The sequence below is a fragment of the Ochotona curzoniae genome, unplaced genomic scaffold (genome assembly GCF_017591425.1).
Source record: "Ochotona curzoniae isolate NIBS_2020 unplaced genomic scaffold, NIBS_Ocur_1.0 contig_1302, whole genome shotgun sequence".
NCBI classification, from domain to species: domain Eukaryota; kingdom Metazoa; phylum Chordata; class Mammalia; order Lagomorpha; family Ochotonidae; genus Ochotona; species Ochotona curzoniae.
The window spans coordinates 6,841,481-6,913,569 of NW_024465035.1; the positions used below are offsets into that span (position 1 = coordinate 6,841,481).

The window sequence follows — 72,089 nt, forward strand, 5'->3', positions numbered from 1 at the left end:
TTCTTCACTTTTTTCTGTTTTTTTTCTTTAAAGATTTACTTTATTTTTATTAGAAAGACTTACACAGAGAGAAGAGACAGAGAGAGAGAAGGAGGGATCTTGCAGCCACTGGTTCATTCCTCAAATGGTTGCAACTACTGGAGCTGTGCACAGGCACACACAAAAGCTGGAGTTGGGGAGATGCCTGGCAGGAGAGCTGTGGCTGCTCCCCAGCTAAGTTGTACTTCCTACCATGAATAACAGAACAAGACAGGGAGTCAGCAAGGCTGAGCTAAGCTGCAGCATCCATGGGTATGCAAGAGAGCTGGAAGGGATCTGGGCTGGGCCAGCATACACAACAGCAGATGCTAGCACGTGCAAAAACTAGGACTGGGTCAGGCCTGGAGGATTATTGAGGGCATCCGGATTGGGCCGTGGCACTTACTGGTATGCATGAGGGCCAGGTCTGTGGCAGGCTATCTGGGTTGGGCTACAGCACTCATCGGTTCACATGAGGTGTGGGGTTGGGAACAGAACTGAGCAGGCAGCTACATCCCCACCAGTATGTGAGCTGATGGGTACAGCTGATGGACCAAATCTTACCCTGTACTGGCTGGTGCATACAAGAGTCAAGTCAGAGGTCATTACAGGTGAGGTTTCTCTGGGGACTCCCTGGCTTAACAGTGGACTCAGACCCTTGCCACAGGGAAAAATCAAAGCATATGTGGTCTGACATTGGAATGCATGTATCGGGACTGCTCCTCAGTTACTGATGCCTGTGCATTGGACAGCGTGCCTACATTCACACAGGGCCATGACAACCAGCTCATTTAGACCAGCAAGGTGGGTTGACTGCCTTATCAGTATGGAAAGATGAACAGGTTGGATAATTCTCCTGGTCCAGCTAGCAACATGCATGTTCCCTGGATCTGCAAGGCGGACTTTGTTAACCAACAGATTTTGGAAAGATTTTCTCAACCCTGGAGCAACAAAACCATCATTTCTCAGAATTTCTGTTTGATTCTTGTCCATGGTTTCTTGCTTTGTTGCACTGCTAATTTTGTGTATGCACTGTTTCTAATTTTGTTTAGTTGCCTGTGTCCACTTACTGCTCACTTGACTTTTTGGAGGTGATTATTTGAGTCCCCATCAGATAGTTTATAGGTCTCCATTTCTTTGTTCATTGATGGTGCAGTGTTTCCCTGATCATTAACAATCGTGGTGCCTTGATTTTGTGTCTGCGCATTTGAAGAAGTAGAAATGCTCCTAGTCTTTCCAGACTGGCTTTATTAGGGAAAGTGCTTCATTGGTCAGCCCCACATGGAGATGCTTCTTTGGTGAAGGTCACAGGTGAGCTTGCTGTCAGAATCCTTGAGTGTGCTGGCCTGGTGCCATACAGGCCAGCCTGGCATCATGTCATGGATGGGACCTGGATCCAGGTTGGATGAAGCTGGTCTGGCACTAGGTCCCACCAGGATGGACCTGGGGGCTAGATCTTAAGGACTGCATCTAGAATCTGTGTCCACAGGGGGATAGCCTGAAAGCTGGCCATATACAAGCTGTCTTAGAACCAGGGCTGATCTTGATTCTGAATCTGAGGATGGGTCAGACCCTGTATCTACCAGGTCTAGCCTGGTTATAGTTCAGCAAGAGAAGACTGGAGCTTAGATCTCCTGGAACCTTCAGCATTAAGGAAAAGACTATGTTGGGGTGGGTCTGTAGGCACCAGCCTACAGCTGGGGTCTGTGAACCCCTCTAGAATCTGGGCGTTTACAGCTGACCTGGTTCTGGGGCAGGCTGGGTATCAGTGTCCACAAAAGTGGGCCTGGGCCTGGGACCATGGATGCTGAATTGGTGTCAAAGAGTCCTGAAACCTGAGTGTACAGGGGATGCCTGGTGCTATGGGGCTTGCCAGGGAGTAACTGGTGGTGTGGTTTGTGGTGAAATCTACACACAGAAGGTGTATATGTCCATACTGTGCCTTAACGGTGAGGTGGCACGTGCAATGTGAAATTCTCCTTCTTACCGCTTCAATGCGTTCTTTCTTATTTCTGTGCTCTGGCTGCATGCTATACTCTTTTACTCAGATTCCTTGGTTTGGGGGAAGGTATTTTCATGCATGAGTAGTTGTTCACATGAATGTTTCCATTCTGGAAACTCCAATTCTACTACTTGGCTGTCATCAATCTCCTTTCAATTTTAAAGGCATTTTCTTACACAAGAAGAAGAAATTTAAGATTTTGGTTTCTCTCCTGCAAACTTGGTAAATCTAACCATATTTACCACGTTTCTAGATTTACATCCTCATGTAGCATGTCTTAAAGACATTTCTTATCTCTTCATGATCCAACCTTGTTTTGGATAAACTGCTGTTTCTTTGAGCTTTCTCTTTTATTAGGGCACTTATCCACTTACTAGTTTTATCTGAATGCTCATAGGAAAATTTATTTTCTCTATAAAAATAATTGGCTCTCTTAACTGCAATTTTATTCAATAGTGCCTAAATTTGTAACATTTTTCCATAAGGTTTTTTACTGGATGAAATTTAACTTCTCATTTAAGCTCTTTTTAGGGCAGCACAAATTTCTTTACCTTTGGCATTTGTAAGTTGTTAGTCAATGACCAGCGATCCATCTGTTAGGCTGCGTTGGAAGCATCTCCTAAGCTATAATGTGATGCAATGCTATGCTAAATTAAAATTTATGTATTCTTTGATTTTCCTTTTAATGGCTATTAGAAGACTTTTATCCTTGAGTAATGGATTATTGAATATCCAACATGATGTCCTTTTTATCTTCCTCTGTTCATATTATCTGTATTAATCCACTTCTACATGACCAGATGAAAGGAATTTCTCCATCTGAATTTCTAATGGGTTCCTAAATACATTTTTTTTGCATGCTAAGATATATATTCAGCATAAAGAAAGGTCAATGAGTAAAAAAAAAAAATGTTACCTGTATTCCCATGTTTTACAATTTTACTGGAATCTACTGGCAGTATCTAAATCATCTGTATCATACTAACTTGGTTCATCATATAGAAACAGGAGTCAGGACTTCTTTAAAACATCAATTAAGAATAATGACAAATTAAATTGATACTTTTTAAGCTCACATTCTGTGTTTCTTTAAAAAATAACACACACACACACAACAAATCTCAACTCTGATAAGACTGGGGTGTTAAAAAGAAAACCGTAGGACTGACGTTGGAGTATAATGCCATTGCCTGAGATGCTAGCATCCTGTATGAGCCCTAGTTCATGTCCGAGCTATTCCACTTCTGATCTAGCTCCCTGTCAGTGCTTCTGTGAAAATTAGCAGAAATGGCCCAAGTCTTCCCCCCCACCCCCAAAGGCATTTGGGAAATCTAAATGAAAGTTCTGGCTCCTGGCTTCAGCCTAGCCCAGCATTGGCCACTGCAGCCATTTGGGGAGTGAATCAACAGAAGGAAGATCTCTTTCTCTTGCTGTTTCTTTGTTTCCCTCTGTAATTCTTCCTTCCAAATGAGTGAAAATAAATCTTAAAAAAATCCAAACCTTTCTCTGTGATAAACATGAAAGTTGCTATTTTAATGGATCTTACATTAATTATGTTGCAGTAATTAAATTCGTAATGTTGTACAACTCTTGCCGCTATCTATTTCCAATGTTTTTCTATTTCCTTATCCATTCTTTGTGTCTGGAGCCTGCCAATTCCTGTCTTGTAGTTCTCTAAACCATACCTAATGTATTGCTGTAGAGTTGCCCTACTGAGCTGTGAAACACTAGGACTTATCATTCCTGACTCTGTTTTATTACCCATCATCCAACCTTCTTCTATCCCCACCCATGTTTCACAGCTTCTGATAATCACTGATCTCCCTTCAGATCGAATTTCTAAAACTTCCTCATGAAAGGGGGAATAGCATTTGTCATTCTGTGTGGTTGATTTCACTTGCCATCATCACCCCCAGTTTGATCCATTTTGCTCTAGATATCAGGATTTCATTCCTTTGTATGACTGTGAGATACTCCATGATGTATGTACTTGGCATTTTCTTCATTCATTCGTTAGTGGATGCTTATGTTCATTTCATGTCTTGGCTGTTGTGAATGGTGCTGCAATAAGTATGGGAGGGTAGGTATTGTTTTAATATGCTAATTTCATTTCTTTTGGATCTATATCCAGAAGCGGGATAGTTGGGTCATTTAGTAGATGTATTTTTAGGTTCCCTGTAATGACTCTGGTCATTTACATTCCCACGAATAGTGTCTAAATATTCCCTTTTCCTCTGTATCCTTACTAGCATTTATTATTTTTTGTCTTTTTAATAGTGATCATTCTGACTGGAGTGAGAAGATGTTTCATTGTGGTTTCTATTTGCTTTTCCTAATGGCCAATGGTGATAGGGAGCATTCTATGTTTATTTTTATGAGAAACAGTTAAATTGTTTTCCATAGGGGTTATAACATTTTACATTCCCATCAGCAATGAACTGGAGTCCAGTTTCTCTGCATCTTTGCCCACATAGTATTTTCTGTTGTTTGTTATTTAATTATTGCTATTCCAATAATGCGGAGTGGCATCTCATTGTCATTCTGATTTGCATTTCCCTGATGACTAATGATGTTGAGCATATTTTCATGTGCTTATGATTTACATGTACAAATGTAAATCTTCTTTGCAGAAATGTTTATTTATGTTGTTTGCCAATTTTCTAATTAGGTTGTTTGTCTTTGTTATTGAATTATAGGAATTCCATATATATTCTGGATAGTAAACTCTTATCAGGTATATGGTTTGCAAGTATTTTCTCCCATTCTGTAGCTCTCTTTTGACCTCTTGATAGTGTCCTTGATACACTGAGGTGTCCATTTTAATCAAGCCCAATTTATCTAATTTTTTTCTTTTGCTACATGCGCTGTTAGCATCATATTAAAGAAATCATTGCCAAAAATAAAGTTATGAAGATTTACCCATGTGCTTTCTGTATAGAGTTAAGATTTATTTATTTATTTTTCAGAAACTTCCTCTGGCTCTTCCACATGGATGCAGGATCCAAGCATTTGGGCCATCTTCTGATGCTTTCCCAGGCTCATTAATAAGGAGCTAAGGAATTAAGGAAGTGGAGCAGCCAGCACTCAGACAGAACATCGGCAGCAGTTTAACCTGCAGTTTAACAGCACCACCCCATCTTTTAAGATTTTAATGTGGGCCCGGCTCGATCTCGTAGTGGTTAAAGTCCTCGCCTTGCACACACTGGGATCCTATATGGGCGCTGGTTCTAATCCCTGTGGCTTGGGAAAGCAGTCAAGGACGGCCCAAAGCCTTGGGACCCTGCATCCTTGTGGGAGACTCAGAGAAAGTTCTTGGCTCCTGGCTTCGGATTGGCTCAGCTCCAGCCCTTGCGGCCACTTGGGGAGTGAACCATCAGACAGAAGATCTTCCTTTCTGTCTCTCCTACTCTCTGTATATCCAGCTTTCCAATAAAAATAAATATAAATCTTTTTTAAAAGATTTGTTTATTTATACTTAAGAGTATTTTTGCTATGTCTCCCAAATATGGGAAACTTAGTGCCCAAAGTAACAGTGTTAATAGTATCTGAGAGATGGAACATTGGAGGATTGAGTCGTGAGACAGTTATATCATGAATGGATTCATCCATCATGGATTAGTAGATTCATGGGTTATGGAGAGAGTGGCTTTGTTATAAGCATGGGCTCTCTCTGGCATATTTGATATTTCTTGTTGTATGATGCTCTATGCAACTTGGGGCCTTCACAGAGTTCCTATCAGCAAGAAGGTCCTCTATAAATATGGCATCGCCTCCTTGGACTTCTCTAGCTTCCAGAACTGTAAGGAACACAACATATCTTTTCTTCATAGATTTCCCAGTCTGTGATGTCCAGTTATGGCAACAGCAAACAGACTAGGATAACTGTGAAGGTAGACATTGGATCTTTGAAAACATGACCTGGCCTGTTCCCAACCCCCATTGAGATCGACTTCATCTTCTCTTTCTCCAGGCCACAGTAATCACTGCAGCATAAATCCTTCAGAAGCCCATTCTTGGGTTCCCCCTGTTGAAGGGTCTGGTAGCAGGAGAACTTGGTGTAGCTCACATTGCTATTTTCTTGACTGAAAACCTGCAGTTCCCCTCTACCGGACATTGAATGTTTACCCACTTCAGAGGAGAATGAATCAAACCCTTCATCCATCATAGAAAAATCTTTCTGCGTAGATTTTCTCTTGCCCTTCCTATGCCAGCTTAGCAGCAAGTACTAAAGGCCCTCCACCTACAGGCTCAAGCCAATTCTTAATCAAGGCTTATCAAACCTGGTGGGTTTTTGGAAGTACCCATACTCACCATCAGATAGAGGTTTGGCGGAATCTCCCTGACACAGGTCTGTTCTATGCTCATAGGACTGCACACCTGTCTTTTACTTACCAACGTGGAGCTGGCTTTCTGTGTAGTGGGATTCATCCTCTTTGAAGGGCTCATTCTGGAGTCTGGGGCCCATGAGTCCAAACAGTCCTGCTTGATATTTTAGTGCCCTCACTGTTTACCTGAGGTCGAGGCTTCAAGTGCCACCTCACTGAACCTCCCTGGACTATTTCTGTTTTCCACACCTTGTCTAAATAATTTCATTAGACATTTTCTTAAGATGTTTCAGTTTCAGCCCCTTTATTTGGCAATAAAAACACCCTAGGACTGTATTCAGAATATGAATGAAATCCTAGCCCTGCACCAAGCCTTCCACTTTCAAGGAGAAACAGAAGATGGTTAAGTTAGGCTGCATTGCACTTTTCCTTCAGGAAAAGAATTACAACCTTCACTCTCCGTGGACATCCAGGGTCCCCTGGTAGCTCTAGGTCTCTACAAGCAGTTTCAGTATTCCACATATTTTATGCTTCTCCCAAGCTGTTAAAGATGTGACAGGTACAGTTAATAAGTCTAGCATTCACCAACTGGGTGTACAGGGCCATCTTTATTATTGATTGCTTTAAGTCTCCATTCACTAAGTCAGAAGAATCTGTTTATTTCCTGAAACTATTTTTTGCCTGTGTGACTCACAGGAGAAAAGTTAAGCAAATAGTTTAAGTAATGCTATTACTTAAGGACTACATTAATAGATAAACTGTAAATGGACATGTATTTCCCAGCCATGCCCATGACTTTTCAAAGATCAGTTCACTTAGACACACCTTTTTGTTTTATAAAGAGGAAAAGTCTTAAAAAGAATAACAGAAATCCTCTACACTACAACTCTCAGAGCAGACAAGGCTTTGTGACAGGAGAAACAGACCCACTTTAGTTACCCTGTCCCGTTCAGGGAAGCTGGTGCTCTGACTCTGGAGGTAGGCCAGCAGTTGTTGTAAGTCAACTTCTGGTTAGGAAGGATGGATATGGCCAAGAGAATAGGTGACCCAGAACTTGCATCTGTCTCTTACCGATTCCAAGTTTGGGGCTGTTGTGGGTGACCTCTTGTAGACACAGGTGGGCAGGATTCAGAGCAGCTGGGATGAATCACAGATAGAAGTTGGATTAGCTGAGATTCAGGGGTCCCTTGCAGACCAGCAACACTGTACCTGAGCTGGCAGTGCCCTGCACCCTGTAGTCAGCAACCATGTGTGGGAGCTGCCACTGACTTCAGACCTGCAGGCATGTGCTTTTGCTCCACTTTTGTGTCCTCATGCAAAATGTCTTTTGTGGCCAGTGCTGCTGTAGTTCCAACAGAGAGACACGAAGACACTTCCCTCCATGGTCTAAATGGTCTATGTAAAGACATGCTTGTTCAATTCCTGTATTTTCTCCATGAGAGTTATGAGCCGTGATTTCAGAGTCTGGTAGAGTGTGTCATTCAGCTGCTTAAAAGATCAGTGGATTCCATTCTTTCTGAATGAGAGCCTCTCCACCTGGCCTGTAAAAATTCCCTGTGGTCCAGCCTTTGCCTTCCTCTCAGTCTCATCTTGTGCTATGTTACCCTGGTCCTTTGAATGACAGCAAGCATGACGTTACTCTCTTTCTTCAAAATTTGCCATCTTCTAAGACCTCTGCATGTGATATTCTCTGAACTGTTCTCTTTCTGCTTCATCTGGTCAGGTGCCACTCATTCCTTAGCTTTGACCTAAAATTTAGTTTCTTTAAGCTATCATCTCTTACTGATTTGATTAAGTCACTCATGGTACCATCTATCACATATTCACAGCTTTATCAGGCCTATATTCAAAAAACTCATTTGAGTGGGAAGAGACAGAGATAGATATAGAGACAGAGAATGTAGACAGAGATCCTATCCATTGATCCAATCCTCAAACCTCTGCAATGGCTCGACATGTGCCAGGATGAAGCCGAGAGCCAGAAACTCACTCCAGTCTCCCCTGTGGGGAACAGAAGGCCAAGCACTGTTCCAATAGTGGAGCCAATTCTGGTTCTGAATTGGCAGGAAGCTGGGACTGGGAGCCAGAGCCAGTGGTCCAATCCATGTCCTTCAAGGATACTGTAACTATTGTGTTAACAGGCAAGGTCAAATGCCTGCCCTTGAAGTTTTAATGTGAATGTATTTACTCAGCTAATTTCTGCATGCCTACAATGCTTTATTTGTAGGACAAAATTCAGTAGTTTTTTTTAAGAACCTAATAATGAATACTTCAGAATCTTTGTTAGCTGTTCAACTCCACCATTGTAGCACCAAAATAGCCATAGGCGAAATATAAAAGAATGACTTCAGCTGTGTTTTAATAAACCTTTGTTCACAAAAATAGTTGGTGGACTCTATTTGCTCACATCATTGAGGCTTACCGGAGTCTAATCTAGAACATCAGAAGTGTTTGCTTTGATTACTACTCTATGCTCTGTGTCTATTACATTGCCTTATTCACAGTGAGTTCCAGAAAGCAACTGCCAGGTGAGTGAGATCCAGACCATTCTGTCTTCCACATGTTCATTCAAGCATCTGTTTGATCAGGAATGGCCTCTCCACAGTCCCAGTTGTGCTTCTACTCCCCAGACTCTTCTTGTTTGCCACCTTTTCCATAAAGCTGCCTATGACTACTTGAGTTTATGAACATCTGAGATATTCTGAACTCTAACAGAGTCACTTTCTGTACCAGTTATTTGCTTGAATATACTTGTAGCAGAAACTCAGAATTTCCCATGTGGCATGCTGGGACAAGCTTCTCTGGGTTCTACCTGACCCTGGAAAGTGAAAAAGGGGGAACATAGGGAGAACTAATCACAAACAGTTAAGTTGAGAAGTTACCCTGCTGTATGCGTGTCAAAAGGGAGACCCTATCTGGGTAGGTCTTGGTGTAGGGGAGATATTTCTGCTTCTAAGTGCAGGTGAAAGACCTGGTTCTGAGGTAACTCACTTAAAAGAATAACCACATATATTTCTACTTGCTTTAGTTTAATTTCAGGAACTTGCTTTGTTTCCTTCTACTACTAAAGTTTTCTCTATGAAAATTTCCAAATATAAAGGTTAAAAAAATTCAAATAACAAACACCTACAATTTATTTTCAGTAATCGTTAACATTTTACATTCAGTAATTGTTAAGATTTCCCTAAGTCTGCTTTATCTTCTCTGTGTATTTTTTTCTGGTCCATTTGTAAATAAATTATAGAAGTAAGCATTTTATTTTAAATAATTCATGTGCATTTCTTAAAAGTATGGACATTCTCCTACATAACCATAATACCATTAGCAATACTTCCTTTCTGTCATCTAATATCCAGGCCGTATTCAAATTTCCAACTAAGCCCCAAACTGTATTTTATATCTGCCTTTTTCTTTTTCTTAAAAAAATGAACAGAATGCAATCAACTTGATTATTAAATGAGTCTAACTTTAAAAAGAAAAGCAGAAATTGTTGAATATGAAGAAGATAAAATGTTCAGAACAGGGGATAGAACCCGTGAAACAGGGCTCTTTAGAACAACCCAAAATCCAATAGGAATGGTGAGAAGTGACTTTGCAAGAATATGAAGAACCAGACCTTAAGTGATCTTGAATAATAAGGAGAAGGGCTTTGAGTGTACTCTTGTGTCTTGACAATATCCAGGATGAATACTTAGACTGCAGGAGCAAACTCACTGGCATGATCTTTCTTAGCCGTAGTCTCCTGGCCCCCTTCACGGCAACATCTTAGATGACCACATTTTTAAAGCAGCCCTCTCTGACGGTTTGTTTATAATTGATCACATCCAGGCCTTTTTCATAACACGGGGGCTTTAGTTATTGCTTCTTAAAGCAGCCCTCTCCAACAGTTTGCTTATAATTGATCACACCCAGGTCTTTTTCATAAGACAGGGGGTTTAGTTATTACCAGAGGGACAGCCGAGCAGATTCTCCCTGCAGAAGACTGGTTGGCTTCCTCACTTTATCCTGACAGTTGTAGTTAGGTGAAGGCCTCAGGGAGATGTGTGCCTTCTGGAAATTTGTCACAGGGGATTACATCAAAGCCCGTTTAGGGCCAGAACCTAGAGTGTGCTGGTCATTTATAAGGATGACTATTTGTTTTTTTCTCATGTGAACGTGCAAGTTCTTCAAACCAGTTATAATGACATTACTATTGATGTGAAAACCACATGCAGTTCAGCATTCTCCTCCTTTGTTTACAGCTGGGGAGACACAGGCCAGGAGAGGGTGAATTACTTCTCTGGGGTCACAGGGCAGGAGCGTGATGAGTAATCATCTGCAGCAGGCATGGCAATGTGCCAGTCACTGAGATCTGCCTTTTGGATGGAATGCCTGCCTGGTGTGGCTGAGATGAAGGGTAAGGGTGAGGGCAGAGAGAGAGGGAGAGAAACACTCACATGGCTTTTATTACAATGTATTGCAATTATTTATTATTAGTTATTACTGTTAATCTCTTACTGTGGCTACATATAAATTAGACTTTAACATAGGTGTATGTGTGTAAGGGAAAAAAGTATATCAAGGTGGTCCTTGATATGTAGGTTCCATACCCACAGATTCAAGCACCTCTGGATGGAAGATACTCAGTGAAAACATCTGTACTGAAGTGTACACACATTTTTTTCCTTGTCATTATTCCTTAAACAGAACAGTAAAACTACCTACATAGCATTTACATTGAGTTAGATGTTATAAGTAACCTACAGATGGGGCTGGTATGATGGCTCAACTGGTTAATCCTCCTCCCATAAGCACTGACATCCCATATGGGTTCAGGTTCATGTCCTGGCTGTTCCACTTCCCATCCAGCTTCCTGCTTTTGGCCTGAGAAAGCAACTGAGGATGGCCCAATGCCTTGGGCCTTGGCAACCACATGGGAGACCCAGAAGAAGCTCCTGACTTCTGGCTTCGGATTGGCTCAGCCGCAGCTATTGCAGCCATGTAGAGAGTGAATCAGTAGATGGAAGATCTATCTCTTCCATCTTTTAAATCTTGCTTTCCAATAAAAATGAATAAACTTTTATTAAACATATATGCGAAGATTATAACCCAGTACTATGTACTTTTATATAAGGGACTTAAGTATCTGTGGTTTCCATATTTGTGATCCCGAACAGTTACCAAGGGATGAGTACATACGTTTGGTACTTTCCCTAGTTTCAGGCATCCATTGGGAATCTTGGAAGGATCTCCTGTAGTTGGGGAAGGATACCGTGTCTGCTTTGACCTTGTCATGGCCTCAAATGTACTCATTCCAGATGGCCACAATGGCCACAATGGCCTGGGCTGGGCTCAGCTGAAATCAGAAGCTGGGGGTTTCATCCAGGTCTCCCACATGAGTGGCAGTGGCCCAAGGACTTAGACTATATTCCAGTACTTTCCCAGGAGTTTAGTGGAGTAGCCTAGACACAAATCTGGCACCCATATGGGATCTGGCACTGTAGGTAGCAGCTTTGCGTGCTGTGCCACAATGCCAGTTATAATATTATATTTTAAGGAGATCTATTTGTGTACTTATGTTTTCTTGCTACCCCTTTGTTCAGATCGTACAGATAGAGGGGCAATTTTAAAAATCTTTTGTCCTTAAATATAACAGCTATATTAGGATACAATTCACATAGCATAAAGTATAAAAATGGACAACTATGTAATCTTTAGTATATTCACAGAATTCTATGACAATCCCCACTAATTTTATATTTTTGTCAACCCCTAAAGAAACACCATATGCATTAGCAGTTATTCTCCCATTCCTTTCTCCTAGCCCTCCGACAGTCACTAATTTGTTTTCTTCAAGGATCTGCGTATTCTAGACGTTTTATGTAAATTGAACCACGCCATTTATTTTGACCTTGTTCTTATTGCATGGAGCCCCAGGAAGCTCTTTGGCTCTCATTTTATTTACTGTTGCAATCTCCCACTGGGGACATGGGAGAATGTTGGGATTTTCTCCACATCTTGTCTGGACTCAGAAAGATAAACCACGGCCATCATTCTACTCTGCATTCTTACTTGACTTCAGTGGACTATTCTTCAAGTTAGAACCAGGGCAGACTATGAGTTTGCCTGTGCCTTAAAACTGATTTGGAAAAGATTCTCTGGTTTTACATTCGTTGTCTCTCAAATTTATTCTTTTCAAAAAGGAGTTCTTGCAGAAGTAGATGTTCAACACTCCACTTCCAATAGACCATGTCCTGTGTACTGATTTGAAGGCCCTTGGTGGACTGGCCTACTCATCCACACCACGAAGGATCCTGTGAATCAATCTGTGGATAAATTGAAAGGGAATTTAGAAATTCCTTTTCTTTTTGACAGGACTTACCTTTGAAATCTTGCTGTGTATATGAAAATTTTGTTTTCCAAGTTAGAGGCCACATGATCTCTCTTTGTGTTCCCATTTAACAATCCAAGTTCTTTCCAAGGCAGAGGGATGCCTCAGGCTGCCCCAGAGAGCTGGGATTCTGACCCAGTATTCCCACTTCAGCTTTAGGATTGCTAGTAGGTTTCAGATTCCATTTAAATCCTAATAGACTAGGAGGGAAAATGCCTGAGGCCACTCTCTGCTCTTGTTAGCAGGTCATCAGCAGACATGTAGCCTGCCTCTTCAATATATTGCACAGTATGTGGTATGCAGAATTACAAAAAGAGTCATGCAATTGCCATTTCTTGAAGTAGGCTCTTGGTGTGTTATTTTTAGCTTTTTTTTTTTTTAACAACCAACTGTAATTTTTGGCAATGGTGTGACTTGCTTGTTGGGGATTCATCTAGTCACCAATCCAAATAGTGTTTTACTGATTTTTCCTTTTGCCATAAGCTAACATGATTTGGCACCATATTGTGAGTGATCCTATTTTTATTTTTAATGTTGATATTTCAATTATCATTGATATTTTTGCATTAATTTTGACTTTATAAAAATCATGCATCAAATATCACAAATTGGAGCTGGCACTGCAGCTAAACAGGCCTGTCCACATCTTCAAGTGCCAACATCCTGTATGGTTGCAGATTCATATTCTGGCTGCTCTGCTTTCCGTGCAGCTCCCTGCTTATGGCGGGAAAGCAGTGCAGGATGATCTGAGTCCTTGGGATCCTGTACCTACGTGGGAAACCTGGGAGAAGCTCCTGGCTCCTGGCTTCAGATCTGCTCAGCTCTGGCTATTGTGCTCATTTAAGGAATGAACCAGCAGATGGAAGAACTTTCTCCTTCTCTGTGTAAATCTGTTTTTCAAATAAAAATAAATATATCTTTTAACAATCACAGATCTTGATTTCTGAGTGTTTGGGACTATGTATGCATCTAATCATCCAACCAATGTCTTTCAGCTGAAAGTCACTTGCGGGTGGACTTGTGGCTTGATTTACCTTTGCATCCTTTTAACAACCATTAAAGCACATTGTGTAGCAAAGATTTATGCATAGAGAACATTCTACTTTATAAGAAAGGAAAATGTAGAATATATTTAGAAAAATTTATATCAGAATGTTTACAGCTTTTATTTTTTGTTTGTTTTTAAAACAAGAATGCCTGGATAACTTTTAAGCTATCTTAGCAAATTATATCAAATACCTCTCTGTTCAATGTAGAGTAAGGGAGTTATTGCTGTATTTTACCTAATTTCTGGGCTTTTGGTATACAATGAATAAGAGTAGACAGAAAGACAGTAGGGTATACGTGAAAAAAGGGAAGTCAAGAGGGAATACAAACCCACAATTAAATGCTTGGCTCTACTATTCTAGTAAAAGGAGAATCCACTTGCAGAGGTCCAGTTGGTTGTACAATTTGTCTGTAAGCAATTTGATATAATGTTGCCACAGGACATGACATAGTCATTTATTTCTAAAATGTTGGATTCTGCTAGTATTTTCAGATCAAACTTTGTTTTCTTCTTGACATAATTGATTACTGCTTTCATTGGGATTTATTCTAAAGTAATTCTTTTCTGAAAACTGCAAGGAAAGTAGAAACTGCGTGTTTCTCTACCAGGGCAGCTGTGTGCAGAACAGCACAGCAGAATTCTTTATTTCACTATTTGATTTCTCTCTCTTTATTGCTCTATTCATTGTAGAAAGGACTCCAGGTCATACATCAGTCTTTCAAATGACAATTATCTGGACACACAAATCAAAATAGCCCACAATCAGCAGTGATTTAAACCATGAAAGATGGGAATGTGAGAGTACTGTGAATAAATTATACTTCTTTAGGATGTTTTATTTCTACTGTGTAATCAAGTCCCTTGTTGCATTTCCACACATCCATTAGTTAGCTGTTGCTGTGTAACAAACAATCCCAAATTTTAGCAGCTTAAAACAGTCATTTGTTCTTTTGTTTTGTTTTGTTTTTGGTGAGTGTGTTTCATAGGGAGGGGCTACTGTTCTGAGGCAGGCGTTGCTGGTCTTGGTTGTCCTAATCCATGGGTCTGTGGTCAGCTGGTGTGTCACATAGAGCTGAATGAGTTAGCCTTGTCCAGGGATAAATAGGAACTCATCCTTGCTCCATAAACTATATCACTCATTAGCAGCCAAGCTCAGCTTGCTACCAAGACAAGAGTGTGGCTTAGGCTCAGAGCTCTCCCATTGTCTTTTCTGATGGGTCCTACTGGCTGGAGCAAGACAAAGACCTCAGCTCAGACCTTCACAGAATCTCTGAGATGAGCCATGAAGCCATCCTGCATGAGGAGAACAACTAGGGCAGTTTGGTTTTAGGATATCATTACTTGGAGCCTGGTGAAATGACTCAATGGCTAAATCCATACCTGGATTTCATATGGGCACCGATTCATGTCCAGGCTTGCTCCACTTCCCATCCAGCTCCATGCTGGTGGCCCGGGAAATCAGCAGAGGATGGCCCAAAGCCTTGGGACCCTACACCAGCATGGGAGAACTGGAAGAAGTTCCTGGCTGCTGTCTTGGGATCAGCTTAGCTCCAGCTGTTGTGACCATTTGGGGAGTGAATCAGTGCATGGGAGTCTTTCTTCTTTCCATAAATCTGATCTGCCTTTCCAATAAAATCACATCTTTTTTTTTAAAAGAACATGTACATATAATTACTGTACAATGCATGATGTTCACTTAATTTTCTGTACAATTTATTTTCTCAAAGTATTTGATATTCATTTCAGCAGATAAAATAATGCAAACATTTTCACATAATTAATATAATTTTAGGACTTAAATAGTGTAGTTGGGGCAGAATTCCAAGATAGCCCCCAAGATTCCTCCTGTTGGGTGTGGAAGCTCTGTGCAATCCCTCTCCTCTGATATGAGAAGGGTCTGTGGCTGTCATGGGAGGGTTAACGCTGTTTTCTAATTTGTATTATGACGAAAGTGACAGAATAGATAGGATAATCACATTACATTAAGTAAGATGCAGACTGGGGAGGCCTGCCTACTGACTTTGAAGAAGTTAGTCTTGCAGGTCCCCCTGGAGCCAAGAACAACCTCTGACTGACAGCAGGCAGGAAGCTCAGCTCTCAGTCCCACACCTGAGTGACATTCGACCAGCAACCACTTGACCTTGAGCTCCAGAAAGGAAGGTAGTCCTACCAACATGACACAATAGCTTGTTGAGACCCTGAGCAGAGCCAGCCACACTGTGTCTAGGCACTTGACCCACAGAAAGGAGGCAATAGCCATTTTAAGTGACTACGTTTGCTGTAGTTGGCACTGGGCAACACAAAACTAATGTATCGGGAGAAAATCTAAAAGGTGTTTAAGATCAAGACATGAATAGAAAATAAGATCAAAGTTTTATCTTCGATAAATCACGAATTTATGAGATCACAAACTGAGATTCCTAGTGGCTAGAGTTAATGCATCTTGTATAGCAAGTGGAGCGTGGGCAGAGTCGCCATGTTGGCCTGGGCTCTGGGTCTGAGTTACGTCATTCAGTTCTTGCTACTTTGTGACCCTTTCCCTGCAAAAAGCCACTTCCAGTCCATCCCCTGTGTAGGCCCACTGGATCTGCAGTTCTCAGGATGTAGTCCTTAGGTCCTTAGGCGGCCTTGAGATTCCCTCATGTGCTCCGTAGAACAAACTATCTTCACAACAATATATGGACTTTATTTGTTCTTTTCAGTGTGTTTTGATGATGGTGCCAAAACAATGCCAGGTATAATTTAGTTCCTCAGCAAAACTCAAGCAGTGCTGTCTAAAGTGGTACTAGTGATCGTTTCTTTCATTGCCTTGCACACACAGAAGAGAGAAAAGTGGTTGTTTCATTTACAAATGCCTGTAATAAAAGTGATAGACATTATTCATTGAGTTACATTTCAACACCCCAGGAAAGCCAGTGTTCTGGTAACACCATGGGACGTGCACGTGGAATACTTCTGAAGCATATTAAAACACGATGGTCTCAATAAAGAGCGTTTGTACAGTTGTTTGAGTTGTGAGCTAAATTAGCTCCCTTTTCCAAAGAAAATCACTTTTATTTGAAAGAATGACTGATGGACAAGCTACAGTATCTGGCAGACATTTCCTGAAAGATGAAGTAAGCAAGCTTGTCACTTCGAAGAAAACAACCGACAGCGTTTGTTGCCAATGATAACATTTGAGCTTTCAAACAAAAATTGTCATTTCGGAAGACTTGCCCCCATGAGCTTGACAGTTTCTCAGTGTTAAAAACTTTCTGGTAATGTTAACCAGTGTGAATTTTTTTATATTTCATAATGAAACGTGTCAACATTTGAGAAATATTCATTGTATTATTCAATAAATCAATGTTTTCAAAATGACCAATTCATGTTTTGAAACTGCCCTTGTGTAAAAAGATCTGTCCAAAGGACAAACTAAAACAACAGATTGTAACGTTAAAAAGTTCATGGGCCCAGCACGATAGGCTGGTGGCCAAAGTCCTTACCTTGTATGTACCAGGATCCCATATGGGCGCCGGTTCTAATCCCGGTGGCCCTGTTTCCCTTGACTGGGAAACAGTTGAGGACAGCCCAAAGCCTTGGGATCCTGCACCTGTGTGGGAGACCTACAAGAGACTCCTGGCTCCTGGCTTTGGATCGACGCAGCTCTGACCTTTGCAAGCGCTTGGGGAGTGAATCAAAAGATGGAAATCTCTCCTCCTCTCCTAATATCTGACTTTGCAACAAAAATAAATATTTAAAAATATGTATATATGTGTATAAAGTTCACTACTACAGATTCTGGTTCCACATCACAACTAACTTTTTACCACTCGTCGAAAAGAATACCCATAATTATCTGAAATGGCTATTAAAATACTTGTTCCTTTTCTTAGTATGTGACTATGGGGCTGGAGGTTTCTTGTGTACTCAAGCGAAAGCACATAATGAAACATATTGAATACAGAAGCAGATAGGAGAATCCAGCTGCCTCCCATTCAGGCACTGAAGAGATTTTTACAAATGTAAAACAACGCCTATTATTCTCACTGATTTTTTTTTTTGTTTTGGAAAAATACAGCTATTTCTCATAAAAATGTTATTTATGTTAGCATGTAATAGTTTTATTATTGTTATTTTTGATAGATTAAAAGATAAAAATGTCTCAGATTTAATTTCTAATGTGGTAAATATTGCTACACAGAAACTTTATAAAACTTTTTGGGATAACCAGTAATATTTAAGGCTATAAAGAGATGCTAAGATAAAAAGTGGAAACCATGGAGTTGAAGTCTAGTTTAGCAATGGTAACTAAGTGAAATATGGAAAAAAGGGATACATAAACCAACTTTTTAAGTCACATTCCAGAGGTCTGAGAGCAGATAGTATTTTTTTTCAGAAGTCTTCCGGTCACAGCTTTTTATAGCTGCATTTTATTATAACTGGTTTCCTTACTAATCTTCCACTGCTCTAAGTCTTGAAGTGGCTTAGGGTGAAGAAGCTTGTTGAGATGCCCACATCACATATTGGAGTGCCTGCATTTTAGTCCTGGCTGTATGCCCAATCCCAGCTTCCTCCTGGAAACAACAGGTAATGACCTAAGTCGATCCCAGCCTTCCACATGGGAGACCCAGATGGAATTCTGGCTTTCTGGCAGCCAGGTCTGGTCCTGTTTTTTGCAGTCATTTCAGGATTGAACCAGTGGATAAAAGATCTCTGTTTTTCTGTCTTTTAAATAAATAAAAATGAATTAAAAACATATATAATTGTGCTAACGACTCAGTAAGGATTCATTCAACCACTGAACGTGTACTGTTCTGCTCATGGTTAAAGGAAAGTATATAGAGGGTTAGAAACTTAGTGGACCTGGTATTTTTTACTCATATGCCATTGTTGAGAATTTGATCAGAGGGGCCGCACTTATCTGAAAATGGGTCTCTTCTTGCAAGGCCAGGAGCTCTGCCAGAACATGGGGGTGGGTGGGAGCAAGGTTGCTGGGAGAGAGGAGGGGACATGGAACAATGGACAGGAGGTCTCAGCCTCTTCCTGTGACTTTGCTTCTTTGCTGGCTGTTGTCACTTCACTCTGCTCCAGCCCAGCCCCCGGGCAGCTGTTCCTCCTGCCTCTCCAGGATGAGAAGTTTTATTCTCTGAGTTCATCCCACCGCCGCCTTCTGACTATGACAGGAGTAGCAAATCTGAAGTCAAGGTTGTAAATGTGCAAATTAGGAGGATATGTCCAAGTTCAAAAGCTAACTAATAATCTCAAAACATTGCCCCAAATAATGTTTATTATAAGTAATTACAGTGGAGTTGTAATAAAAAAATTACAGTGGGGTAATCCAGAAGACAATGCTTTAATCAAGCGATCAATGTTAAATCACTATCCATGTCTGTTGACATGAGACACTGAGACACTGGGAAAGGCACATCATCTCTGTGCCTTTCTCCATCACAGCCTTGATAAAATCACGCATCAACATCCAAGAAATCCAATTTCAGAAACATTTTTTGGTGTAATTGACCAATGTTATTAAAAAGTGTCAGAACTATTGGAGGCTGAAAAAGTGTCAAAGTTTGGAGGTTGCTAAGGAGACATAAAACTAAATGCCTGAATTGGATCATGGACCAGTACATGAACATTAATGGGAAAGCTGGGGTCCTGACTGTTCTGCTTCCCACCAGCTCTCTAGCACCGAAAGATGGTCCAAACACTTACCTTCCTGCCACCCATATGGGAGACCTAGGCGGAGTTCCAGGCTCTTGCCTTCACCTGCACCAGCCCCGGTTGTTGTGGCCATGTGTGGAGTCAACTAGTGGATTGAAAATCAATCTCTCTTGCTCTCTCTGTGATTCTATTGTTCAAATAAATTAATCTTTTAAAATAAAAGTTATGGGCCTGGGGTGGTTGCCTTGCAACTGAAGTCCTCACCTTGAATGCGCCAGGATCCTATATGGCGCTGGTTCTAATCCCAGCAGCCCCGCTTCTCATCCAGCTCCCTGCTTGTGGCCTGGGAAAACAGTGGAGGACGGTCCAAAGCCTTGGGACCCTGCACCCGTGTGGGAGACCTGGAACAAGCTTCTGGCTCCTGGGTTTGGATCAGCTCAGCTCTGGCCATTCCTGCCATTTGAATCATCAGATGGAAGATCTTCCTCTCTGTGTCTCCTCCTCTCTGTATATCTGACTTTCTAACAAAAATAAATAAATCTTTAAAGAAAAAAGAAAGAAACTTGAAGAGTCTTATTACCATTTAAGCTTAAGGAAAGTATCCACGTAAGTGTTTACAAAGTGCTTGAAATACAGCGTAAATGCTTCAAGTCAAGTCTGTATCAGTGATCTTGAGGTCACTGTAGTGCTGTTGGCTTCAGCTAAAATTACAACAAAGTCGGGAAATCTAATTTGAGACACACTGTAATTTGAATTACTTTCTTTTTTTCTAATTCAATTTCATATGTCTTATATTTTCACATATTTGTTGGCCTATAAATTATTAATTTAGTCACTGTGTTGAATTACGTTTTGTTCTGATATTGCTCATGAGTGCTGACGTGTTTAAATATTGGTCTCTGTGGTTGCTGAAAGCCAAGCGACATGGGAGGGAAACATCCTGATGACCCAAATCTAATGAAAAAGGCTGCTTTGCTTTTAAAAATTGTTTCATAAAATGAAGTTGGATTTTGCTTCTGACCACTCTCTCTAATGTACTATTATTTTTCAGTCTGCTCCCCGAGGTGGAGCCAGGGATGTCTGTGATATCCTTAGGGGTTCCCATTTTCCCGTGCTTTCCCAGCTCCTGCTGTGTGCATTTGGACCTGTGCTGCTCACAGCTAGTGGATCTGAGCTGGCCTGCAGATTCTAACTGACCTGCAACAGCCAAGTGTTGAAAAAGCATTATGACAGCAATGTGACGGAGTTGTTTCATGATTGTTCCAAATAACATGAGAAAAATTGATTCTGTTTTTGTATTTTTGTTTCTTTTTTCTTACAATTCATCGTTGTTGCTTTTGACCAACATTGCGTTCTGTGATGCATTCACATTGGAAAAAGAAAACACAAAATTCCTCCTTCCTCGTAGATAGAGAACCATGGCTCTGAATTTCAAGGTGGGTCTGGCTGACGATTAACCCAGGTAATGTGCAGTTGATACAAAGGGTGGTATTGTAATTTGCATCTGCACGCTTGGGAAATATAACGTGAGTTCACACTACTGCCTGGAAGCAACTGAGTACAGATTAGGAACTGTGGCTCGTGCAACATTCCCTCTTCTTTGTGACCCTGGAAGGATTGGTTAGGGGTTGAGCAATGGTCAGGCTTGGAACTCTCAGTGGCTGTGGTAAGCTGAAATTTATTGTAGCTACTGTAGTTCTCTTCTGAGTGGCCTCCTGTTTCTATTCTCGTCCCTGATTTATCCTCCACAGTGCAACAAGAAAAACAATTCCAGCAAAATGTTAACATTTTTGTTTGTTTGTTTTTTGGCATTAATCTGCTGCTTGAAATCCTGCAGGAACTTCCTGCTCCCCACGAGATAAAGTTCAAACTCTTTATCCCCTGTTCTGTACCGTCAGGACCTGGTCCTTCTTGTACACACCTTAGAATCTCTCGGATACATCCATCTGAGAAAGATGACTCACCTCTGCCCTGGTAGACTGGGACCCTCTATCCCTTATGCTGTCTGCCAACCTCGGAAATTGCATCAAGCTTTTTTTTTTTTTTGTAAGCTTTGGGCATGAAACTAAGCAAATGCCAGATATTCTGCTATTCAGTTTTCAGATTGGGTTAGATGTTGTGTAATTCTTTTGGAGATTATTTGTAGGGAAGATGCAATGGACACTCAAGTTGTGGAAGATGCCAGGGAGGTGACCAGTAGAGTGCCTGGTCATGGACTCCTGTAGACTTCACGGGAAGGCGGAAGGAGAGGGCTGTCTTTACGCGGCTGCTCCTTGATTCGTGGGTACTGCTTCAGGGTGCTCCTCGGAGGAGTTGCCATTTGCATAACTACAATATGATTTGGTTCACTAAGCCGGCAATCAACTGCTCACTTCCTAGCATTCTAACTGCCCAGTAGATTCCAAACACTCAGTAGCTAAAGGTTAGCATTTACTTTCATCACAAACTATTTTGATTAATTAACCTCAGTGCACTCTCCTTTCAGATAACTAGGTTAAGAAGCTGTTTATGAAGTTTCCTGTGATTCAATTAAACGTAATGTCTTGATTGTAAAGAGGTAAAGGCCTCTTTAAATTCTTATTTTATAGCCGTAAATTAGGCATTTGGTTAAATGAACTTTGTCTGATATATGGAAAGAATAGCCACCACTGTAGGCAATATTTGCATTTGTCAAACCATTACTTGCTCACAATTCAATCAATTGAAGCGTTTCTCTCAGTAACTCGGTTTACTGTTGATACTTGAATATAATTTATTAGATTAAATGTGTGTTCAGGTTGAATTAGCTTTATATTTCCATTCAGATCATTGAGTTTTTCTGGTGGATTTTTTTGTTGAATATTAGCAAACCTTTGATTTAAAAAAAAATTATTGATTAGCCTACTTATTTGAGAGGCAGAGAAAAGGGGGAGGAGAAAGGAAGAGAGAGAATGGGAGAGACAACGGGGGTGGGGGAAGAGTGAGAGAGAGTGAAGAAGGCTCTACTGGTTTACTCCAGGGTTGGGCTGGGGCTGGAGCCGGGTGTTAGGAATTCAGGAGTCCAGTTGTGTGACCCATCATTGCTGTGTCCCATTTCCTCTACATTGGCAGGAACTGAGCAAGCAGCTGGAGGTGGAGGTGGAAATCAAGCTCAGATGGTCCATGCTGGAACACAGGTGTTTTAACTGCTAGGCTGAGCACCTACACCTGCTTTTTGTTTTGTTAAAGGATGAAGAAACTCCTTAGAAAGACTCAACTCTTCTCTCTCTTCTTATTAGCTTATGATACAGTTCCATAGGCTCTGGGGTTTCCCCTAACCCCTCCCTAAATTTCTTTCCCCTACTGATTTCTCCTGTATTATTATAATAGCATAATCCTTCAAAAATACTCAGAAGTCCATCATTCTGCTGTTTAATGGAATCCTGACAGTGTAGGTATGGATAACAGCAGAGTCCGGCATATTATTGTCAAGATATATTTAACAGTGTCATTGGGAGTTTTTTGATTCGGAAGTAGAGGTTCATAGTGCATTGTAGCCTCACATCTGGATATGAATCTATTCCACAGCTACTGTACATCTCTTTAAGTGAAAAGCCATAAAACAGAATCAACAACAGCGTTAAAGTTAAGAGAATTTACAACACCATGAAGTTAAATGATATGCTACTAAGTCACCAATGTGTTGTAGAAGGAATGAAAATTAAAAACCTTGAAGAAAATAGTGCTACTATATGACCTATGTGTCACTGAAGATATTAATAAGAAAAAGAACTTTTCAAAAAGATTTTATTCCATGAGCCAGCGATGAATTCAACAAGAGAAGAAAGTATTTTGAATAAATAAAGCTGAAATAAAAAACATCAAAACACATGGAATGCAGCCAAAAAAAAAAAAAGATTTTATTTATTTTTATTGGAAAGTCAGCTATACAGAGAGGAAGAGACACAGAGATCTTTCATCTGCTGATTCACTCCCCAAGTGGCCACAACCTCCAGAGCTAAGCTGATCTGAAGCCAGGAACTTCTTCCGGGTCTCCCACATGTGTGCAGGGTCCCAAGGCTTTGGGCCGTCCTCCACTGCTTCCCCAGGCCATAAGCAGGGAGCTGGATGAGAAGCAGGGCTAGTGGGATTAACTCCTTTAATATAAGAGGCAGGCATTCCAAGGACAATTTAACCATCGTGCCAAGTGTCCACCTGTGCTGATTCTGAGTGCTGTAGAGGTACACTTGCTGGTTTAAACTCACACAAGTACTTGTTGACTGGACTGACACCTGATCACTATTTTCAGTATCTATGGCTTGACAAAAGCAATTTTCTATTCTGTAAATTTATTCTACAAGAAATCTTTTAAAATATTTTGTAATTCATTGAGCTCCCATCGATGTGAAGAAAATGAGGCTTGGTCTGTCCTAGGAGATCCAGTTTCTCTGGTTCCCACGGACTCAACAGTACGGAAAGAGAGTGTGAGCTGTCTCTGGGCTGGTGTCTACTTCCCTCTTCCGCCTTTGGTGGGCCTTCCCAGATGTGTTGCACTGCTTCTCACAGCAGCTCTTTGCTGTCAGCACCGTAGCCTGGCATGGAACGAACATTATCATCATGTGTTGGTCCAGTTTGGAGTGGTGTGGAGGGAGGGCAAGCTCTTAACAATACATGTGCCCTCTTTCATAGTGCCTTGATTGGAGTCATGGCTGCAAGTGGCCATCCATGAAGCACAGTCCCTTGCCCTGACTGCCTAACCGGCTCACTCCTAGCCCCTGTTCTGCACATAGCTGTGGCCGCCTACCTAGATCTCAGCAGTGGCAGGGGAGTGGGTGTGGCATATTAGGACTTCCAGGACAGAGCTTTATGCTCTGTTTCACTTTCTGCGACCTGGAATGGGGAATTCAAATATGAGAAACACCAGACACTTGCAGCAATACAGGATGGAGACCTGTCTGCTCACTTAGGAATGCTCCCTCATGGTCTCAGGTGAACCAAAATATAGCTTACAATTGCATTTCAACGTTTAGACATTCTGGGTTTGCTCAACAATGAACATTTCCCCTAAATCATACAGAGCCTCTGATTCTAAAAAAATTTGGTTCCATTTTGAAGTTAGACACTCACCTAAAAATTAGTTAACATGTATTTTGACAAAATATTTAATTTAATTGAGCATGCTGAGTGTTCATAGAGATCTCAATTTCCCCCCAAGAGATTAATAAGGCAAAATGGATCGAGACACTTGATGAAGCATCTAATAAACAAATTACTACTTGTCTAAATTTCGCTGATGTCATGCTGTTCATTTCCAAGCAAGTTCACTTTTAATTTTAATATCCTTGCTTAGAGGTGAAGGATTTGTTCTTCGGATATCACACTTTCATTTTTAGAGGCGATGCTCGTACTACATATGTATTTATTTGCTTTCCACTTTTCCCAAAAGAATTTCCAATGAGGTATGAAAAATGACTTAGCAGAAAAGTTAATAAGAGAAAAGGAGGATGTGCAGAAAGGGACAAAGAAAATGTCCTTACTGTGATTTTTCACAAATGCTTTGAGTTTCAACTTAGGGTCTAAGTTCCTTGGCAGGCAGCTAAGTGGGAGCCATTGATAAATTACAAATCAGCCCCCAGGAAGGAGGAAGTGTGTTCGTAGCTCACGGGAGACAAAGCTTTGGTTGCAAAGCCTTGAAGAGCCAGTCCTAAACTTCTGAAGAGAAATCAGAATGGATTTGTATGAAATCTCCACCTTAGTTTTGGGAAATGAATGCTTGATGCGAATGCAAAGGAAAGAAGCTGCTACACTGTCATTACTGAAATCCTTTTGTTTATTTTGATTTTCCACTATCTTAGTGGTTGGAATGTAGGTATAGCTTTTAGATAAGGATCTTGGATATGTTCAGTTCAAAACATGAATTGTGTCAGGGGCTAAATTGGTGTAGAGTTAACCCATCCTGAACCCAGAAATTGTTTTCTAAAGATTTACTTACTTGAAAGGCAAAGTCACAGAGAGAGAGAGAGAGAACCTTTCAACCATTGTCTCTTTCCTCCAGTTGGCTGCAATGAAGCCAGTAACTCCATTCAGATCTCCCACATGGGTTTAGAACCCAAGCACTGGGGCTACCTGCTGCTGGGAGGAGGGGGGGGGGCCGGGGGTGGGGGGGGGGTGGGGTGTGGGGGGGGGGGGGGGGGGGAGGGAGGGGGGGGGGGGGGGGGGGAGGTGGGGGTGGGGGGGGGGGGGGGGGGGGGGGGGGGGGGGGGGGGGGGGGGGGGGGGGGGGGGGGGGGGGGGGGTGGGGGGGGTTGGGGGGGGGGGGTGGGGGGGGGGGGGATGGGGGGGGGTGGGTTGGGTGGGGGTTGTGTGTGGGGGGTGTGTGGATGGTGGGGGGGTTGTTGTGGTGTGGGGTGGGGTGTGGTGGGGGGTGGGGGGGGGGGGGGGGGGGGGGGGTGGGTGGGGGGGGGGTGGGTGGGGGTGGGGGTTGTGGTGGGGTGGGGTGGGGGGGTGGGGATATGTGGGTTTTGTGGGTGTAGGGTTGTTGGTGTGGGTTGGTGGTGTTGGTGGAGGGTGATGTTGGTGGTTATTTGGTTGTGGGGGTTGTGTGGTGGGTGGGGTGGGGTGGGATTTTTGTTTGTGGTTGGTTTTTTTTTGTGGGAGATTTGTGGGAGTGAAAAGTTTTGGAAGAAGTGGGAGGGAGGGAAGGTTTAAAGGGGAGGATATTTGTATTGTGTTGGATTTTGATTTGTTTGTATGAATGTTTGGGTTTTGGATGATATGTGAGTATGTGGTATGTTCCATATGACTGATACTGGATAGCTTCCTTTTGACTCTCAAAACACTTACCATTACCTTAAAACTCATTAGGCTGGGTGCTGAATCAGACTCGGGATGCTATAAATTTCTTCTTATTATTTATTTAGTACCATCAGAGGAGTTGGTTCTCTGTGGGAAATGATAGCTCTGAGAGAGGGAAACCTCCTCAAAGTTCCACAAGGACAAGGATCGTTCAACCAATGTTTGAGACATAATTATATGGTAATATAGGAAAACACCGGCAAGTCAGCCGGGAAAATCTTCTCAAAAGAATAAATAAATTAATTAACTTTCAAAGTCTTAGTAGATTGTATTTGATTTTGACCTGTGTATGTACTACCGTTTAGGAATGAAAACTTTGTGAGATGTTGTTAGGTAAGGAAGAAAGAAAAAGTGAAAGCTGCTTTTTTTTTTTTTTTTAACAATCAAAATTTACACGCTTCTAAAAATTGCCGGTTGTAGCTAAAACTTCTTTTTCTTAAAATATATGAATGCTCTATTTTTGAAAAATCAAAATGATTAGTGGATGCAAGGTGAGGACTTTAGCTGCTAGGGTACTGCTACAGGCCCAGTTTTTGTCTTATTTTAATTATTGAGGTTAATGTGAAGTGCTGTTTAAAAAATATGTATATGTATGTGTGTATATATGTGTGTGTGTGTTTATATATATACGAGACAAGCAGAGACACAGAGTGAAAGAAAATATTTTTGTTTTCTGGTATGTCCACGCTGTGGGAGTGGGCTGCTTCCCCCGGCATCCATGAACAGGCAGCTGGAGAGAGAAGCTGCAACTGGGACTGAACCCAGGCACTTTACTTTGAGATCAGGACTCCTAACAAGTGTCTTAGCCACCACATCCATGCTGACCAGGAGCTGCTGGTGTTAAGGCTGAAAAAAATGGTTGCTTGTTTCCTTGGCCTCTGTTTTTTTTTCTTTTGATGGAAATTTTGCCAGTGTTTGGCTAATTTAATGAAACACATTAATCTGTTAGAACATAGAAAAATAAATGGATTGTCTTTGTCCTTGGCTAGCTTTCAATATAAATAATTATGGTTAGCTTTAGACCTATGTAGACAGCGTAAAAATTGTTTTTTTTTTTTTTTTCTGTTTAAATTTTCGGCCACTTCCAGAATGACGGAGGCAAATGACACTGATAGAGTTTTGACTCACGGTAGACTGCAGTGGTAAAGGCAGCTATGAGCTGTCAGGTGCGTCACGTAGAGATTTCACGTTCATCTAAGTTGCTGATCTGTTGACTTTACACGTGAACCTGTGCAGCCTCACATTCTTGGAGCTGGAAAGCAGTGATGTGGCTGTCCGTCCCTGGACAGGGGATCTCTGACTCATGTCTTTACTATGCAAATTACAGAGGGTGGGCCAAGGATGAGAAGGTTAATGACTACTAATTGGTGATAACAGGTTCCAGCCTCTACTATTATTTACTCACTTATGATTTGGGCTTATCTCGAAGGTAGTGTTTTCAAAACAGGAATTAACTGATGAAGTTAGAGAGGAAAATAAAAATCACTCAAAGTCGCACTATCTAACGAAAAGCTATTATCATGTTGGTGCACATAACATTTTAACACTATTAGCATATGCCCTATACATATATAGTTTAATTCTTTCAAAAAGGATGTCATTTATGCCATTTTACACATGCTCTTTATTCATTTAACCTTATCAATTTCCTGTGTGTCAGAAAATACACTTCTACAATATTAATGGCATTGTATTTCATCATTTACTGCTGCACCATCATTTATTTTACAAAACCTTCTGTTTGGGGACATGTAGGTTGTTCCAAACTTGGAATATGTAATAATAAAAAAATGCTGCCATGAGCATCTCTATAGATACATCTTTGCCCAATTAAGTCTTAAGATAAATTGCTAAATCTAAGATTACTGTGTGAAAGGGCATACAACTTTTCAAATATTTTGGTATGTACTTAAAACTCATTTGTAGAATTTTTACAAACTTACACATTCATAGGACATATAAAATTCCTGTTCCCTTCAGGTCTTAAAAATGCTAAATATTTTTATTCTTTGCTAACTTGAAAAAATATATAGGTTTCATTGTTTCCATGACAATTTTATTTCTGAAGATTGAATATGTTTGATAATTTTATGCATACTTGTGAGTTTTTGTTTTTATGGCCAATTTTGGTGCTGCTACTGTATTTAGCTTTTCCTTAGTCATCTTACGCTACTGATATTGAGAACGAAACTTTTCATCTGTGGTGTAAGTTGCTTAGGAGTTGGTCTTGGAGTTCATACAGATGTTTGAACTCCAAAGTCCTAAGTTAATAGTCCTAAGCTGGTATTAACAGTTATAGTGGTCTAGAGGAGGGGGCACCGCAAGGCCTCAGGTTACTGGGAAGGGGATTTTGGAAGGTGTTTCTCCTGAAAAGGGTGATTGCAAAGCCACAGCTGGGTCCTTCTGTTGTCTGTGCTTCCTGGCTGACCATGTCCAGCACTTATGTCTGCTGCCCAACCAGTGGGATTGCCTGCTCTTCATTTAAACTTCAAGAACTCTGAGCTAAGAAGTTCTTTCTTCTTCTCTCTTTTTTTTTAGATTTATTTATTTTTATTGGAAAGGCAGATATACATAGCAAGGAGGAGAGACAGAGAGAAAGAACTTCTGTCTGATGATTCACTCCCCAAGTGACCACAACGGCCGGTGCTGAGTCAGTCCGAAGCCAGGAGCCCAGATCCTCTTCCAGGTCTCCCATGCAGGTGTAGGGTCCCAAGGCTTTGGGCTGTATTTAACTGCTTTCCCAGGCCACAAGCAGGGAGCTGGATGGGAAGCAGGGCTACCGGGATTAGAACCGGCGTGCATATGGGATCCCGGCACATTCAAGGTGAGGACTTCAGCTGCTAGGCCATGGCTCTTGGCCTGTTCTTTTTTCTTTAATGTCACATATGTTGTAAATATTTTTTCCAAGTTTCCCATCTGACTTTCAGCTTTGTTTATGGTGACTTTTCAAGTATAAGCATTTTTATTTATATTTTCTTTTACTACTATTTGTATTTATTTTCAAAAAAAATTTTAAAAATATTTATTTATATTACTTGAAAGGTACAGTTACAGAGGGGCAGAGAGAAACAGAAAATCTTTCATCCATTGGCTCACTCGTTAAATGGCCACAATGACCAGAGCTGGGTTGGTCTGAAGTCAAGGGCCAGGTGTTTCTGTTAAGTCTCCCATGTAGGTGCAGGGAATCAAGTCTTTAGGCTATTTTCTACTGCTTTCCCAGGCCATTAGCAGGGAGCTGGATCAAAAGTGGAACAGCTGGGGCTTAAATCAGTGCTCTATGGGACACTGGCACCATAGCACTGGCTGTGCCATAGGGCTGGCCTGCTGTCTTGGGTTCTCTTTCTTGTTCCCTTGCTTGCTTCAGAATAACTGGCTGATTGTGGTTAGCTGTGCGTTGGGAAAGTGCATGTGGCAAGGAGCTACAAGGGGCTTCCAGCTGCCAGAGGATTGGAAGCCCTTGGTCTAGCACCCGAGGAAAACACATATGAAAGCCTGGAAGTGGCTCCTGCCCCAGGTGAACCTTTGCATGAGACCACAGCTGGTATTTTATAATTTTCTTTTTCTTTTTCTTTTTTTTTTTTTAGAGAAACTGAGTCAGAAGCTGAAACGAGGCTGAACTGAGCTTGAATTACTGATTCACAGAAGGTAAGGGGATGGCCATTTATTGTCTTAAGCCATTAAAATTTGGAGCCATTTGTTATACAGCATTAGATGGCTTGTGTTTTGGTGGGTGCTGTTTCCCAGCATGAAATGACCCACCTCCTGCGCCAACACTTGAGGGTGGGCACTGTGGCCTAGGCCAGCCAGGCAGGCCCCCAGCCCCAGCTTTTGTGCGTGCCAGAAAGCGCAAGGTGGTGATGCTCAGCGCAGGTCGTCTGCTTGGGCAGGTGCCTTGACCTGATTCAGACATGCCCCTGGCTTTCCGCCCCTAAACCCCTCCCTCTCAGCTCGCTGGTCTAGCTGTAAGTGTGGCGGCCTGGTCTGTGGAAGACTCTAGAAGTCATTCCTCCCCTGTCAAACATGTCCTCAATTGTTCCCACTACAATATGTCCCCACACCTACTTCCCCAGGTAATCTGCAGTGCTCCCACCTGGGGCTGGGGTGGTATGTCCCTGCCCAATATTCTTTTTCCTCTCCACATATCCCTCACCCCCCCCCCCCCAAGGAAGAACAAGTAACTCTGCTGGCATTTTGGTAGTTAACACATATTTGGCATTAACCAGGCTCAGAATTCCCGCCGGCCACTGACTGCTTTCTCCCAGCAGTGTAACACTTGCATAGGAACAAGAAACCGAGGCAGTTGCCTGTAGCTGAGTCCCTATTCTTTTTAAAGCAAACTTAACAATACTGAACGAAGAAGCAAAAAAAAAAAAAAAAGTCTGTGTGTATATACCATGTGCAATGAGATGATGATGTGGAGCCAGTAACTTGGAAACAAAAAGTAGTCATATTTTGCTCACTTCTTTGTATCATCTAGAAAAGCTTCCAGGGTATAAGATTTGCTGTGTGGATGGTAACTGAATGAATGAACAAAAGGTCTACCTTCCCCTCACTGCTTTTCTTCTTTTCATTCTGCTTTAACATCCATCTCTGGGCTGACTCATTGTAAGCTTCCGCTATGTGCTGAGCTAAGCCCAATTTGGATGTGACATTTGCTAAGTCTTTAGCATTTCAGCTAACATAGGATCTAAGTAAGTACAAGATTCAGCCGAAAGGACGTAAGGGATCTGTTGAGGCAGACAATGTAAGTTCATGTGTAATCATTGGAGAACAGATTGAAAGCTAGATTGTATGCTACTTTGCCCATCCCACATGGAACTAATATAAAATTTGAGCAGTATCCATGTAGAGGATTTTGTTTGATGTTAATTCCTGCAGGATAGATAAGGAAGCAGGAGTAAGGGTTTTTAGGTAAAAGAGACCTAATTGTATGTTCTGTCCAAAGGACAAAGAACAAGGGCACAAAGCCGGGCAGCAGCTCTGAAAACTGGGTGGAAAAATTTCATCAAAACATGTTGGGCAAATGACTTAACCAGGATAGCGGCAATGTGGGAATTGAGTTTTTTTTGCTGGTGCCTGGTGCGTGACTGGGGGTGGCTACAGAGGGCTGGAAGGAACTGTGCAGGGCTGCATTGAACTGGTTCCAGGTGAGAGTGTTGTTCAGAGCAGAGAGACAAAGGTCATGATTCTGCAGGCCAACTTGTCTTATCCAGGTGTAAGGAAACAAGCGGAGGGTTTCCACCCTAGGGGTGTCACAACCTGATTTACATCTTGAACCAGTTCTGTCTGGCCAAGGTGGACAATGAGCTAGGAGGGCAATGGGATACAATCAGAGAGGATTTCGTGAGCAGGACATCGGTGGGTGGCTCTGGTCTAGAGTGGGTTGGTGGTGACAAGATGGGTGATACCCAATGGGGCTTGTTTGCAGGTGAAATTAACAAGAGATATTCTCTGGCAAGACATTGAAGCCCCCAGTTTGACTTCTTCATATTCTGGAGAGGTGAGCACATCCCAGCAGTCTGGGAGAATGGGCTATCTAAATGGAACTTTGTGGAAGCACTAAAAAGTATTAGCATAAGCAAGGATAGTTTATGGCTCTGTGAATATAAGTTTCTTTTTTTTTTTTCCAACCTCTAAAGTGTATTTTCCAAACTACGACATAAAATAAATTTACTATAATAAAAATAATGATTTTTGATATTTCCTAGATAGAGCTATGTGAAAAACCTAAGGTGGGCATTATACTATTTATTTCCTATAGTGAAGAAAGATTATAGGAAGATATCTTTTAAGTGCATAACCATACTTAGAAATTTAAAAAGTTTTATGGCCTGTTTTCTTAAAAATTATTTTTCATTGTAATTTTTTCCTTTTAATTCTAATATATTCTGCAAAAAAGTATTACCACTTTCCTGCCTGTAGTTGAGCCTATTATAAATCTGATTAAACTAATGTGAAGTTAATGGCTATATTTTAGAATAACCTCTTAGAACATAATAGTTTTATTGGAACAAAAGTATTTTTTGCCAAAATTATGTGGAACTAATGAAAAATTAATTGCTTTATAAAAAGCTGGTGTTTTATCTAAAACTAATAATTCTTGCACATCTCTTAATCTTCCTACAAACAGTTGGCAGGGAATAAAATCTAAGTTTACCGGTTCAAATTCCCTAAGATGTTCAGAGTCATTTTTATGTTTGTATGATCCAACCTTTTAACTTTTTTTTTTTTTTGCAATTTTAATCTTAAAGAAAAAAAAATTCTAATTAAATACAGGCAGGTTAGTCCCCCATGGCCATAGGGGAGTTTGAGATGCAAAGTATGACTCAGGCTTGAGTCGTCTGAGCCAACATTCTTTACTATTCATGCTGGCATTTTCACATCTCCCTCTAGTAGAATACAATGATTTTAATCGTTTAGCTGGATGGTTGAACTAAGACTTTTTGAAGCTGTTGTATACTGTATTTCAGTCCATAAATAAATCATGGGACAAAACAAATTACTTAATCTCGTGTTCTATTTGGAAACATATTAAGGAATAGACACAGAAGGGGTGGGGGGATCATTTAGTGCTTCTGAGTTGATCACATTTTTGTGATTTTGCATTGCATTCAAGTATATTGGGGTGTCCTACCAACTGTGTGCAAGAGTCACAATTGGAGGTTTTTCTAAGTTTTTGCTACTTGCTGATTAGGATATATCTATATCTATCTATCTAGATATATATATATATATATACATATATATATATATCTAGATAGATAGATAGAAAAACTGCAAACTGCCTTCGTCATCCACACTACTGTCCTGTTTTAACAGGAATTCATGGCAGTGGACACCTAACGGGCTGCAGGGTCATTCACCTGTAGCTATGTTTAAAGACGAACTCGCACGTGATTCTGTTACCTCTTGTTCTCGGCTTTAGCAGTCCTTCTTGTCTTCGTTTAGTCGGAAAGTCTTTCCTAACACTGTGAGAGGAAAAAGAATGAATAAATAAAATGTTACCCAACTTAATTTGTTGATTAAGCTCCTGCAGCACAGAAGGGAAATAGTCCAAATTTCCAAACACGTTTGGAGAACGCGATACGTGTGTTATCGAGACGCGTCCTCCTCCACAGACTTCTCCCCTCAAGAATGTGTTTTTCATGCAGAGAATGGACCCTTGTTTCCTAGGTTAATTGCTGGAACATGATGAGGTTTGGTTGCATTTTTAGTAATTTCCAGATTCTATTCCAGGACATTTGGGATAGAGCCCAAGAGCTTAACATGTTTTCCTTTTTCATGGTAAAATTGTGCAAATATGCATTAGAGTGTGAAAACAAACAGTCTAATACATTTTTGCAAAGCTCTTTATGTTTACTGTTTATTGCAGATACCAGATCCTAATTAAAATGCGCTAACAAAAGCCAAGATATGAAGAACAAAGATATAACGAAAACTTCATCTTTATAAAATATTTGTGATTAATCCTGGGGGATGTATGGCCTCACAGCACTGCAGTGGAATTTTTAAAAGGCTTATTCCACCATCCCAGGAAGGTAATACAATTCAGTCCTGCCAGGTGGTTACAGGAAGACAAATCGTGCCCTGTTTATTTTGGGGTGCTATTTCTTAGTCAGGTTCCAATAATTTTTTGATTTACTTTGTTGAGTTTTTTTTCAATATACATTTGAAATGAACAGAACCAACTTCAAAGAAAAAGTAAACCAAGGAACTGGCATATTAACAGTATATTTTGATTGAGAAGCATATTTAGATCTATGTTTTTTCAGTGGACATTTTATATATGCATGTGGGAGAAATTCTTTTCTGTTAGTCACACATTCAAGAGAATTAAATTTTAGAAGTCTGTAGGGCAGTGTTGATTAATGGAAAGGATAAGAGATTTGGAGTCACATCAACTTGGATTTGAACCTTGGCTCAACTGCCTTTTACTTTACTGATCTTGGGTTTGTGATTCAACTTTCTTATTGCCAACATGGGGATATTGGTGGTGATCTTTGCAGAACTGTGAGAATTTAGACAAGATAAGCCAGGTGGCACACACACCTCCAAAGAGGCAGATCTGAAGTGTCTTCAGAAAGTTCATAGATGGAGCCAGCACAGTAGCTAGTAGAATATTCCACAGCCTGCAGTGCCCACATCCCATATATGGGCACCAGTTGAAGTCCCAGCAGTGCTCACATACTGCATGGACACCAGTTGAAGTCCCAGCTGCTTCATTTTCTGACACAGCTCCCTATGCTTGGGAAGCGTAGGAGGATGGTTAAAGTCAATAAGCCCCTGAACCCCTATGGGAGATGTAGATGGAGTTCCAGGCTCCTGGTTTTAGCATGACCCAACCCTGGCTGCTGTGGCCATTTGGAGAGTACATCAGTGGATTAAAGATCTTAACCGCTTACCTTCTGTAACTTTGCCTTTCAAATACAAATAAATCTTTGGTGTGGGTAAAGGAGCAAAACAAGACTGAATTTTTTCCTCAAGGGTAAGAGATTTAAGCCAAAAGGACCAATTTTATCCCTTTAAGCAGAGAGAGGAGAATGAGTTGGAGGGACCAGAGATGTAGGGAGGAGACTGCTGATTGTGGTTGTATAGGTGGCTTAGACTATTTAATGGAGGCAACGGAGAACTTTTGGAATTGAAGAATTGTATTCTTGGTGTGATATAGGGTAGGAAATGAAAAAAGGTGTCAAATATGTGTTCCCTGGGGTCATTGCCTGTAATAAGGAACACCTAAAAGTGGAAGATTTGGAGGAAAATCCTCAGTTGAGCATGAGGTAATGTGGCAGGAATATCAAAGAAAAGTTTGTAGAGCTGTCTGCTGTTGATAGGAGTCTGGAGAGTGGAGGGTTAGAGTACCGTCCTATACAGGGCAGAGTTGGTCTGGGCATAGTGGCTGTACTGGTGGGAGTTGGTAAGATTATTCGGGTGGAATGTAGACAAGAGAGGATTGAGCTGCACAGAAATCTGACCGATGATCTATAATACGTTTTTATTGTTGGTATGTGAATGAAATTTTAGCTGTCTAATATTTTATTACCAGTTCAACGTATCAGAAACATTTTCTTTTAAAAAAGTTTCAGATTATCCCCATTATGATATAAATATTTTTCAGAGTATTTAGGCTGCCAGCATGCATTGCACTCATAGTTCTCTATTCATGACTATTCTTAGATCCTTGTGTTGAATCTCAATCAGAATGGCCTTACAATCTCTTCCCCACTCTCTCTTTATCAAACATCAGGAGAAATACCCTTTGCATTTCCTTATACATTAAGCTAAGAAATTCTGAGCAGCCTAAGGATTCCATGCTTGTAAAGGTAATTCTAATACTTTCTTTGAACTAATAATGATAATCTTCTGAAGACAGCATGATTAGAAATAGAACCCTGGGCAGGTTGACAAGAGAGCTCTAACCTACACTGGGATCATAATCTATAGACTGTTAGCAGATCTCACTGTCAGACAATTCAATTTAGACTTATCTGAAACCTTACGCATATATTGATATTTGTGTTTTAAAATTGGAATTTCAATGTAATAGAAGTCTATGACAACTGTAACACCAGAGATTCACTGAATAAAGGAAAGATTTGAGAATTAAAAGAGGCAATTTTGGTCCAGAGTGATCAAACATCATCAGATTCCCCAGTCAGTTATGTCCATGACACTCTGAAGTCCTAAACTTAGAGAAGGGCAGGGAGAGAAATACTCAAAGTTGAAAAAATAGTGAGAACAAAGTCATGAAAAGGAATATCAACCAGCTGTTGACCCAGTGAGAATAGCTGTTTAATTGGCAGGGATTCTTGCTGGAGAGTTATGTTGTGTTAGCTTGAGAAAGGTTTTGAATGACAGAAGATGATTTGGGGAACCAATGGGTGTTCTGCACTGGAGAGTGATATGTTACACTGTGATTAGAAATTCCATTTTTTTTTTGATTATTAGGTGGGAAAGTATGAAATAAAAAGGTAGGACATCTCATTAGAAGGTCATGCAAGAGTTCAGGTGTGAGGTACAAAGGTGTCATTCTAGTAAAGATTGTGAATAAAGGGAAGATGGGTCAGAAAGAATCTTCAATGTCTGGGGAAAGAGTCTAGAAAAATGTGAAGGAGGAAAAGAGATGTGATGGGCAGCTTCCAAGGTTTTCATATTTTTGTTTAATTAATTTCCCTCAAGTGTGAACTGGGTATAATTACTTCCCTCTAATCAACAGAAATTGGCCAAAGTGATGGAGTGCCTTCTTGCCTCCATCATCCTCTCTTGCTTGCCTCACTTGCTCCCCCTGCTGGAAGGTAGAGGCCATGCTGTGGTCTGTCCTACAGAAAAGCTGACCACTATTAAACACCTACTTAAGGTTTCACAAGTTTCTGTGGATGAGGATTATGGGTGTTCTGGTTCAGGGTCTCTCCTGATGCGGTGGAGAAATCAGGACTTCACTGAGCAGAAGAAGAGCTCCCCAGCCCACTCAGTCCTTTGCCATATGAGCCTTTCTGTGACATCTTGCAATGGTCAATTTCAGAGTGAGGATGTGACTGAGTACAAACAAGATGAAATCACAGCCTTTTATGACCCTGTTGTAGAAGTGACATCTCACCACTCTGTACTTCTGCTGTTCATTAGCAAGTGTTAGAATTCTTTAGCCACTAGGCCAGGCCCACACACAGAGAAAAGGAGAATCTGGGAACCCAGGCTCTGTGGGAGCGCAGGCAGAAGTTGCCTACCATAACCACAGCTATTGATTACAATGTTGCCACTTTTGTCTTCCTAAAGGGCTTTAACTTCCCCCAGGGGTTTGGAGCTTTGGCCATTGTAAGCACTTAATGCGTACTTGTTGAGTGAGTGAGATTTGTGACGACTCTTAGAATTCTCTGAAATGGAGTGACAGTTGTAGATGTTAAAGCATTGATTTTTAAAAATGGGTCAGCAATATAAGGGAAGAAATAGCCAGTTTTATTTATTTATTTATTTATTTATTTATTTATTGGCCAAAATTATGACCTTAAGTACAAAAGTCTAGCACACTTCATTGGCTGTGCATCCTTGTATACACTGCACCAAATGTAACAACTCCCAGCTTGGGCAATGAGTGAGTGTTTAAGTCTCTTCCATAGCCTGTTCACCAAACTGTGTGCCAAGCAAGGGCTGTGCCAGTCCACAGGACAGCATTGTCTGGCATTGATCTACCTAAAGGAAATACTTGTTTTCTGAGTAGCCCCCCCCCCCCCCCCATGAGGTCCTCTAAGAGAGCCTCACCCCTCTTGTGCCCTCTGCCCTTTGATTTCCCTGTTCCCCACTGTGCCACACCCTTCAACATGGGGAGCAAGGTAGCTGACATGCACCTCCACCTCCTACCTGGCTCCCTCTCCAGCTGCCAGCAGCGAGCCTGGGAAGGAAGGTACTCTACACACACAGACACATTCCATTATCCCTCTTAAACTGCCAAGGAAATTCCACTCACACAGCAGTACCACCCTCTCCCAACGTGCTGGGGCTGACCCGACAAGAGCAAGCAAACAACAAGCTGTGATCTGCTTTTAATTCTAAGTGAGAATCCACGCAAAGAGAGGCAGAAAGGAGGAATGCGGCTCAGTGGCAATGTGTGCTTTGGCTGAAAAGCCCAGGGAGCCTCTTGCTTTTGTTAACCTCGGCCCACTTCCCTCCCCAAAAGCTCAACCCACTCTACTAGAATGGTTGTGTACCCAGGATAAGGATGTTGACAGTAGGGTTTAAGCTGTATAAATAACTGCAAATTGCGGTTCGGCCCAGCCAGTGCCAACAAAAACCAGGGAAGGAGACTATGAAGTGTCAGTGGATGGGGAGGGAGGGATGACAGGGAAGGACAGTAGATTCTGGCAACCGGCTCTGGTGTAAAAGACGCCCTGACAAGGTGAGCACGGGCCACTCACAACTGTCACGCAGCTATGAGAACTTATTTTGACAGGACATGTGGCACACTTCAAACAGAAGACTTGGATGCCCCAATGATTAGTAATATGTTACAGAATGCTTCTGGTTTAAAGGACAAGCTATTTTTAATAACTGAGGGATAGTACATATGTCAGCCGCAAACATTCACTTCCGGATGTCCTTCTGGCCCACATGGTGGTGGCATGTGGAGAGAGCTTCTAGGGCAGACATTGGCTGGGCTTGCAGCGAGGGTGAGACAGTGGTGAAGGGTGTGGAATAGGGTGTGTTGGAGCCGCAAAGCTCTTGGCATAGCCAGGGAGGACTTTGATAACATTCTTTTGCCATGAGCTCTTCCCCAGGAGGCTGCTGACCAGTTGAAAAAGATGACAGCAGCCACAAGCGGAGGGTGTTTGTGTGTGATTCTTTGGGCCACCTCCATCTCTATTTCCTGTTTCCTGTTCATTCTCACTTCTTTGTCCCATTCTTCCTTCTTTGCTGGAAACCATGCATTCTCTCTCGCTCTCTCTCTTGTAAGATTTATCTACTCTTATTGGAACGGCAGATCTACAGAGAAAAAGAGATACAGAGAGAAATATTTTCCTTGAGGGGCTAAAATATATATTTCCCCCCTTTATATGTATATATTTAACTCACTGGAAAAGCTGTGGTGATAGAGATGGGAGAGAGAAAGAGAATAAAGAAAGAGATCTTTTAGCTACTGGTTTACCCCTCAAATGATCACAAAGGCAGTGCTGGGATAGGCTGAAGGCAAGAGCTTGCAACTGAATCCGGGTGTCCCCTATGCATGGCAGGGACGGAAGTACTTGGGGCATCACCCTCTGTCTCCTACGGCATGCATTAGTAGGAATCTTGACTGGAGGGTAGGACTGACTCTGAGCAGGCACTGTGATATGGAATATAGGAATCTCAAGTGGCATTTTACTCACTGTACCAAATGCCCACCTCTACTTTTAAATTTTGGGAACATTTGCTATGTAACGGTAGACAACTAATACTTACAGTGTGAGCTTGCTTGTTTTGCTTTGTGACAGGGTGCAAAATGTTGACTGAATTATGTAAAATGCTCAGGTGTATTAGAAGTAGGGCAGAGGGTCAGCATCTGGCTTAGTGGGGATCCCAGTGTACTTGAGTAAGGATCTGCCTTGGGGCACGAGGTACCAGTGACGTGCTGGTAATAGACTTGATCTTTGTGTGGCTGATGTAGGCATGTTACAGACTGGTAGAAGCACCTGTCTGGGAAAGATTCAGACCGCTGGACTCCAAGATCTGGAGGCTAGGGATTGTGATTACTTTGTTGTTTCATGTACTTGTATACTGCTAGCTCCAATCATGGTATCTGGCATGTAACAGGAACTCAGCAAGTATTTAGCAAACGAGTGATTTCTTGGGTACCCAGTGATAATACCAACAAAACACCGTCAAAAGCCCATGAACGTATTCAGAGACACTTCTGCACTGTCTCTGCTCTGCCTTGTCCTAGGCCGTGACACTTATCTGTTTTATCAAAGTTGGGTCAAGGCAGAATATCAAGAAAGAGGTCTTTTGATCTGTGAAAGATGAGGCAAACAGGAGAGCTCCATTCTTTTTTTTTTTTAAAGATTTATTTTTATTATTTTTTTTATTGGAAAGGCGGATATACAGAGAGGAGAGACAGAGAGGAAGATCTTCCGTCCAATGATTCACTCCCCAAGTGAGTGCAACGGCCGATGCTATGCCGATCTGAAGCCAGGAGCCTCTTCCAGGTCTCCCACGTGGGTGCAGGGTCCCAAAGCCTTGGGCCGTCCTCGACTGCTTTCCCGGGCCACAGGCAGGGAGCTGGAAGGGAAGCGGGGCTGCTGGGATAGAACCGGCACCCATATGGGATCCTGGGTGTGCAAGGCGAGGACCTTAACCGCTTGTGCCACTGCGCTGGGCCCAGCGCTCCATTCTTGAACCACATGATGGGAGCTGCTGCGTGGGGAGACAGACTTGCTTACTGATTTTCAACAGTGGCATTTTTGGGGGGATACTTTATTCATTCCAGTTAATTTCAGGTAAGTATGTTACAATCCTCATTTTACCAGTTAGAAGTCAAGGTACAGAAAGTTAAAGAACATGGCGAAGAGAATATAGCTTACTAACAAGAAGCACCCCATTTTACACTTGGGCAACTTGGTCTCAGAGCCCAGTTCTTTAGTGGCTTCTCAAGCAAGCACAAGCCGTTTGGACCACAGATGTGGTGAAAGCCTTTTAAATTATCAAGTGTTTATTCTGCTTCCATTCTGTGAACTTTTCCTATATGGCAGGTGGAAAGAATAGAATATGAGCTCTAGAGTTGTATTCACTACATTACCGTGTCCTTACTTTTGAAGGGAGAATATTAATCTTTAAATCTAGCAATAGCCTCGATTCTTTTTTCTTTTTGCCTGATGCTTCTGTCACTTCCAGACTTTTGAGAGCCCAAGGCGATCGCCACTTCCTTTTTGCTCTGTTCCAGCCGAATTTGTCTTTAAGAAGTTTCTCTGAACAAAACATTTTTAAAAACAATGTGTGTTCTTTAAGTCTCCTTGAGGAACAGTGGCTTTGGAAGCACTTGCCTGAAGTTGACCTTCAGATCTAGAAATTAGAGGAAGGTAGTGAATACTGTTTGTGGTTGACCACTGGGTTGAACTGCCGAGGAAGAGTATCAGAAAGACTTTTGTATCTATTGGGGTTGTCAGACACTGATATATACATTTTAAAAAAATTTATTGAAGCTATTGAGACTCAGTCAACAGAAATGTGGACAATATAATATGTAGAAGTTTCGTACAAAAGACAAACTGCCAACAATGTAGACACAGGAAACCGTGACCATTACCTCTTTGAAAACTCTGCCATCACCACAGTGTGCCTCTTTATTAGCTTTGTACACACTGGATGGTTTTCAGAATATTCTATAATCAATATTTTCTCCTTCAGCACCCTGAGAAAATAGCTCCACATTTGTGATAGCCTCATAAATATCCATGGGGAGAAATCACAGTATCTAAGATGTTTCTTGAGAAACGAACACGCTCACATTTCTGTAGAAACACATACTTTAACCTGAGGCTGGGCATTTATTATAGTGGGAACACCTGTGATCCTGGCTCCTCTCCAGAGTCCAGTTTCTTACTGGGTCCCTCACGTCCTTGTAGGACATTGGATTAAGCTCCGGCTCTGTGCGTTTAAAGAGTGGGGCAGTGGATGGGAGATCTGTTTGTATGTCTCTCTCTGTCAAACAAACAAATAAAAATAAATACTATTTTGCTTCTGGAACGTAACAGTTCATGTATAATATGGATCACATATAAGTTGATCATTTCTTGACTGTTGTAAACAGTGCTTTAGTAAACACAGGATGGCAGATGTCCTTTTATTAAGCTGATATAATTTTCCTTGGATGTGTATGCAGTAGTAGGGTTACTAGATGGTATGATAATTTTTTTTTTTGCAGTTTTGGGGCACTTTCATATTGTTTTCCACAAATGCCTTCATTAACTTCCCTTCTCACCAACAGTGTGCAAAAGTTCTCTTTTATCTACATCTTCACCAATAGTATTCACTTTTTTAAAAAAAAATGTATTCTTATTTATTTATTCAGGCATAGAGTTACAGTGGGAGAGTGAAGCACTGTTGAGGAGCAGGTATCTGATGAATGTGCTGGAATACGTGCAGAGGGAGGGTTGTGTGGTCACACAGGAGGCAGAGAGACGGGTACCCCTTTCCTTTTCCAGATCCATGTGTCCTTTTTATCAAGCCGTAGTGATTCGTGGATGGGATTCCACCCTAGCAGCCTGATCCAGTCCAGTGACTTCCCAAAGACCCCGCCCACAGGCAGCACAATTGGATCCAGCCTCCATCCCTAATCCACTGATTATTAACGTGAATCCACTAGCATTAACACAAGGCTTGGAGATTAAACGTCTGTGTGAGTTTGGGCAGTCACATTTTGCTCAAGCTATAACACATTCGAGCTGTGCTGTCTGCTCTCAGGAGTGTCACCCTTGGGGTGCCACCTCACTCTGCATATAGAAGTGTCTTCTCATAGTAGAAGCTGATTCCAGCTTGCACTTTCTGCAGCACTTCTAGAACATTCGATACTCCGCCTTTGGAGACACCAGCACCAGGTTACTGGACCCTTCTCCTTCTGCTTAGAAGTCAGTTTTCAGCTTCTGGAACTTTCTCCTGAATTGAGGAACATCATTAGCAGTTACACAGCGATTGCCTTTTCTCAGATTCCGTGGTTAGAATGAGCACATTTTACGGGTTGAATTTTACTAAATTTGCTAAATTAAGTTAAATTTGTTGATTACATTAGATTTTAAGCTCATCTCTTTATTCCTCCAGCACTAGGGGCACTAGCTGTTTTCTGCGTGATATTTCATAATTCCCCCTTTCCTTTGGATTTTCCTAATTAACTAATCTTTATAGTAAAATTTCTCTGTTTAAGTAACCAGTGCCATTTCTACTTTCGGGATGGACCCTGGTGGGTATGTTTCACATTTCTCTGTCAGGAGACTTACTAGCAGGTGTATGAGTTCAAATTTAGCACATGAAGATCCAATAGAGGGCTGGCCAAGAAAAATCTCCACCTGACTAGTAAGTGAAAAGCTGCGAATTGAATTCCATGAAAGTATTTTTATTTTTTTTTTGTCAGTTCACATTGCTCCAGAACCTCCTAAACTAGTTAGGGTTCAATCTCACAACCCCTAAAAGCACCAAAGGTGAAAGGGGATGAGTAGTCCATGTATTTGCCTCAATTCCCCAAAAGTGTATGTAGGAATCAGATCTCATTCGGCTAGCACTTCCTAGCACAATAATGAAATATCCTCAGAAGATACACTAACTAACAGTAGGCAAAACTCAGACCAATGTAATTGTAGAAAAGGAGACTTTCTAATTCCTGAAGTCCACAGGTTGCATGAGTGTTACCATAGGTTGGTCCAGTTCGGTGATATCTGCAAGGACCTGCTTCTAGTATTTTTCTCATTTATCTTTCACTCTACTATTCAGTTCCAGGCTTACTCCAAGACAACTTCTTTTGTGGTTGCACAGTGGTTGCCAACGTACATCAAGGGATATGTTTCTGTTTTCATGCCCAGCTAGAAGACAAGGTGTATCTATCTATTAGTCAACAAAAGCCTTGTTCTTTCCTTTATTTGAACTACACAGAACCAATGATGGTGAATAGGTACTGTGTGTTGACTAATTTGGAGTTGGATTACTGGTCCTTGTTTGTCACGTAGAGTTTGGTGTAAGGGTGGAGTGGGATTATTCTGACTGGCATACTAACCAGAGTTCTCATTTCTGGATCTGGGGTGAAATTCTTGGTTCTTTAAGTACACGAACCATACCTGATTGAGGTAGATGTCTCTAGAGAGGAGAAAGTGTAAACCAGGGAAGTTACTAGTGATTATCCTTTGGTGGTCCAGCATCATATAAATCCTCTTTTCCACCTACATTCTGAGAAACAGCTGTATTGCACTGCAAGAGACAATATAGAATCAGGGTGTTAGATCCAAGTTTTGATTCCTGAAATGATGTAGTACCCACTTTCTTGTGTCTAATTTCTATTATGTGTTGTTTCTTTATAATACAAGTGATATAGGTGATAAGAAAAAACATGAAATTTAATTAAAATTTCCACTTGGAGGAGAGAAGACTGGGAAACAATGCTAATGACCATGAACTCAGGGCAGTGCGTGGTGAGGACCGTATTCCAGTAGGGAATGCTTTGGGTGGTTGTGTTGGCTGCCCAGGATCTTCTCTTTGGAAAGCTACGCCTTTGTCTGCTTCTGAGAGGCAGTATGTAGTTATAATATCAGCTCTACTACTTCTTAATTACCTAACATTTGGAAAATTTCTTTAATTCCTTGTGTTTCATTTTCTTCTGTGGTAGATAATGATGATAACCTGTTAGAAGTAGTAAGCCTGTAAAGAGAAAATAAATGCATGGCAAGGGCTTTAATACATTGCTCCACATGTGTTAAGTGCTTAGGAAATCTTAGGACTATTCAAGATTTGCATGGGGAAGATGTTGTTACTGAGGATTTCTTTGGCAAAATGGCTTCCTGGAATATTGTATAGGCTTCTAGCCTAATTTTTTTCCAGTCAGTTCCATAATCAGTAGCTGGCTGGCCCTGGTCAGAGATCAGAATCATAGTGCTTGAGTTTGGAAAGTAGATATTTTTGAGTATCAATTTATGTGGAAGTGGTCTCGATTCTACTTTAATTGTATAGAAACCCACAATGAGACTGTTTCACCAAGTGTGTGCCTAGCTACACCTTGTTTCTTTATATTTTAACCCAAAACTCCTATTTGGAATGGCCATCGTGAGCTTATATCCTACTGGAGATACTTACCAGGTGGAGTTGCAAAGGGAGATTTTCAGCCACCAGGGCTCAATCACTCTGCTTATTGAGGTAGGCATTACGGCTCATTCTACCATTGTGACTTTCAGTTTGCTTTATCTTCTCTTACCAAGGTTGACGGGAATGGTCAATAGGTAGAGAATGCCTCATGGCAACATGCAAGCCATCATAACATGATCACGTGTACTGTTTAAGGCAAGGTAACAGACATCATTCCCTTCCTTTGCCATTACTCCAACAACAACTGAAGTTTGAGCAGCTCTATAGGAGTTCTATATGGGTCTGCTGGGAGAAATGAGAAGCTAGGCCCAGACATTTATAGAAAGGCTTTATTTTGTACCCATTTTCACACGTCACCCAGATGAACCATGAATTCTTCTTCTCCCGTTTTCATATAAAACTATATACACCGCACTGTACATGTAAAACAAATTTGGAAAGGAGCCTCAAGCTGGCCTCTGAAATTGTGTAAGCAATTATCACATTTTTGTGCGCAAATGCAGTAATTATATGTGTAATTTGGCAGCTGGGTTTGAAAATTTGGCCTTAAATGGAACACAGACAGGAAAAATAAATGTTGGAAAATGCCAATATTTTATAAAGATTTTGAATCAAATAATGGTGGAATTATTGCAAGCCATCTTAATTTTTAATTATAATGATCATTGCACAATATACAATAATTTTTTGAGAAAGAAAAGAACTATAGATCAATTGCCCATCGTTTTTGTCGGGAAAAAATGCCTAATTTCTTGGGGAGGATAATTGTATTTTTCAGAGGTTATGGTACATATTTCAAAGGCTTTATTTTCTTGAAAAGAAAAGATAGTGATTGCTTACCAGTTCAAGTTCTATGACATGTTTTACTGTGGGAAGAAAAGAACCTCTTTGTAGTGATTACTTTAGAGTAAAAGTAGTAGTATTAACTCTATGTTTGTATTTGAGCTAGTCATGTTAAATTTGATAAAGCTTCCTTGTAAGTATTTAAGCTTTGCAATATCAGATTATAGCCCAAATGAAGAGTAATTTGGATTTCTTTGATCTAGATTTAAATGGAACTTACAAAGTACATTGTAGTTTCTATACTGCCATCAAGTTTGGCTCTAATGCACATGTTTTTCAGGTGGCTGTGAAGGATGGTGACTTGGGTTTAGTACAAGGATGGTCTTGGAGTAGTGTTGTCTTCTGTTGTTGGCAGAGTATCACAGAGGTTAATCGTGCGAGTTCCGTAGCCAGTCAGCCTGGAGTCCAGGCCTGACTCGGCTACTTGATTAGCCCTTTCTGTGCACCTGTTTCCTTATCTGATCATGTGGAAGTGGTAGCACACCCATAAAATAGAGTTTTTGTCAAAACTGAGTGACATAATCATTGAAAGCACTGTGTGGCATCCAGCACAGATGTCATGGAATATAGTGGACACTAAAAATAATCATTTGCTTCCTGGTGTTGAACTCCCGACCATGGCTAAGTGAGGAGGAGAGTCTCCAACTCAGACATGCCAAGTGAAGGGAAGAGAAGGTTGAGTGACCCAAGCACATGGAAAGTCCAGTGGAAATCCAGATTTTAATTGATAAGGCCATATCTCCGGTAGAGTGACAAAGAAAGCTAGCAGTGTGGGCAAAGCTCTCTTGTGGATTTTATTTCAGTTCTGTAGCTAATTATTAGGGCCTTTGGACCTACACTAAACCAGAGGTTAAAAGATTAAGAAAGTCTCTTCCCCAGGAGCCTGTAGTCTATAGAAAGAATTATTTGAATACCAAAATGGTTATTCTGCACAATGTAATATAGCCAGTGCTAAATGTCATGGAGAAAGGAACAAACAAAATACTCCGGTTATTAATTTTTTTTCTTTTGAAAAATGAAGACCAGCAAGAATAGATAGTTCTCTTGCCTTTCTTGGTTTTTTCTTTTTCTTTTCTTCTAAGATCTGGCAAATCCTGTGAGAATAGGTCATTTCTGAAGAAGGCAGTGGAGATGTGTGTATGTGTGTGTTTATATGTGTGCATGTGTGTATATGCATGTATGTGTATATGTATGTCTCTGTATGTGTGTGTGTAATGTTTTTTGCTTTTCCACGTTTTCTTGGAAGGTGCACCCTGCTCTGAAGACCACTGCTCTGGGAGTGGTGGGCTGATGGTAGCAGTACAGCTGTGTTGGAGGGAAGAGAGATTAGAGGCTGGAATCAAGTTAAAACAAACATAGTTTTGCAGGACCTCCAAAAAAAAAAAGCCCTGTCTGATCTCAGGGTGCTGTATGTTAGAGAAAGAGCCAGCACATATGTTTATAAAGCAATTCCAGGATATCTGCAAAGGCATGAAGCAATGGTATAGGTCGTGTTGTAAGGTGAGAGGTGTGAGGAAGGCAGTAGTAGCTTGTCATGCTCCTGACTTCTTACTCTTTGATTAATTTCTACTGATTCAGTCAATTTCATTCAGGCAAACAGCTCTGCAGAGAGCAAATAGGTCTCAGATGCCTCGGTGTGTGTGAGCTTCAGGATATTTTTTACATTTTTTCAGACTTGAGAGGATTGCATGCCTGTCCTGCCGCATGCACTCCACAATCAGGAGGGACACCCTTGTACTGATCTGTGAGGAGGTAGGTGGTGGAGTTAAGGGCTAATGACATGGCGAATCTGTCTTAGGTTGTCATTCTATTCTGTGAGAATGGGTAAAAGACATCAAGTGTCCTCTCGCTGTATGTGTGTCCTCCTTATAAGGACTGAAAGCAGTGGCAACTCTAGAAGGAAATAGTAATGTTAACAGTGAGTCTAATTACAGGAAGGGGAATTTGGGAGGAGTTAAACTTGCAGTTAAGAGATAATGAAGTTTGGTGGAGTTAAGAAGAGTGAGGAGAATGGAAAAATCGAAAAAGACACTTATTAAATGTCTCCTATACACTAAGAAGTAGCAATACTCCAATGAATAAAAGAAGCTCGCACAGAGTCTGTATTCTAGAGGGGCTATATGATAGACAAAGAGAGAGGTGATGAACCAAGGTAGAAGTAAAGTAGCATTAAGACTTGCAGGATATGTGTGTGTTTGTGTGTGTGTGTGTTTATCTTAGCTAGGCGACCTGGAACACAGAGCCTGAGACAGAGTTTGCATCCTAATATTTTTGTAGTGTGCAATCCAGGACTGTAAAAGTGAGGGGAAAAGGAATGCAAAGCAGGAAACTCAGGAGGACAAATGTCGTGAACTCAGAAGACCATCACCACAGGGATGGTCAGGTAGCTCGGAGTGGTAAGAGAAGAGCAGATGACAGTGACCGCCACGGCTTTGATCACACCAATCTTGGGACTCTAATTGCATTTACTAGAGCTTTTGCATTTTGGAACTAGGGCAAAACAACGACTGATGGAAGGAGACAGGTGGGGCAGAATGAATCTGAGGAGGCACAGAAATGGAATCCAGAATGTGAGAAGTCTAAGATTTGGTGGTCAGGACCTTCTGATACAGTGCTATCTGAAAGTTCTGAAGAAAGTGAGGGAGCCATCCACATGGAGTCTTGCAGAAATTTATTCTAGGCAGGAGGTACATCAAGTGCAAATAGCTCAAGGCGAGAACAGGAGGTGAGAGCACAGAGTTTTGAGGAGTTAGAAGGAATCAGAATATCTAGATTGGAATAAGCGAGGGAGAAAATGGCAAGCTACGAGGTTGGAAAGGATGAGGTCAGGAAAGGCCATGAATGGCTAGGTCTTTGATTTTGGCCCTTAATGAGACAGAAGCCGGTATGAACTTGAAGCAGAGGCCTGGCATAGTGTGACTTGTGTTGTCACTCTGGCTTTGATCATGAATAGATCATTGAGCAATAGAAGAGGAATCTTGGAGACCAGCACAGGGACTTTTGATCAGGTAGTGACTGATGCAAAAGCGATTGAGGTTGTGAGGTGCTGCCAGTTATTAGATTAGAGCTGTTGGGGTTTACTAAAAGTTGCTTGTGTCTACGGCCATAACGCCCTGAATGCGCTCAATCTCGTCCAAAAGTTACTTGTAGGTTATGAAACAGGGAGGATTCAATGGTGATTCCCAAAGTTTTTTGCCTGAGCAATTGGAAGAAGAGAAATTAATCTTTTTTTTTCTTGTTTTTTTTTTAAAGATTTATTTTTATTATTTTTTCATTGGAAAGGCGGATATACAGAGAGGAGAGACACAGAGGAAGATCTTCCGTCCAATGATTCACTCCCCAAGTGAGTGCAACGGGCCGATACTATGCCGATCTGAAGCCAGGAGACTCTTCCGGGTCTCCCACGCGGGTGCAGGTTCCCAAAGCTTTGGGCCGTCCTCGACTGCTTTCCCGGGCCACAGGCAGGGAGCTGGAAGGGAAGCGGGGCTGCCGGGATTAGAACCGGCGCCCATATGGGATCCCGGGCATGCAAGGCGAGGACCTTTAACCACTTGCGCCACCGCGCCGGGCCCCGAAGAGAAATTAATCTTATGAAGGTCCAATTCATTTCTTTTAGTAGGAATTTATCTGTTTTGCCAATAAAAGCTCTCACTGGGCAGGATCTTCCATTGTAAAATATTCTGAATTGAATTCACCCGTAATGCATTATATGTTCAACTAATAGGTTTCAAATCTATTGGATGGTAGTGGTAGTGGTGGCGGTAGCGGTGGCAGGAGCAGTGGTGGTGGTGGTAGTGGTGGTAGTAGTGGTGGTGTGCATCTGTGTGATGGAGAGAGATGCAGGAAATTCATTACTGCAGTAGCCCTCCAATGAAAGCAAAGCTGCAACTCCCCATGAAATGCGGAAGATTGCTTAAGATGTCAGGCCGGTTTTCAACGTTATTGATGCTAAACACTCTAAGAATCTCTCTGGCTTATGCAAAAGGCCCTGCAATATTTCAATGATTTATGAATCAAAAAGGCTTCCTAGATGTCTGCAGTACAACCCTGATGGCTTCAACAAATGCAGGGGTAAGCATTTATTATGGCACCTGGATCATGGCTACCTGGCTGCTTTCTGTTCCATTAACAAGTTGTGCAAAAGTCTTGATGGAGCTTTTAGCTGTAAAACATCTCAGAGCATAATCTGTTTTTAGAAGATTAATTCCAACTGAAATAGAGAAGCAAATGATAAACAGCTTAAAGGAGGCCAGAGAATAGATCGCGTTATAGCTGAGGACGCTAATACTGATCCACGCTTAAGAAAACAGTGGGAAAAAAAAATATGCTAAGAAAAATGAGTTGTGCTGTTATTTATTGGATAAAATCAGGATAGTCTTGCCTAGGTATTTTAAAGAGGGAATAAATAGGAGTTTTCTCAGTGTAAGAAATAATGTAAAAATTTCTCTTGTAAAAACATTTTGTTTCCATAATTATTTGAAAAAATTCCTTCACCGTTTAAAAAAATTCTTCCAAATTATCTTTTTTATTTTTTGTTTTTCAACTCAAGTGGACTCAAACCTGAATGAGCCCTGGGGTTGTGCCGGAAGGGATAAAGATGTGATTGGTAGAAGTTCTTCTTGGAACAGATGAAGATTTTAATTATGAAGAGAGAAATAATATGAAGTGTCCTCTGACTCTGGAGAGAATATGATTAACTGTAAGATTTTTTCTGGTTGTATTTTTCATCTGTAATGATAGAGGCCAAAGCTCATGGGAACCAGCAACGTTAGCAGGAAGGTGATGCCATATCTAAGCTGCTACAGCTGAGCAGGAGTTAGGGATCCAGGTTTTAGTGCAGCTCAGGGCACACTCTGAATGATTAGCAAATGTGCATGCCCAGTTTATGCCTGTGGAAAGACACACTTGATGACAAATAGCACTCTTTCGAGTTTTAGACAGACAGGCATAGGGGGAGGGCATGCTGCTTACCCAGGGGGTAGTAGCATATGACATTTGCCACCCCAAGGAGATGTTGCAGATGGAACATATTATTAATTCCAGGGGAGTTCTTATTATATTTACAGATAATGCCCATGGAAGTTTGAATGCGTCTGGAACATTCCAGAATCTTTGGACTTTCATTTGATTCATGAGTTATACTTCATTAGTGAACCTCATGCACTGTTTGTGAGCTTTCTGATAATGCCTTTTGTATTCCAGTTTCAGGGAAACTTAATGAAGTAAGCATGTATTTTATTTATCCATTTAGTTAGTCAATATTTATTCAGCACCAATTCGCAAAGGACTAGACTAGGCTATGAAAGATATAAGATGAATGACATCTTTCTTATAAAGATTGCTATTATCTGGTAAATAATAATAGTAACTATTATAAGGCTCCCCAGGCTGTGTAAATCCTGTTTGAAATGAGATATTAATGGCTGCAATATGCTTTTCTCTGGTTTTCCCATCATTCTGCATTGTAAGACCTCTCTGCTCCTGGGAAAGGGTCTTGGACTGATAATTTCTGAGCCCCGCTTCCCTACCCTGCTGCTCTGGCTGCCCCTGCTGCTTCGGTACCTCTCTGGTTCCAGGGGGCCCTGGCTGGACTGCCCTCCACGGTTGGAGTGCTGCTGCATGGAAGCCCTTAGGTGGACCCTGTCTAGCACACTTCCTGGAGTCCTCATGGTCACACAGCACAACCCTGACAGAAGTGAACAGCACATTGTTCTTCCAGTTTCGAGTCACACCATGAAGTAGGGCTGTTTGTGCCAGCCGCTTTAAAAAGCTCTGCTGCAACATTTCTTCTTGTTCAGCGGGTTTCCTCCTGATTCTTCCTCCATTCCCCCAAAGAAGTTCCTGAGGTCTGAAGGTGGAAGAAAGTGAGGGGAGGGTGGACAAATCCAGATGAGAACTTCAAAATGTATTTATTTGTCTGAGAAGAGGGACAGTGAGGGTGAGAGAGGGTTCCCATTCGTTGATTTAATCTCCAAGTGGCAACAAGAGCAGAAGCGGACCAGGATGAAATCAGGCACCAGGGGTTTGGGCTGAGTGTCCATTGTGGTTGTCAAGGAACTAAACACATAAGGATATGGGGAAGGAGAGATTGTGAAAAAAAAAGGTGAGGAAGAGGAAGGCTGGAAGGATAGAGGGAGAAGCTGCTATGGGAAGTGGTTGTAATTAAGGCCTCAGACAATCCTACAAGGAGTAAAGCATGGGCCACAGAGCTAGCTGTCCAAGGTTGAGGGGGCCAAAGACAAAGACGCCAGCTTTAAGTACCTGCTAGTTACCAGCAGCTGAGAGATGGGAAAATCACCCTTCCGGGTGGGGTCCCTAGAGTATCAGTACCTATCTTCTGCCACCTTAATGTCAGCACTCAGCTCACCTGCCCAAAATCATGCTATATTTCAATTGTTTCATATTTGAATTATTATTTTTACTCTCATACAACTCATTTTTCTTGGAGTTGCTTTCATCCTACCTACCAGGAAAAAAAGAAAAAACATGTTTAAATTTAATTGCTGGGGCTGGTGTTGTAGCATAGCGGTTGAAGTCATTGCCAGTGATGCCAGGTCATGTCCCAGGTGCTCCGCTTCTGATCTAGCTTCCTGTTAATAGATTGGGAAAAGTTTGGAAAGCAATCCAAGGTTGGGCCCTGCCACCCACATGGGAGACCCAGATGAGGTTCCTGGCTCCTGGCTTCCGTTTGGCTCTGCTGTGGTCATTGAGCCCAGTTGGGGAGTAGTAGAAAGATCTTTGTCTCTCTTCTGAAACTCTGACTTTCAGATAAATGAATAAATATTTTTAAGAACAAATAAACCTAATTGCTAAGTTTGGTTTGTGTCTTTATTTTAAGATGATGCAAAGCAATTAAATACACTTTCTTCTTGGAGGTGTCCTGGACCCTCTTGGCTGCCTGTTCTATTTTGGAATGATTATTTCCAGTTGTACTGCAAAACTCTCCTCATGGGATGTGTGTACTCTGAATGAAATTCCTGGCGGAGAAATAATTCTTTATAAGATTCCATATCTTGTTTCTTGAATTTCTGTTTATAGCCTCCAGTTACTTTTAATAAGGAATTAATAGAGAGAAGCTTTTTGTCTACAAATGTATCTCCTTTCCTTTTATTTGCTATTATTTTGTCATGAAGTAGAATTCTAGATTCAAAATCATTTCTACTATTAATTTTAAAGGATTATTTCATCGCCTTCTAGCAGTCAGTTAGGGTTACTGACAAGAAATCTGATGCCGCCATGAATTGTTTTCCTTTGCAGGTAAACTTCTGTTTTGTGGTGCCTGAATTTTGGCTCTTCATACTATATTTAGCTATCACAAACTTAATTAAATTATCACTATAGATAGGTCTTATGGTCATCTTCTTAGGCACTTTCTCTTTATGGTTATCTTTGCTATTATGGCATCTTTATTTCTGATGTCTTTCCACTTAGCTTCTTATTTTTAAAAAAATGATTTATTTTATTTTTATGGTGAGGTCAGACATACAGAGAGAAGGAGAGACAGAGAAAGAGCCTCCATCCTCTGGCTTACTCCCCAAGTAGCCACAACAGCTGGAGCTGAGCTGATCTGTACCCAAGAATATATGAAAATAGAGTAACACTGGGAGAGAGACATAGGAAGAGGATAGGGAAATTTTCCATGCACTATTTAATTTCCCAAATGTCCACAATGTTGCTGAGGTCAGGAGCCAGGAACCCTATTCCAGTCTCCCACATGGGTTCAGGAACCCAAGTACTTGGGCTGTCTTTGTTGCTTTCCCAGGTGTATTAGCCTGGAGTTGGATTAGAAGAGAGACAGCAGAGGCTTGAGCTGCCACTCTGATATGGGCTGTGGGTGTTCCAAGAGGCAACATAACCTACTATGCCACAATGCCCTCTCCTAAATAGACTAAAACACCATCTGGACTTTATGAGAGTTTATTATAATCTTATCTTCTCTGTACCTCACTTATTGATAAGGTGGGATTCAAGCAGACCAAAATTAATAGCAAGTAAAGTCAAAGCAAGGACTGATTGAGGGTTGCTCCTGCCTATGCCCTAGCAAGCCTATAGCAAATGTCAGTGTGGCTTTTATGAGAAGTCTGCAGGATGCAGTCAGTCTTAAAGGCTTTTCGGTAAAGAATGAACAGAAGCTCCCACAATTTAAGATAGCCTTTCCCTTATCTTTGATCTTCATCCATGAAATGATTGCAAACCAATAAATATTTACTGTAAATAAGAGCTAAAACCCGAAAAATCACTTCCAAAGACATGAGATAACAGTGATGATGAGTCACTTCTCAGTGAAGAGCTTTAAATGGTTGAAATTTTAGAATTCAACTTCATACAGTGCTTTCATTTAAAAAAAACTTCGGTTGAAAGTCAGAAACAGATAAAAGGAATTCACCCATTTTCCTGGTTGACTCTCCCAGTGCTTACAACAGCCAGGTCTGCGGCTGGTTCAGTGGCATAGCAAGCTAATTCTCTGCCGTGGCTTCCCACATGGGTGCTGGTTCGAGTCCCAGCTGTGTGACTGCCTGATCCAGCTCCCTGCTTATGGCCTGGGAAAGCAACAGAGCATGGCCTAAGGCCTTGGATTCCTGAACCCATGTGGGAGAGCTGGAAGAATCCCCTTCTCCCAGCTTTGGACCAGCCCAACTCTGGCCATTGTGGCCATTTGGGGAGTGAACCATGAGATTGTCCAAGCCCTCTAAAATCTTGTGTCAGGTCCAGGAGCAAACCTTGTGAGGTCATTTCTCCCTGGGCCACCATCTCACTGCCCCTTATTTACATGCACACTGTCAGGAAACTTTCTATTTGTCAGTCTCCCATTTATCCCTCACTAGGTGGCCAGGAAAATAACGCATTTAAATGGGTAACACGGGAATTGTCCAGTCACTTCCCGGTTGGTTAGAGACCAATGATGGGGAAAGTCTTCTAGAAGTTCCTTTTCAGACAATGGGGTGGTCAGGGAACCCTTAAAAAACTAAGAAACTTCCAGAAACCTTGGTGTCTCTCCTCTCCTTAGGAGACACTCTGGATTGCTCCTGGCAGGTGCTTTCCTCTTCCTTCTTTTCTAGTCCACTTGTTACTTCATGAATAAAACTTTGCCTCTGTCTGCACTCAGTTCCTGGCTTTTTACTTCTATTCTAAGCTAAGGGAAGAACCCACCGAGCTTTGTTAGTAACAAGCCCGGGGATGGAAGATCTGTGTGTGTGTGTGTGTGTGTGTGTGTGTGTGTGTGTGTGTCCCCTTCTTTTTCTCTGTAACTTTTAAGTAACAATAAGCAAGTTAAAACAAAAACAAAGCCCACATAGCCAGTTCTGACCTGCCAGTAGCCAGGAGCTCCCGCACGGGTAGCAGGAATCCATGTTTTTGAGTTATTGTCTTGTGTTCTTTCTGGGTGCACAACACTAGAAAGCTGACATCATTAGGAAGGCAGCTTGGCCTCGGATTCACACGTGCTGATATGGGATGGGGGCATCTCAAGTAATGTGTTCGCCATTGTGCTGGACACCTATCCTTACAACTGCTTTTAAGTTACATGATATTTGGAGCATTGTCTTTGTTAGGTTTAAGGGCGAATTATTCCTGAGGGCTTTCAGGCATAATCTATACTTTTATTTTGGTATAAAGGAAAAAAAAACAGCAATAACTTCCTGCCCTGGCAAAACTTGCACATTTCTCCCCAAAACCCTCCAATAAAAACACTATTCTTTAACTTGTTATGAGGGTGTCAGGCGGGAGGAGTACTAGAAAATCTTCTATACCCTTGGGAAAAATCTGCAGAGGGTTTCCCACTGATAAATGGGCCAGTCTTCACATCTGAGGGTTATACAATATTCTCACTACTGTAATACAGTGGTGTTGCTCAGAGCTGTCCTGTCCACCTAGCAAACAATACGTTTGTTTTCTACTGATAGACCTGGGTGGATGCATGCATTGTTGACACTGCGATTTCAAGTGCACTCGGTTTCATTAGGCAGGAACTTGACTTTGGATTTCTTTGATATCTCTCAGGATGAAGTACAGCAAGGGTCTGAGCACAGTTCGGACAAAAATGGCAAGGAATATTGATTCATTAATCTTCTCTGAGATTTTTCTGGCATCTCTCAGAAACACCCAATACTTGTGCAGTTTTTAGAGCTGACTGAGAGATGTGAGAGAATACTTGATTTTGAAAATTTGAGAAAGGAACCCATCAGTTGTGTGAACGTGGAGATACATTTGTTAAGTTTATAGTTATTCAGTGTAAAGTCAAACGAACATTACTTTTTAATCTGATAAGCCATACATTAAAACAAACCAACTCCAGGAACTTCAAATTGACATCAAAAGCAGATTTCCCCTGCCCCCTCTTCCTAGGATGCACAAGATACATCTATAGGAACAAATATGTCTCCATTAGGATCCTTACCTTGGCATCAGTCTCTCGACTGGATTTTGAAATATAGAGTCATTGACAACAGATTTTAAAGGAAAAAAAGATCAGTAGATGTGGAGACATTTTCCATGGCTTAAAGAGCTCTGTATATAGTACTCAACAACTGCTTAGACACATTTAAAAGGCTTTTAGGTTAACCATTCAGGTTAGACCAATCCAATCATCACAATTCTATCCCATCTGTCTTTAGAACCTGGGAGACAGATCAACGTCTGAGCTACATGCAGGTGAATTCATGCATGGACCCATCAGAGGAAGCTAGTGCAAGCAAGAATGACTCTTATTTAATCATGTAACATTTCACAAACTTGTTTTGAAGCAAGCATCTCTTATCTACGATTTTTTTTGGTATTTACTAATGGTCTGTGATAGGGCAAATGTAGAGATTTATGCCTTATAAGAAAAGTCTGATTGAACATATTTTGTTTAAATTAATAAAGAACTGTGGAGAGAATTGCGGGTTGAAGGATTAGGTAATGAATAAGAGAAACAGGTGCAGGTGAAATATGACTTCCTTTGTGTACTCTATTTCAGGGAATCTTTAATTCACCTGAATACGGCCATGAGTTATGCACAGAGTATTGTATTAGAATTCCTAGTAGAAAGGATTTAGATATACACGTAAAGTTAAATATGGTTAGACAGTAAAATATTGATTGCTTACCACAAACAATGCAGCAGGGTATCTAACACTTGTTTTCCTTGTGGAACATAATAAGGCAATTAATTTATCTCTAGCTGAGTTTTATTTGTGGAAGTTTTTTTTTTTTTGCTGTGATTCAGATTTAAATATTTTATTTTGTGCATGTCACCAACAGCTCTCTGTTTGTAGTGTAATAACTGTTGTGCCGTTTGTGGCGGTTACTTTAATGATCAACACCTTGGGACCAGGGACACTTTCTTCTTTTACATAGTAAAATACAAGGCTCAGTGGTAACACAGCACTCTGGATATAAAAGCTAATGACTAATAGGAGAGTTCTGACCCTCTGAATTGCATTTACTGTTCACCAATGATTATATCATTACAAACGAATTAGATAGTCAATGAGGTGAATCTTCAAATCAAAGCTGCCACTTTGAAATTTTCAATAATCTGTTCACTTGTAGGATTCGGGTAGTATTTAATAGCCATTACTGCTCTATTGCTGGGGTTACGAGGCTGTGCAAAAACAGTTAAAACAGTTTTCTTACAATATCTTTTCTCTCTCTGTCTTCCTGTCCCTATTTCTCTTTCTCTAGTTCTCTCTTTTTGGAATCAAAATTATTAAAAAGTCAGAGTTCTGCAATGATTAGCTAATTGAGAGGGGGAAGCACACACACGGAATGGCATCTGCTGCTCACTCCTGAAGAGCCTGCAATGGTGCAGGTCAAGCTAGGCTGAAGCTGGGAGACAGGAAATCAATCTTCCGTGTGGGGGCCAGGAATCAGTTGTTTGAGCCATTTCCACAGCCTGGCACGGTCTGCATTGGCAGTAAGCTGGTGGCAGGAGTCAGAGTTGAGAATTAATCATGGGCAGGGCTATGTGGAACAGAGTGTATTCATTGCCTAAAACCCAAGTTCTTGGATTGTTTACTCTTGGTGTAAACTGCAAAATAAAAGCAAAGTAATATTGTATTTTCTATTTGGCAACAGCAGAAAAACAGAGTGGAAGGACTGAGCAGAAGTCAGCCGACTGCCCTGAAGGACTGCTGGTAGGCTTTGCGAATTTTTTGCTTCTGTCTCAGATTCATTCCTGCATATCATTTGTACCATCTTAACCATGCAAAGAAATATCACAATGATAATTTTTTCCTGTCTACTTGTAGAATTCAATGATCTTTATATCTGATTTTGCAGACTTGCATTGTCATTGTAAAAGTATTGCTTTAATTCTTTTCTGGATATCCAACTACTTGTATGAATTGGAGGAACTGCTAAAATAGAGCCTCTGTTTATTGCATGTTTGCTATGTCCTTGATGATATGCTGTTGGCATTTTTCACTATTCTATATAAACCTTATTGCACACCCATAAGGAAGTAGTTATCATTTCTTTTTTAAAATATTTATTTATTTTTACTGGAATGTCAGATCATATTTACAGAGTGAAGGGGAAGCAGAGAGAAAGACCTTCTATCCACTGGTTTACTCCTCAAGTGGCTGCAGTGGCTGGAGCTGCGCTGATCCAAAGCAAGGCGCCAGTAGCTTCTTTAAGTCTCCCACATGGATGCAGAGTCCCCAAACTTTAGACCATTCTCTATTGCTTTCCCAGGCCACGAGCATGCAGAGGGCTGGGAAATGGAGCAGCTGGGAAACGAACTGGAGCCCATATGGAGCATTCAGCCATTCAGCCATCACTGGCCTTATCATTTCTTTTTTCAGATGACAGAAATCCAAATTCAGGGCCCAGTATGGTGACTCCAGTGGCTAAATCCTTGCTTTGCACGTGCCGGATCCCATATGGGCACCAGTTCATATTCTGGTTGCTTCTGACATCAGATCAGTTTAGCTCTGGCTGTTGCAGCCACTTGGGGAGTGAACAAGAGGAAGAAAGATCTTTGTCTCTCCTTCTTTCTGGAATTTTGTCTTTCCAACAAAAATAAATAAATCTTAAAACAATTCAAATTCATATAGAAAAACTCAGCTATTTACAGCTAGAGTTGGATACAAGTTCAACTGGAATGTAAGCTAAATATGGGGGGATTTCTATATTTTGCTTGCTCATGCATCTCTAGCATTCAAGATAATTCTGGGCACCTCTGATGGTGGATGAATGAACAGGAAAAGAAATGATGTGTTCCAAAGTCAATGCTCTTTTTGCCGTAGAATTATTTTAATTCCTCTGGCCCACCATTATCAGAACTTTTTGAAAAGGGAATATTTTATGTTAGGGTTAAAGCTGATAAGCATTTGATAAGCACCCAATTCTAGCATCTAGCAAAGAAGAAGAGGTGTGGCTATCTTTCATGTGGGCTGGAGAAGTCTGTGCTCTTCTTTGTTGTCGTCTGTGTGGGTCGCCCTGGACTTAGGAGAACACTGTTAGGCACGAGCGCTTTTTGGACTGTGAGTTGATTAATGTGTGTGTGCTGCGGTGATAAACATGCTTGATACATTTTGAAGAATACTGTGGATACCCATGTTGTTTTGTTTATCCAAAATCTAGTCCATTTTCTTCTGCTAACAGCACTTTAAATTTTCTTTGGGAAATCATTTCTTATCTGTCCAATTCCTCATGACATTACTCTAGTTGAGTTGATTTTTTGGTAGAACGGGTGTGTTTTCCAAACTGGTTCAAGTCAAGTCAAGTCTTCAACACTTGCTGGAACTTAGGGATCGGACATCCTCTCTTCTCAGCTGGTAGGTTATTTGTTTGAAGCTGCCAGAGATGGTCATGAAGAAAAATCATGACTGAGAATGAAGACAGCCAAGAGGGAAAGCCAAAGGCTTGACAATGGAGTTTACACTTCTGGATCCAACCAGGCCTGATGTTTAATTTGCTTGTCCTTATTTGCTTATGTCTCTGTGTAGGATTCCTATTGCTTGTGATGGGATGAGTTCTCTTGCACATATAACAGCTAAGAGCAATCATATCTTTATATAAACTTCCTTTGTTTTTGCTTGTTTTCTATTTTTTTTTATAAATTACCTTCGATCATCAAATAAGCAGGTCACTGGTGAAATGTTCGACATTGTATCTGTCTTAGAATCTCATGTGGTTTATCCAACAACTCCACAAAGGTTTTCCTTGATACTGGGCATCAAGTGACTAAACAGAAATCCCTTCACGTATCTGGTGAGATTCCTAAGTAACTACCATGAGGGTAAAGTCAAATATGCTTTGGCAATGCCAAGTTAAACAAAGCTAACTGATTTATTTTCCTGTAAATACTAATTTCTTTAAACTAAGAGGAACTAAAGTAGATATATTCTCTCAGACATGAATTGTTGAACCCTTCGCTTGCTTCTTTCTCTAAAGTGACATCTTTGGAATTTAACTCAGGAGGATAAATTTGGGGAACTATGCTGAGTTATGATTTCTGATGAAAATTTTAATTGTATACTCCAAGAAAGGTTATGGCATCCAAGATCCAAAGGAATGGGTAGTTGATGGTTTCTGTCTCCTAGAAGGACACAGATTCAGACCCAAGAAAGCTCTTCTAGTGTCCCATGGTTGGTAAGCCTGATGACTTAATCTTTCCAAGAAAACAGTTACGAACATCCAGGGATGGGGGAGAGAGAGATAGGGAGAATTGGAAGCTGCTGTGACATCTGGTTCATTGTATGTGATAACTCATCTACTGTTTTTTCCCACAGAAACAAAATTCCTTTATTTTAAAAATTTTGATGGGCATCAAAATTTGCTAATTTCAAGCATCCCGTTGTGTTCTGTTTTACAGTACATGGAAAGCTAGACTGAATGAACCTTGGCAATCTGATGATGAGCTAGATCTAGAGGTTGTCCCATTTCACCACTCCAGTTATACACATATATTTTAAATTCTGGTTCATTAGAGGCTAGTGCATTGGCTCAACTGGCATAATCCTTCACCTCCAAGTGCCAGCATCTCATATGGACACCAGTTTTAGTCCTGGCTGCTCCACTTCCCATCCAACTCCTTTCTTACAGCCTGGAAAAGCAGTGGAGTGTGGCCCAGTGCTTTGGGACCTTGTGCCCTTGTGGGAAACCCAAAAGAAGCTCCTGGCTTCTGGCTTTGGATTAGCTCGGCTCTGACCATTGTGGCCATGTGGGGAGTGAACTGGCAGATAGGAGATCTTTCGGTTTCTCCTCTCGGTAAATCTGCCTTTCCAATAAAAATAAATAAATCTTTAAAAAAAAATCTGTTCAGTTGTGCTACATGTTATAAAAGTACAGTGGTACTTCATAGATGAAAAAATGGGTGTTTCAACAGGAACACACACAAAGTGAATGATGGAGCTAGCACTTGAACTTTCATCTAATGCCCATGATCATTCTCCTTGGCCATATTTCTTAAAACAAATTGTAGTCATTGCACAGCGGAACTCTAAAATATTTCCTAAAACATCTCACAGTGTTGCATTAGTAGGAGTGTCATGAATATAACATTGTGTAGCAGTCACTTGGAAAAATACTGTAGGGATACTTCCTTCCAGAGGTAAGAACACCATTTTTTACCAAGGTGGAAAAATTTTTATACAATTTTTATTACCTGTTTAAATGAAAAATATGCATTAATAGGAAATTGAAGATGGATTCTCTATCATTTTCAAGGTATGTGCTCAAGTAACTTGTTTTCTGAATATGCCTTTGGAGAAAATGACCTGTCAAATAAAAAGTCTGATATTTTTAGTATTCTCCCTTTGAAACACTATTTTTTCACCACAATAAAATATATCCAATTAATGTTCTTTTGAGCAAAAGACCTGCAATTAAGTTTGTATTTCAAAGTTGACCTCTCCAAGGGACAGGAAATCCACATAAAAAATAAAGTCTCATCTCCATGGCTTATTCACGTCTAGTAAAAATATACTTGATTTAAAATGAAATTGGACCAGAACCTACTGAATCTGAGTTTCAAACAGTTGATTTTACTTGTGTTGTAAAATGGCATTCAAAGTTAAATCAAGTAGACCTCTAATGCACAAAGATCATGCTAGAATGTTTTTGCTCTCCATAACTCATTGGCTTTCAAAATCATTGAGGCATTTCTTTGCTCTTTTAAGATGTCTGCTATCTGACATATCCTTTAATGGATATTCAGGAATATACCTCCTTACTCTTTGTTTTAAGAGGTGGAGATTATTTCTCCTTAGCATGGTTTCTCTGCCTCAGCAGTAATTAGTTGGATGGTGAATTAAATGAGTTACACCTGAGTTAGCTGAGCGCCTTAATCTGCCTGCATGAGTAGGAAAATTCTAAGGCTCCTACTGAACTGAAAACCCAATTCACTGGCAGGAGAGAAGGTGACAATGGTTTCAGCTAATGAGCTTCTGTTGGAAAAGATTGAAGAGTCATTTAAAAATTCATTCATTGGCTGATATGGCCATCAGAGTGACACATCTTCACACACTTGGTCTGGCCACCCAGGCCTCTGTGTGCTGTAGTTCATGTAACCCTTTCTAGAAGGGCTATCTACACTGCACCAAGGACCACATTTTAGCAATAGGAGCAATTGTATGATGGACCCATGTTTCATAAGCAAACAAAATTTGCATTTGGCTGACAGTACCCAGTTTTGGGGGAGGGGGACATGGCTGTTCCATCTTCTGTTTGTTTCTAAGAGCCAGAAACAGCTCTTGGCATCAGTATTCTTAGTAGGTTTTCAAACACTCATCAGAAAACATCAATAGCATCTGCTCATGCCCCAACATTCATTTGGTGGATAGCTCCAGCTAGCTGGATGTTTGATTCTGCATCTTTCCATCTTTAAACTTAGTACTGTGGACTGACTCCAGCATAACTGCCTCAAAATAGTTGCGTTTTGGCTTTAGCCTTACTCATAAGGCCTGGACCACCTGACCTGAAAGTTGAGCCAAAGATTGTTGAGTCTAATTGTACAGTATAGTCCCGGCCTCTTTCTGACTTGCTGAAGAATCATAATTTCTGTGCACAGACACCTACTGGCCTGTATGTGAGTTGGGTTAGAGAGCTGGTTGAGAGTGAGTTGGGGGAGAGCCAGAGACCAAGATTTCTAAAAAAGATATATTTATTTACTTGAAATACAGAGTTGCATGTTATAGAGAGAGAAAGAGGGAGAGAGGCAGGAAGAGAGAAAGAGGGAGAGAGAGAGAGAGAGAGAAACTTCCATGGGTGTAATGGCAGGGAGGGCTGGGCCAGTCTCCTGAAGCCAGGAGATTGGAATTCCATTTTGGTCTTTCACATGCTTGGCAGGCCCATATTCTGCTACCTTTTCCTACACAGTAGCTGGGAGTGAGATTGGAAATGAAGCAGCAAGAACTTGGGCCATCTTTTGCTGCTTTCCCAAGCCATAATCAGGGAACTGTATAGAAAGTGCAGGCAGGGCTTGTGAAATACAGACCTTGGGCTGTTCTCTCTGAATTTCTCCCATCCAAGTACTAACCAGGCCCGACCCTACTTAGCTTCCGAGATCAGACGAGATCGGGTGCATTCAGGGTGGTGTAGCTGTAGACGCCTCTGAATTTCTGTTGCAGGAAGTCAGGGTGGGATCTGAAAATGTGTGTTTAGCAAGTCCTGGAGGTGTTCATGCCAGCCTTGGGTCCACACTGAGAACCACTGCTTAGAAGCATTGTGGAGATTGGCATCAGCATCGGAGAATTCACCATACAGGGGTCTTGTCTTTTTGTGTTTTTGAGACCATCACACCCTGTAGGTGAATCCCCCATCCAAATAATACAGGCTTTGAACTTGTCTCAGGGCTAGCAATGATCTGTGGAACTGAGTGGTGGCAACCAGCAGGCTCCTAGGTTCTCCCAGGAGGAGGGTGGCCATGGCCGTTCTTGTCGTTGACTGAGTCCTCCGTTCTTGCTGTTGCCAGGCTGGTTTCTGCTGTTTTGTGGTTTGCTGAACCTCCTCTGGGATGTGGTTAGCCATCAACGGCTGACTCCGTTGCCCCTGTGAGCTGTGGCTCATGACCAATTAACCCCCTGCCACGGGGTGCCACTCTCTGCCAGGGTTTTAATTTGCTCACCTCTCACTGTTCAACTTTTACCTTTGTAAGTGGTTGGTTCTTCCTGGTTTTGTCCCAGGGCTGCAGTGTGAAATTTGATGAAACTTTTTAACTGTTCACAACATCTGTCTCTCCAGTGACCTGAGGCCTGAATTAGGCAAACCACAGACATTTCACTTCCAGTTGTTGCTTGTCTGTTTTCTTTTTTTTTTTTTTAATAAAAATGTTATTTTCTTTGTATTTGAAAGGTAATGACAGAGAGAAAGAGGGAGAGAGAGAGAGAGAGAGAGAGAGAGAGAGAGAAACTTTTCCAGCCATGGCTGAAAGGGTCATTGAATGGACCAACTTCAGCCATTCTCCTTTGGAGCTTTGTGTGTGTGTGTGTCTGTGTGTGTGTGTGTGAAGATACCCTCATTTTTTGAGCGGTTTTCAGTTGAGTTTTCTGTTAGATACAGTGAAAAAAAATCATGCTATAGTAAGCATTTCTTTTTGTGCCCTTCTTTGTAAGAATGCAGAACTTCTGCATAGAAGGTTGCCCTGGCTGCGTGTCTATCCTGTGGTCCACCCATCCTCCTCGCTGGGCTGCCCTTCCACATCGGGTCATTCAGAGGCCGGGTTCACACCTGGTAAATGTGCTTCCTATGATTTGTCTTCAGCACAAGCATATCCACCTGCTGCATGAGACCCTCAGTGTCTCTCCAAGTCTCTCCCTAAACAGGCCTGTGATCATAGGGAGTTGCACTAGATGACCTCCACAGTTTCTCTGTCCCAGGTTAGGGTGGAGCCTAGTGGTCCAGGGACCAGTTAAGATGTCCACATCCCACACTGGAGCACCCAAGATCAAACCTTGAGCCCTATTTCTGATGTCAAATCCCTGTGAGCAGAGAAGGAACGTTAAGCAGGAAAATCCGGAGAAGTTGATTGGCTTGAATTTCTCTCATCCGCTTCCTGCTGATGTGACTTGGGTTAGATCAGTCAGTTCCGGGTCTTGGATTTTCATTTAGGAAATGGGAATCACACATCAAGCACCATTTTCAAAAGATTAGATGTCAGATATGCTGGCCCTTGCCTGCCTCCGCAGGCTGCTTTGTGCCACTTACTACCAGTTCCTTGAAGCCTCTCTCCAGTGGCCAAAAATTCTTTGCTGATTGTCACTCCACGACAATGCACGTTCTGCTCTCTGCAAAGGATGCTCTTCTCTTGCTGTATCACTCTCTGCCATTTGACAAACTCCCATTTGTCCTGCATACACTCAGCTCAGGTGTCTTTCCCTGTCCTGGATCTGCTAGATAGATCAGTTTCCTTTGCTTATCTTATACTTTTCAAAGCATTTTTCCACAGAGCTCAGTTATTTCCTTGATAATGTGACTTGGTTAATGTGCTCATTTTTTATATTTAAATATATTTCATTTTGTTTTATGATATAATTCCATAGGCTCTGGGGTTGCCCGTGCCCTTCCCCAAGGTCCCTTGCCACCCCCACTCTCTGCATTGATTTCCCCTCTTGTTTTACAATGGGTGTCTTTCATGAACAGTCACAAGTCCATCATGTCGTTGTTGAAGTGTTGCCCAACAATGTAGGCATGAACATTGTCAGAGAGTCCATCATCTTACTGTTAGGACATATTCAGTTCTTTCACTGGGAGTCCATCTCTGGTAGGTATGCATAAATATATAAAATGTTTTGTCTCCATATCTTAACATATCAGTCTTTGCCATACATCCATTATATATCCCCTAAATTACAGAACTGGTGAGTACAGTCCACATTGAAGTGAAAATAATAAGTTTTCATCAACGTGAAGTTAATAACCATGTTACAAAAATAAAAATACATCACGAGAGTGGTGAAAACAGGGGTCAGAAACCTTCTTGAAGGAATAAATGCTAGTGCATGACTCTTGGCACTGGAAGAATTATTAATAACTAGAACTTCAATATTCATGATATGTAGCAAAACAGTGTTGAAATGGACATTTACAATCTCAAGTGTTTACAAGCAATCCGTCTCTTATGGATGATCAATTAATGGGTCACAAGAACTTATTGGGAGAGATAGATAACTAGGAAGTGCAAAAAGATAAGATTCACCACAAAAACAATTAATTTGACACTATAAAACTGCAAATTAAAACAAGAAGGATCCATTCAATAAGAAGATGAGAAAACAACCCTTAGCCATATTAGCATTGAGACTTTTGATGGAAGTTAGCTTATATTAGAGCAAACATGTGGTATCTGACCTTTTGGGATTGACTCATTTCCCTTAGCATAATGGTCTCCAATTTGGCTCATTTGGCTGCAAGCAATTGTATTTCGTTCTTTCTAATAGCTGAGTAGTAGTACTCCACAGATTAGATGAGCCACCAATGATAATGTGCTCCTTTAAATTTTTTAAAATTATTTTTATGACACATTGTCATAGCTTTAGGGATTCCTCTCTTTCCTCCCCTTCTTCCATTCTCAATTTCCCCTCCCACTGTTTGCCCACAAATTAATACAATAGTATAGTACTTTAATAACAGTTACAAGTTTAACATTCTGCTATTTAAATGCATCATGGAATTGTGGGTATAGACACGATTGTCTATTATATTGTCAAACTATATTTAACCATTTCACTGGGCGTCTCCCTTTTATTTGGGAGTAGAGACACCTACTGCAATTTATCTTCACTTCCTTGTATGTTAGACTCCACTATGTGGAGAAATGTGACTCCGGGCCATGGAATAATTCAGTTTTGATCTTATTTCTCTTTGCCTGCCCTTCTTGGATGATCTTACAGTTCCATCCAGCTCTTTTAAGAGCTGTTGTTGGCTTTCCCTTGTGAGAGAGTATTCGTTAGCAACCGGGTTGATTTACCCATGAGAATTGACAAAAGTGTCTGAAGCTACTCCTTGGCCTCTGCGGTAAAGCCCAGCTCTGTTTACAGAGAAGCAAAGGCATGTGTCTTGATCTCTGGATGTAAGATCCAACCAGCCATGCTCAGATTTGGAGCCACGAGTCCCAAGGCAGCTCAGATCTACACCTAGGAAAGCTGGCTGCAGCCCTCTGGCTTGGTCTCCTGACCGGCTTCCATTTGGCCCAGGCCTGGGTGTAACTGTGCAGGACTCTGACCTTCCACCTGGGCTTTTGTTCCTGCACTGCACAGCAGGGCGATGTGTGAGCTTCCCTCCGTAAAGCGTCCCAGCACACTGCCTCTCCGAGCAGGCACATTCAGTCACATTCAGGGATCTTAACGCATGGCATGCACGGATGCTATGAAAATCAAATGTGTTTTATTTATAAGTCCCTGTGCTCCCCCTCCCAACCTCCCAAAGAAAAAAAATTGCAGGCAGTGAATGCAAATAATTTTTCAAATCGATCGTTTTATGAAAATGCTGGGTTTTATTCTATCTTTTTTAAGGACTAGAGAATCACATAAATGACAATTCCAGAAACCGTAGATTTATGACTTTTTTACTTTCCAAATATGTTGGCACAGAGTAAAAAAAAAATAAAATTTTGTAATTTCGGGAAGAGAATAATGTACTTTTTTATTAAAATGGAAATGACACACTGCTGCATATCTAAGTTGATTTAGTGTTTTTATTAGTTATATAACTGTTTTAATACCTCACTAACTATTGCATTCTCCCTTAAGGTTTCCATTGTTCACATACCCTAGAAACAAATTGATAATTCTGAAAAAATAAAGTATTTCTTGGTTGTTTGCTAACAGCAGAATAGCAATCAGTCACCACAGGGTTACCACAATGGGTGTCATTATATCTGGATCCTTATCAATTTCACTATACGGGTAAGTATTATTGCCATATACCGGAACTCCTTTGGTGTTATTGCTTAATTTTAATTGTGATTATAAAATGTGAACAATGTGGATCTTTAAACCACAATTAAACACCTGCTATACTTGTTGTCTGTTAGCATTTAAAGATATATTGAGTATTTAAAAACTGCTGATTCACATATTATATTGAACATAAAAATAGATTTAATTTGAGAACAAATGTGTGCTCCAGGAGGAAGTCACGGCAAAGTTTTTGGAAGTCGGATAGGTAAGTCCAAATTTAAGAAGCACTCAGGCCCGATAGGAAGTGGAAGCATTTCGCAGAACACTCTTGTGCCCGCTCCTGCCGGGTCTCATGCCAGCTTTCTCCAGCAGTGGGAGGCTGACTCTTTGTCCCACTGACAACCTGTTAATGAAGAACCTCCCTCCAGGAAGCACCTGCCCGATGTTGATGAGATATTAATACACAGAGTTGCTGAGGCGCAGGGGAGTGCAGTAAGGAGAAGGAGTAATGATACCTGATTTCAGCCCCAGGTCCCAGCCCAAATCAAATGTGAAAAATGGATGGTCCTGGCCTTGGGGGCCTAAAGCCTGCAGGTGAAGGGTGATTTGAAGTTTCCTGAAATCAGGCTTTGGAGAGCACTGTCCCTGAGCTGAGTCTGTAGTCTGTAGCTGGATGGTTCACTTCCTTTTTTTTTTTTTTCTGACGGGTGAGTGGGTGGGCTGTTCTGTCATCTCCATCATCATAATTAACCACTTACACAGAGCCTGCAAAACCCTTGGCTGGATTCTGAGCTTCCAATATCGTTTTCAAACGGCGCCATTTGCCAGAGCTCAGCTAAGCGTCGGTTTCTTCGGAAAACAGCATTTCTTATTTTAATTTCCCAGCAGTGTTTTTATGAACAGTGAAGAAGGGAGTTCTATGGGTGGGACAATAGGACAATCAAACACTCTTTCCTTGGGGAAATAGGACCACAGGTTGGATGTGAGGAGCAGGAAAGAATAAAATGGAGTGAGTTATATTCATCTAAGCTTATTTTTTTTTTTTACTTATAAAAAAAATCAAATCAAAGTATGTTTGCAAATCCCAACTTTTCATTTCAAGTAAACAACTCTGATTGTGCACCGGGGAGCTGCCTCAGCTGTGTGGAAGGGACTTGTCTGCAAGGAAGCCATCCAGGAGCCCACTGCGATGGCTCATGACACAGGTGTAATGTGCCTCCTTAGAGGGCGAGTCCTGAAGGGATGCACAGGTCAAGTCCATACACGTTGTAAGAACAGATTCGCATACGTGATTCTGGGTCCTTGATCTCGTTGATTTTGTCTCAGTGCCATCACACACACATGAGGCACAAATCAGACTGTGAAAAAACACTGTAAAATATAACCTGGCATTTGGGGACAGTGTCTTAAGGCTCCAGGGCAGGGGACCTACACCGTCAAACATATATTAAAAAAAAAAAAAGAGACTTTTTGGGCCTGCTACAGTAGCCTTGCATGCACCAGGATCCCATATGGGCACTGGTTCTAATCCTGACGGCCCTGCTTTTCATCCAGTTCCCTGCTTGTGGCCTGGGAAAGCAGTGTTATTTATTTTTATTGGAAAGGTAGATCAGATTTATGGAGAGGAGAGACAGAGAGAAAGATTTTGCATCTGTTCACTGCCCAAATGGCTGAAACAGCTAGAGTTGAGTTGATCTGAAGTCGTGAGCCAGGAACTTCTGGGACCCCCATGCAGGTACAGAGTCCCAGGGCTTTGGGCCATCTTCTGCTGCTTTTTCAGGCCACAAGCAGGGAGCTGGATAGGAAGTGAAGCAACGAGGACACCAACTGATGCCCATGTGGAATCCTAGTGCTTGCAAAATGAGGATTTAGCCACTGGAGCCATTGTGCTGGGTCCAACAATAGTGATAAAAGATAATTCACCAAAGCTGAAGAATGCAATATGTTCTTTCAATATCACACAAGGGCATTGTCTAATAAGACTACCTAAAGATTACTCATTGTCTTGGGGAATACACCATTGTTTGACTTCACTGTTTATTATTAATTAAGGGCTCAAACTCTGTGAGCTTACATGTTAACTTATATGTCTTAGGTGGCAGAAAAGCAAATAGTTTCTGTCTAGCAGCAAAGATAACCCCACAGGTTATGGTTTTTATCACCCCATGAAACATTAATTAGTTTGCTATTTCACCTGGCAATATAATTCTAACATTTCTTTCAAAATGCCTATAAATACCTCATTCTTTATATCATTCTTTGAACTATATTTTTTTCTTACTGCTTCCCTCATTAATGAGTTAATAAATTTTCGATAGGGTCATTTTGTATTTGCATGAGTCATGTATTCAACTATAAAAATCACACTTTGACTTTATGTATAGCATTTTGAACATCATGTGTTATTATTAGTGCAAAATCAATTTTCATTCACTATCCTGCCTACTGGAAAGCTCCCAGACTCTGTCTCTAGTCTCAACAAGATGGGCAGGACGTTGTTTGCTTTGCTGCAGGGGCCTGGAGGAGCCCACACATCCCAGTTCACACCTTCCATTAAAGAGTTTTGCTTTTGTGTCATTTTAACTTTTGATTTGGTCATGGGGTCTCCCTGTGATCCTTGGAAAAAGGATGCTGGATGTGGGGAAAGCAGTAGGGATTCTTTATTTAATCCTCTCAGCTCACCATGGGAGAGGATTTGCTTCCCCATGAGAAGTCCATCTTAGATTCCCTGGGCAGAAAGCAGAACATTATCGTTGAAGTCTTCCGTCTCACATGTTGGATTTAGCTCTGGCCTCTATTCTCCCAACCATAGTAGCTACTTAACCAAGTCATCAGACATTAATATTTATTGTATACCCAACAGGATTTTTTCCACTCATTTATCAGCAATAGATATGACAGAAAAACAACAACAAAAATGGTTTTTGAGGACCCACTGTATGTCAAGTCACTTTAGGTTATTAACTCAGATTCCAGCTGCTTGAGGTTATTAACTTAGATGATTAGGATACCTTGAGAACTGAAGCCATGTGTAGTATCAGGTTAATAGAAATAAGGCAGGATTAGCCTGATCTGAGCTAAGCTGTCACATGTAGTGCCCCACATTCCATATAGGTTTGAGTCCCCATTGCTCTACTTCCTATTAAGCTCCCTGTTGATGTTTTTGGGAAACAAATGGAGGATGATTCAAGTGCTTGGGTCCCTGCACTCCCCTGGGAGATATGAAAGAAGCTCTTAGTTTCTTCTTTTGGCCCAGCCTAGCCCTGGCCATTGCAGTCATTTGGAGAGTGAACCAGTGTATGGAAGATCTCCCACCATCTGTCTTTTTCTGTCTTTCTATTTTCTGAAACATTGCCTCTCAAATAAAGCAACTCTTTAAAAAATTATCCAGACAATGAATTTACAACTTTATTGTTTCTGGAGCTCAGGAAAGTCTTTTAAATCTGAATGATAGAAGACTCTTTCAGAGCAATACTTGATTAGGTTAGCAAGTCCTGGTTTACTCTTTAAATTTTCCCTCAAACTCTTTCACAGTGTCCACTAATTCTAAATTATCACAAACTTTATTCAGGTCCGTTAGGGGCCTTGCATTGAAATTCCTGCAGTGACCTGAACATTCAGACCTTAAAGCAACCATCCCCAGCTCTCATTTACTGAGATGCTACTAAGCCCTGGTAAGGTACTGGAATAGCTTGCTTCAGGGAGCAGCTAATGAGTCTTTGCTTGACTGGCAGTTGGATGTGATGGTCTCTTCAGCCAACCACAGACCGTCCACCTTCACGGAAGCTGTATCCATGGAGACAGACCACAGACAGACAAACATGTGGCACAGTTTAAGTGAATGACAACATGCCACACAGAATAATACAACACAGGGGAAGGTGGGAGAGAACTCCAGGTGGTAGGGGCCACTTGGGAAAGGCAAAGGGGAGGACTTCACAATCCGAGCAGAGACACAAGGATTTGAGAAGATCCCAGGAAAGGATGTTTTAGCTGAAGGGGACAGGACACACAGATGTGGCATAGTCAGGTGATGACAGGACTGGAATGTGAGAAGACTTCAGGAAGATAAGTAGCTGGGAGCCAGGAGCATAGCTGAAGCCTCCCACGGGGATGGCAGGGACATCATTCCATGAAGCATCATTTGCAGCTTTCCAGGGTCTACATGAGCAGGGAGCTAACTAGAGTCAGAAACCAGACCTAAGGATTGAACCCATATGCTCCAATGCGTGGTGGGGTGTCACCATCTCCCCCATTAGGTTAATGTACACTCCTGACTGGGAATTTTGAAAGATTACTCTGGTAGCTCTTGAGAGATTAGATTATGTGGGGTCTGTGTGATCTAGAGCCTGCATAGAAGCTATTGGCGAAGTCAAAGTGAAAATGGTGATGTCTTGAAGTGAAAGGGGATGGTTGGATTAGGGCTATGTTTTGAAGTCAGAGCTGGGTGTGGGGATGAATTGTGGCCTGCGTACTCTGGTCCATGGTGGTGTCACAACGAATCCGGAGAACCTGGAGGGAGAAAGAAAACCTCTGGGTTGGACATGCTAAGCATGTGGTGCTTTTTATTTTTAAAAATTTGAAAAGTTTATTTATTATTTTTATTTGAATGGAAGATTTTACAGAGAGAAAAAGTGTCTTCTTTCCATTGGCTCACTTCTGAAATGGCCACAACTACCAGAGCAGAGCTGGTCCAAAGCCTTCAGCCAGGTCTCCCACATATGTGCAGAGTCTCCAGGACTTGGCCCATCCTCTGCTACTTTCCCAGGCCATAAGCAGGGAGCTGTATTAGAAGTGGAGCAGCCAGGGCATGAACTGGCATCCTTACGAGATGCCTATATCACACAGAGGAGGATTAGCTTAATGTGCCACTGAGTGTCAGTACCTTTAACTCTAAT

The 72,089-nt window shown here is 41.4% G+C and overlaps 1 long non-coding RNA gene across 1 annotated transcript; it reads left to right on the forward strand.

Annotated features, from left to right (window-relative positions):
• Positions 1-20,732: 20,732 nt before the first annotated feature.
• Positions 20,733-57,784, forward strand: LOC121144847. Its single transcript, XR_005881917.1, has 3 exons — positions 20,733-20,845; positions 29,806-29,866; positions 57,425-57,784. It is a non-coding gene; the product is annotated as an uncharacterized LOC121144847 (long non-coding RNA).
• Positions 57,785-72,089: the final 14,305 nt, after the last annotated feature.